Source organism: Photinus pyralis, unplaced genomic scaffold (assembly GCF_008802855.1).
Source record: "Photinus pyralis isolate 1611_PpyrPB1 unplaced genomic scaffold, Ppyr1.3 Ppyr1.4_LG6, whole genome shotgun sequence".
NCBI classification, from domain to species: Eukaryota; Metazoa; Arthropoda; class Insecta; order Coleoptera; family Lampyridae; genus Photinus; species Photinus pyralis.
In genome coordinates this window covers 12060409-12121356 of record NW_022170663.1, presented here as the reverse complement: position 1 = coordinate 12121356, position 60948 = coordinate 12060409, and the positions used below count along the sequence as shown (strand labels likewise).

The window sequence follows — 60948 nt, the reverse complement described above, 5'->3', positions numbered from 1 at the left end:
TATTTGTGTTTGGTGTAATAGTTTTATATCTGTAAGTCCTCTACCTCCTTCCGAACGAGGAAGGTAAAGTCGTATACTGGAGGAGTGAGGGTGATGTATATGGTGTTTTGTTAATAGTGTACGTGTGTTTCTCTGTATTTGTTCTAAATCTGTATTAGTCCAACGTATAATCCCGAAAGAGTATGTAAGCACTGGTATGGCATAAGTGTTAATAGCTTTGATTGTATTTCTACCGTGTAATTTTGTTGTAAGTATACTGCGTACTCTTTGTAGGTATTGTGTGATAAGTGTTTGTTTTATACTCGTATGTTTAATATGTGTATTTTGCTGAAAACCAAGATACTTTTTTATTATTATTATTATTGTTATTATCCCTCTCTTGTTCTGGGCCCTCAACAGGCTTGCGCCCAATTACAGAGTGACCCGCATAATGCTTATTAATTTTATATCTCATTGTATTCTAATTAAAGATCTCAACGAATGGAACCGCTTTCTACCAACTACTGCCCTTCTTTCTGTCATCTGGTCAAAGTACGGGGTGGAGGGGGAGGAGTGGGGGAAGTGGTTTTATCCTTCATGGTACTCTAATGAAAGGTCTTAACGAAAGGAATTAATTTCTACCAACCATAGCCCTCCTCCTCGACCTGTTATCGTGATCGGGTATAAGTATTCCCTTATACCTCAAGAACGGATTGTCGGAAGAGGGTACCTACTCACAAAGTGCGATTGAGACATCTGCAAGGAATATATCCATTGGTGATGTCAAAACAAAAGCTATTTCGGTAAAAAAATGCGCTTTATCTGTACAAGAGTTGTGCACAATTTATACTTGTTTTTATCTATTCACGTTATTTCGGCTCCATCCAGACGGAACCAACGAAATTGGGCTACTCAAAAACCCACGCGTCCTTGCTACGCACCTACATAATACTATTCATATATGAAGCGGTACATGCGATTTTTACGTATCTAAAATTCGGCCTAGCGGGCTCCCGTTATAGTGCATGTCGAGGGACACCTGGGGATTCTTATATGGCAATGGGCGGTTAACGTGGAGCACGTAGCGTAACATTTATGGCCCCTTTTTTGTTTACTATGGGGTGCTGATTTCGTGTTGATTACTGCTTTATGTTTCAGCTTTTTCAAATATGTCTCATTTAGAACACTCCCTTTACCATTACATCTTTTTTTTTCAGGTTATGAGGCATCGTAAAGTTCAAAAATGTATTCAGATGTTCAATTCTTTGTCTTGTGTTTTTGTACACTATGAACAATTGTACCACAAAGCTTGGTTTAAGCACATCCCTCAGGTACAGTTTATTTTTTAATGGAATGGGTCGCCCAAAATGGTTTTTCAGGTGAGAGGAGTATTAGGTGCGCCGATACTAATCACCAATAATAAAACAAGAAGGTTTGTGGTCAATTTCGACCCTTACATAGTGGAGGCAATCCGGGAAACTGAGTACATACAAAAACTGGATCTTCGTAAGTGATGACATCGTATTTTCGAAAACGTCAGCACGCTCCTTTTAATAGCCGTACCGGATGTGGCTCAAATATTGGTCTTCTGTAAAAATAAGATTCTTCACGCCTACGAGGTGGTGAAGCAACTGGTTGAAAAGAACAACACCATGAGAAGAGATATGCCCAAGTTGTTCATTCCGCTACTTAAAAGTCAGCTACTGAAAATGCAAGTGGTCTTTATGCCCGCCCTCTCAACAATCACATGGACGTCAATGAGAATTCCCGACTTCTGCAAAAACGTAACGGAAACCTTGGAAATCGTACAGATGTTTCTAAAGGAAGTCACCGATATAAAGGAGGCGCGCATTGACGAAGTTTTTGCGCAAATTGCCAAGACGTTTTTAACTTTCCTTCCCCCAGAACCGATATTCCCGAATGAGTTGCTGCAAATCTGTCTATCGTATAAAATTCAAAAAGGTAATATCTCTTCTTTTCAATTTAATTTAGACCATTTAATTAGTGGCGGAAATACGCTTGAAGCTGTATACAGTCGAGAAAGCTGCAATATCGCTAGTTAATAAATTTGCCGATACACTGTCAGACCCAGAAATACAAGCTGAGAAGTACAACTGGTTGGATACGACAAAGCCCCTTAATGCATCCTCTTCTACGTCAAAGTTAGCATCGGATGCAGGTACTAAAGATTTTCAATAACGTCCATGCGATTTTGGTACAATCGTTATATTGCAGCTTTTAAGGAGATTGACCCCAAAAGTTTGTCAGACATCCACCTTTTTCACAAAGATTGCCTGGATCTTTTTGAATACTTTAATGGTAAAACCGTCGACTGTCTAGTGAGAGCAACGAAATTATCCTTGGACCTTTTAAGACAAAGGGTGAAACCGGTTAGGTACGTAGCTTACTGCCTATGTTCAATCAGTTCAATGGTTCCATTAGCTTTATGGATGACCACGCAACTCCCACCCCAATATTGCTGACCAGAATGCAATTACGCATTCCCCTCGCGGTTATCAATCCAACTCTTGACGAAATCGAGTTGCATTTCGGCAAAATTGTTAACGCCATCTTAGAGATTTCAAGCGAAATTCCAATGTGGGGCCAAGGCGACATACTTCCCGAAACTGAGATGAAAGATTTATCCAACTTTCACAAAATGATTACTGAACAAAAGGAAGTTTCACGAATATTTATGGCCCTCCAAGGGGCGATGTACCTATATAGCCCCGACGTGAAGAAGCTACTGCACGTGAGCGGCCAGCGAACTATACCTAGCCTGTATCACTCTTTCAATTTTCAGGATTATTACCATAAATACGCCTTTCTATGGACGAACGACCGCGACGACCAAATTCAGGCGTTCTGCGACGCGGAACCTTTAATCGTCCAAATTAGCGAGAGATTCACCGAGTACGACTCAAGGGCGGACGAAATACGTCAACTGCCCGAGCATTACGATATTGGACCCATACGCATTCTGATGGACGAGTATAAACTAGCGCTGTTGATCGAATCGGACGCGTGGAAGCATCTTCTAGGGAAGAAGTTGGGCATCAAGTACAAGGAGAAACTAATGGCAATGGTCGACTTTATTAAAGCCCAAGAGAAGATTTTGGCGAAACCTATCAAGGATTTGGACGACTGCAGGTAAATTTTAAATTTAGTATTACTGCGAACTTGATGATGATGTTTCCAGAACGGCAATGGCTTGCCTTCAGCGGGTACGCGAGAATTTTATCAACATGGATTTGTGTTTGGGCTTAATGGAGGAGGCATATGGAGTATTTACTAACTACAATATTGACGTACCTAAAGAGGACATTGAACGAATGGACACATTGAGACTGAACTTTAACAGTATGTTGGAGCACGTAAGTAAAGTTCGATGGACACATCTCGATTTGGTTAAACCGTTTGTTCATAGTTAAGTGTATACTTTAAAAACTAGGTACAACATGTTGCTTTTATTTCGTAAATTTGGTTTGATAAGTACCAATTTGAAATGGCAAAAAAAGGAAAAAAATGTATTTGGCTCAAAGGACCAAGTTTTGAGTGCTTTTTCTAAATATAAATTTCCTCGTGTAGGATGGTAGGGAAAGTAATAGCATAGTATAATACAGCAATATTATGGTAATAGGGATGCGCATGTCACATATCACTTATAGGTACACCGTGCGTAGTCACTCACTCACCATTCCCTGTGTATGTATCTACTGGGTTTGAGTGTATCCCCGGTCGCACCAAAACCACAACGGTAATCTACGAGCGCAGTAAAAGTAACACAGATTTTCACCGTTCTCGTTTTGACTATCCCCTCCGATACTCGGGTTTCGTAATTTTGCATTTAAGGTTGTGACCCCACATAGAGGGATCTGTCTTGTACCATCCACTTTCCTCTACAGGTGTTCTTTCAGACCCCGTCTTCGAGGTTTCATTTGAAGTTTGAACCCAATCAACTTCTTCAACGGTTACTTCGCAACCATCCACTTTCCCTTTGTAAGTACCTGCTACCGATACTCCATTTTTGAGATTCGAATTTTATTATTGAGCCCGTCGACGAATACCTCGACTCCCCACCCCATACTTTCCCTTTGTTCTCGACACACATATAGTAGTGCGAGCACTACTGCAATGACAAGCCTGTCCCCGGTATAAAGAAGGATTATTTTAGCATTTAAACAGACCTCGAAACAGACGCTTTGATGTACCGAGTGACCCAATAAGACTGTTCCTCGGCCATATCTTGAGAACCGTTCGTCATATGACTTAGGGGTAAAAAAAATTATTGGGTAAATCGGTCATAAAGAATCTCTGGAAAATATTTTCAAGTTCTAAAAATTACCAACAGAGGGCGTAACTGCCATCTTAAATTTTAAAATTGCATTTTCTTTAAATTTCGCATAATAAACTTAAAAACATTTTTTCAAATTATTAAAGAGGAACAGTTTATCTATCACTTTCCCAATATTTGAGGTTAGGAACGAGATTTTGAAAAACGGTTTTCACTGGCCTCTTTGGGTGTTATTTGGCTACTTTTTCATAAGGAAAATGTATCATTCCATTTCATTTTTAGCATTTTGGATCATAGTGTCAAAACTAGCCCCCTGGCGGAGAAAGATTCAACTAAATTAACTATATTTTGATTGATTCTTATTGCCCAAGGAATGCTTTTTCCAACGATACCAAATTTGTTGCAATCGGTCAAACGGTTAAGAAGTTAAAGCAGGTTATTGCAAAAACAATTGAACGCCCCACACTATCTTTCTTTTTGAAATAACTGAGTTTTTGTTTTTACAAAAATGATAGATAAACGGGTTCTCTTTAAGAATGTGAAAAAAGAATGTTGAGTGTATTATGCGAAATTTAAAGAAAATGCAATTTTAAAATTTAAGATGGCAGTTACGCCCTCTGTTGGTCATTTTTAGAACTTGAAAATATTTTCCAGCGATTCTTCATAACCGATTCACCCAACAATTTTTTTACCCCTAAGTCATATGACGAACTGTTCCCGAGATATGGCCGAGAACAGTCTTATTGGGTTACCCGGTACACGGTTTCTATTGGACAAATGAATTAATTAATCTCATTTTCCCAATATTTTGGAACGAGATTTTGAAAAACCTCTTTGGATGTTATTTGGCTACTTTTTCATAAAGAAAAAGTCATATCATTCCACTTGATTTTTTTGATTTCTTTAGAGTTTTGGGTCATAGTGTCAAAACTCGCCCCCTGGCGGAGATGGATTTAACTAAATTAATTGTAATTATTGAATCACATTGCCCAAGGAATGCTCTTTTCAACCATACCAAATTTTTTAAAAATCGGCCAAACGGTTAAGAAGTTAAAGCAGGTTACTGCAAAAACAATTGAACGCCCCACACCATCTTTGTTTTTGAAATAACTGAATTTTTACGAAAATGATAGATAAAAGGGTTCTCTTTAAAAATGTGAAAAAAAATGTTGTTTATTATGCGAAATTTAAAGAAAATGCAATTTTAAAATTTAAGATGGCAGTTATGCCCTCTGTTGGTCATTTTTAGAATTTGAAAATATTTTACAGCGATTCTTCATGACCGATTTACCCAATGATTTTTTTACCCCTAAGTCATATGACGAATGGTTCTCTAGATATGGCCGAGGAACAGTCTTATTGGGTCACCCGGTACTTTCATATTGTTTGTAATTGCTATGAATACAACGGGAAGTACAATCCAAATAGGATTACGGACAGTTAAATGCATAAAAATGTAGTGTACATGTACACAGCACAAGATCGCCTCAAAAATAGGCTGTCTCTATATGACACGGATAAAAATGATCGCGCGTCTAGTCTTCTTGTTCATGCGTTTACCCGGAAATGAGAGTAATACAGGCAGATCGACAGACAGATCGACATTATCGACATTTTGTTTCATTCGGATTCCTGGTGTTCAAAACGTGTGTTTCCGTAAACAAAGGAGAGGTAATTTTTTACCCCAATGTATGCCTACCTCACCAACGTGCGGGTGACAAAACCCACCAGATCCTAAGAAAACATGTTTGGTTAGTAAGACCACCGATATTTCTCTGTGGCTATCTAAGGTAAGACGATCCTTAGGGAATGATCGAATGATGATAATTAACTGATAGCTACAAAATGATACAAACTTAATCGCTGATGGTCATTTAACATATTAAATTGTTAAATACCTCAATTTTTACAGTTTATCTTCTACAAATCTTTCAGGTTTTAGTATGGAAGTTAACAAAAAAAAGTTAAACATCATTTGCTACATACCTATTTTAAACTGTTTTGTTTATCTACAATTAATTATTAATGAATTGGTAACGGTTCTTAAATAGATAGATTTATAACAGTTAATTATTATTTATCCCTTCAAGTTATCACATATAACACATGAGCGCGAATTTCATTATTTATCACTTTGGCATCGATGTTGGAACTGAAATTAAATACAAGACAATTTGGATATATACTAAACAAAAAGATTCTAGAGAATTCTCTAACTAGCATATCACATTTCATGGCAATAATGCGCTACATCCGGTTTCACTTCTTATCACCGGGCCGGTGACTAATCCTATATCCACTTGATGGTCAGTTTACATCTTGTAAAATGTAGAGGACTCATACCTCTTTGAAATGAATTAATTTGTTATATAGGCGAAACAAGTGCAGTACGACATAATTTTGGCTCAAGCACCACTTCAAGCCGAATTAATCGCTGGCGTCGCGACGTTTGCCAAGGACGTTGACGCGTTCGACATGGACTACGAGCTCAACGGCCCCATGATACCCGGCCTACAAGCGCGCGAGGCAAGTGATCGGGTCCTGCTTTTCCAAGCGCGCTTCGACGATCTATGGGCCAAATTTGAGATGTACTCGAGCGGGGAAATGCTGTTCGGAATGGAAGTTAACGACTACCCCGCACTTCACAAGCGAAAGAAGGAGTTCAATCTTCTAAATAAGCTGTACGGGTTATATCTGCAGGTGAACAGCACCATAGATGGGTACTTCGATCTCTTGTGGAGTGATGTTGATACCGAAGTTATTATTACAGAATTAACGGATTTCCAAAACAAGTCAGTAGTTCATCGCCACTGCAAAAACTAGTAACGATGTTTTAGGTGTCGCAAATTACCGAAGGCTCTGAAGGATTGGCCTGCGTTTCTAGATTTGAAACAGAAAATTGATGACTTCAATGAAACGTGCCCTCTTCTAGAATTAATGGCGAATAAAGTAAAGTTTGTTCTTCTGCAACAATTGGAGTCAGTTGATTTGTTTCAGGCCATGAAAGACAGACACTGGAAAAGAATAGCTAAGGTGACCAGTTACGAGTTTCCGATAGAGTCTCCAACCTTTACGCTACGTGACGTTATGGAAGCCCCTCTATTGAAGTTTAAGGATGATGTAGAGGACATTTGCATTAGCGCGGTAAAGGAAAAGGACATCGAGGCAAAGTTGAAGCAAGTAATTGCCGATTGGGCGATTGTTGACTTAACGTTCGGCACTTTCAAAACTAAAGGAGAGCTACTGCTCAAAGGCAGCGAAACTGGCGAAATTATTGCAATGCTAGAAGACAGTTTGATGATTTTAAACTCTTTATTAAGCAACAGGTATAACGCACCGTTCAAGAGAGACCTCCAAACATGGGCGCACAAGCTAGTGACAACATCCGAGGTTCTCGAAAAGTGGATGCAAGTCCAAAATTTGTGGGTGTACTTAGAGGCTGTATTCGTAGGGGGAGACATATCAAAACAATTGCCGGCGGAAGCCAAAAGATTTTCGGTAAGAATTCATCTCTGCCAATCATACCTTATGGGTCTTTCAGGCCATTGACAAGGCGTGGTTGAAGATTATGGTAAGGGCTCACGATATTGTTAACGTGGTGGAATGCTGCACGGGTGATGAAACCATGACTCAGTTATTACCGTATCTTCTAGACCAATTGGAGACGTGTCAAAAAAGTTTAACGGGATACCTAGGTATCCACCTTCTTTCCATCGGAAGTGAGTTCATGGCAAATGTTCACAGAATCGAAAAGGCTATGCTTTCCACGATTTTTCTTCATATCCGATCCTGTACTGCTGGAAATTCTAGGCCAGAGTTCCGATCCGCACTCTATTCAGCCACATTTACTCAGCTTATTCGACGCCGTTTACAAAGTAAGAATCTAGCAAAGCTTACCGCCCTCATTAATTGAGAACGCAGGTTATTTTCGACGAAAATAAATACGAGGACGTAATCGCCATGTCGTCGGATTTGGGTGAAGTTGTTCCATTCGATAAGCCGGTCAACTGCGTCGGCGGGGTTGAGATATGGCTGAATAAGCTACTAGGGACTGTGCGAGATACCGTAAGGAACGTGATTGCGGTTCAAGCTCAATGTTTCGTAAATCCGGATTACGACTTTATCAAGGGGTTTGTCGAATTTTGCGGACAGGTGATTACACGAATCCCTTCCGGCAGGAAATAAAAGCGTCTTGTAGGCGGGTTTAGTCGGCGTTCAGCTCTTGTGGACTAAAGAAGCAGAAATTGCCATTCGAAAATCACGCGTCGATAAAATTATCATGAAAGCGACTAACCAGAGGTTTTTAGACATTCTAAACGATTTAATCGATCTTACGTCCAAGGATTTAACGAAAATGCAGCGAACACGTTACGAAACCATGGTAACAATACATGTCCATCAGAGGTATGTTGTTGATGGTAGGTATAACTGGACTACATGAAACCCTTTAGGGATATCTTTGATGATATGGTCCAGTTAAAGGTAAGGTCATTGAATGATTTCGAATGGCAGAAACAAGCCAGATTTTACTACAACGAAGAGAACGATCAGTGCGTGGTTAAAATTACTGATGTCATTTTTGAATACCAAAACGAGTACCTTGGCATTACAGAGCGCTTAGCGATCACTCCATTAACCGACAGATGTTACATTACTTTGGCCCAGGCCATTTGTAAGTAAGGCGCTAAAAGCTAACAATAAGTAGGCCTTTTAGGGATGAATATGGGCGGCGCACCAGCTGGACCTGCTGGTACCGGAAAAACCGAAACCACCAAAGACATGGGGAGAACGTTAGGAAAGTTTGTAGTAGTCTTTAATTGCTCAGACCAGATGGACTTTAGAGGTTTGGGACGAATCTATAAGGTATCATCTGGCGTTTTACTCATGGCGTCATCGCTAACCTTCATTTAGGGTTTAGCTCAGTCTGGTACATGGGGCTGTTTCGACGAATTCAACAGAATTGAACTGCCTGTACTGTCGGTTGCGGCACAACAAATTTACATAGTGCTAACAGCCCGTAAGGAGAGGAAACCTTTTTTTATATTTAGGCAGGTTTTATAATTTACGTAAGTACGTAAAAAAATATCTACATCGTAGTGATGGAGACAACGTTTCCATGAATATCGAATTTGGTATATTTCTAACCATGAATCCTGGTTACGCCGGTAGACAAGAACTGCCGGAAAATTTAAAGATAATGTTTCGCACAGTTTCCATGATGGTTCCCGATCGCCAGATCATCATTCGAGTGAAACTGGCGTCATGCGGTTTCAAAGAAAACGTAATCTTAGCTAGAAAGTTCTTCACCTTATATAAACTCTGCGAGGAGCAGCTGTCAAAGCAGGTTCGCATGGTATCGTCAAACTTGCACCTTAATTTACGTTACAGGTACATTACGATTTTGGCTTGCGTAACATTCTCTCTGTTTTACGAACACTCGGCGCCCAGAAACGAATGAATCCGAACGATACAGAGGAAACGATCGTTATGAGAGTGTTAAGGTATAACCGTCGCGTACTAATTCTTAACGAAGCAAGTCATTATTTATCAGGGATATGAATTTGAGCAAACTGGTCGACGAAGACGAGCCGCTGTTCTTGTCGCTTATTGACGATATGTTCCCGGGAATAAAATTAACCGTTCACTCGTGGAAGGATCTTCAAAGGTCGATTGCAAACCAAACGGCGCAAATGGGCATTATTAATTACTCTTCGTGGAATTTAAAAGTGGTGCAGCTGTACGAAACATACTTGGTACGACATGGACTGATGGTATTAGGTAAAAAAAACACATTTTTTTTATTTATACAAAGAAGAGTTGTTTCACGTGAATAGTAGGGACAACTAGGGAATGCAATCCCGCAGCACACAGGATCCCGGTATTTGCGGTATCCCGCAAAATTTTAAAAACATTCGGAAATAAGCAATTTTGTGCAGTTAACGGAATATTCTCAAGAAAACACATTGTATTTCGCAGAAAGAATGCATCACATCTGCCGTCATTTCTTGTCGCCGGTGAGCAATCTTTTATGGCCCCTCCATGTCTACCTGGATGTCTAGAATATTCGCTGTAATATTTCCATACGACGAGTCCGATATATTGTCTACAGGAATAACAGTTCCTGCGTTTTAAAACAGTAGCAAAATAAGTCCGATTTGCGCACTCACTCGCTGTTTAACAAAGTTAATAACAGATACAGGTTTGCGCGTAATTATTAGGTACATGAACTGCAACAACAAAAATATGCGAAATAATCAAATTCGCAGAGTTGCTAATGTATGGTGGTAAGCTTGGTCGATAAATTCTGCAATCCAGCAAATCCCGCGGGATCCTGCTCCATTTACGTACGGGATTAATCCCGCAAAAAGGCATTCCCTAGAGACAACTAAGCTGTTTGGCAACGTCCTTACAAATCGAGGTGTACATACCACCGTAAGTCAAATGTACGGTGGTATTTATACCTTGACAGTGCTATCAGACAGCAACTCTCGCGAGAAATCTTGCTAATCTATTTCCGCCTTTGGGTATGAAGTTTTTACAAAAGCCCATAAATAGGAAATTTAGTTCTGCACATGCGCAAATCTATTTCATAGTATGTCCACTAGATTCACTTTTATGAAAAGCATCCGTAGTTGTAACGGAAACGCGCAGTTGCTGTTGACATTTTTTGAATTGTCAAGTATAGTAGGCGCGGAGTTTTTATCGAGATAGCAGAAAACTTGCCAGCTCGGTGGTTCCGTATAGACGACGCCGAAATAACAAAAATGCCGTTCTACTACTGGCTAAAAAGGGAAGCTGTCCGGAGATTTGCGTTGGGTCCGTTTCAGAGTTGCTGCTCAGCAACATAAATAGCAAAGGAAAAATCAGAACGGGCATAGATTAAAGCAGGCATATGTTACCATAGCGTGTAGGTCGTCCAAGTTTCGGAATTACAAAAAATGGGAATTTACTCGAGCCTCCTAGGGACCTGAACTTTGTAGATTAGATGGGAGAAAGAAAAAAAGTTACATGTTGTACATCCTTCCACCGGTGGGGCCGCGTTTACACTTTTTTAATAATGTGTAAAACAAAATAATGAGCGCGTCAATAGCTTGATGTGACGATAACTTAGAAGGATTCTCTTGATCTGATAGTTTTTCAAGTGAAGCATTTTTTTATTGTTTTAGACACACTTTATATTATTATGAGTCATCGCCGTAATAGATATTAAACTCACAAAATTTACAGTAAAACACACAAACAAACCAGAGGGTTGTACGTATAATTTGTGACACGACCGTCTGACATGTTCAACTGCTGAACGCACTGAACTTTATTCTCGATTTGTTCTACTTTGGAGTGTAGTAATCGACAGACTATATTTCTTCGGTTATTTTTGAATAATTTCCTTCAAAATAATAAAAATTTCAACGCGCTTGACAATGTCGAGGTTGTTTCTGCAAGTTTGTGACCTCCCCACTCCCTTACGCCACGCTCAATTTGTCAGATTATTGAAATGCACACTTTTCAACACGTAGTCAACCCACTTTACTTTAATATCTGACGCGTTCGAGTATTTCTAACGGTCTATTTTTTATTATTCTGGTGGTAGCTCTACCATACTACATTAAGAGCTTATATGGGGTGCAAGGTAGGCTTTACACCGCGCTTCAGTGAATCACAAAATCCTCTTTCGAGCTACCCTACTATTATACAAGGTTGGGTAGTTAATACTAATTTCGTAATCGCACTATTGCCTTTCCGGGAAAGCGAGATACATGTGATTTTCTATAATAAATTTAAGCAACGGTAAATTCATTATTTGGTGTTACGATCGCTCAAACAAAAAAAGAAATAAAAAGTGGTGTTCACAAATAAAACATTCTATGTGTGTATTACGAGCTTCGAGTACTACGAAGAATTAATCTATTTATCAACAACGACACACCTTAACTTAAGAAAAACTGACGACGTATCAATTCAACAAGGAGGCCTCCTTTCAGAACGGAACAATCCACTTTTATTAACAATAAGCACGAAACCTGGGACATTTATTGAATATATCAAATCAAAGGTCCTTGGAAACGGATTACAGCGTACACGTAATATTCATGATTTTGTGCGATTTTCGATAAATTCAAATTATCTTAAAATTCTACTTCTCCTATAGATCATCTAGCCGATATTTGTATTAGACTAAAAACATTTTTTGTAATGAATTTAGGACCAACCGGCGCCGGAAAGACCAAGTGCATGATTTGTTTGATGAGAGCCATGACCGAAGGTGGACTACCTACGAAAGAAATGCGGATGAATCCAAAGGTAAGTGATATGTCCCTCAGGGGCGGCTTTACATCCTGAATTAATCTTGGATTTGCCTGTGGTGGTAGTCGGTTTGGTACCGATCGCAAATAGTCGTCTTCTCTTCTGACCCAGTATGCGTTCGCTTCTGCGTCTTCTACGGCATGGGTACCCGTAAGCTTTGAGTAGAATTTCTCCGTCGCTCGGGTCCTTAACGTAAATCAGTATAAAGGCCGATTCAGAGTTCCGTAACGCTAAGCGGTAAGATGTAACGATAAGAAACAAGAAAAATAAACATACAGTATTTTTCCGTGAGACGCAAGACGTAAGTAGTAAGAGGTAAGAAATGGATTATTTCATTTCATACCTTATCGCTTACGAAATCAGATGCAATCGTTACGGATCGTGCGAGTTCGTTAACGGTTTATCACGTGTTTTGTACAGTGTGAGCAACAATGATTGAAGCGTGCGTCATCACCGCTTGTTCCTATTAATATCAAAACTACCTTCTTTGTATGGAGTTGTATACGAAAATGACGTTCTGCGCTGTCACAGTGACGTGCGTCTATTCGTATTTCGTATCTTGTATCAAATCAGCATATGCTATGAGCGGCACGCTTCAATCTTTGTTGCTCACTCTGTATAAAAGACTGATCAGCTGCGCGCAGTGTTGCCGTGTACATGTTTTTTATTAAGATGAGAAGGTATTTGACCGTTAAACATTTGTGTTGAAGGTGAATTAACATTAGAAGCGCTATGATTATGATATCGTCACTATCCATATTCGTTTACCTACGTCGATCAAAAGCAAAATAACCTTTGGTGCTACAATCTCAAACGTAAGTAACCACAAGCACGTCAGTTTGACAACATATGACGCAAACGAGAAAATCAAATCGCGCATGTGCAAGGTAGCAATTGTTTTACGGTCTTCCCTTACCTCTTACGAGCTACGTTACCGCTTATTTCTTGTTTCGTACCTCATACCGATGCGGAACTCTGAATCGGCCTTTACTGGTAAAATAGTGTCTGCAAATCCTTCTTGGTTTCCTGGTTTTGCCGTTAATCGGACTTGGTGTGATGTAGATGTGATGGTGGGTGTCCAGTGCATACAACCCCATTTTTTTAGTACCACATTCAAAGTTACCGACTTGAACTGTTTTTGAAAATCGGGTAACGTGCGAGGATCTGAGGCGCATATCCAACAGTCTAGATTCTAGAACGCGTTTTCTCGCAGCTTGGTTCGTACGGGGGAAAGCTGCCTTGCGAGGCAGCTCGGGTAACCTCATTGGCTGCCGTAGGTATGTCCCGCTTTTGACTTGTCGTGGTACGATTTGATGTAGCTCTGTAGGTACTACCAGCTCGTTAGGAACTGTGCCTCTTATTCATGGTTGCCCATCGTGAACGTGACGTGGGGTGCTTCTAATCATGTGTTTTCCAGCCCTTGACTGGTTTCCCTAGTCTTCAACGGGTAAAGCGCATACGGTTTGGGTACTGTGTAGACAGATTCTCTTCTTCTCTCTAGCTTTCTCGTAACGATTTTATATGTCCGACCTTTATTGGTTTTTTAATCGCTGTTTTTAAGGACATCAGTGCTGCTTTGGGTGAATTGTTTCCTTTATTTTTGGCGTGTCCTAGAAATCGTTTCTTTTTTCCATCGATTTACGATCCAGTGTATCTGTTCCCTCCAGAACTTTTGATTTTCGGTTCACGTTCCAAAAGATGTATTCGTTTTCACTTAATGTCCCCTCCTTCTCAACCTTCAATTCTCCTATATTATAGGACACCTCCTCGCTGGCGAAAATAACTACAGTCACGAAACTTCTGCCACTTCTTTGGAATTATGGCGCACTTTTCCTATTCAGCACAGCAATTATTTCGCGATAATTTGACCTAACGGGTTCCCCTTGGAGTCTATTCAGAGCCCTCGCGTTAAATGGTCTGTAACTTGCAGGTAAAGCGCATTTTTTTAAAACACCCCTACAAAATTTCTTCCATAAATAAGAAAGTTGGCACTGCACATCCTACACGAAACCAAATTTGGAAAATGGCACTACATTTGCTTTTATTTCAAGTGGCTATGTATCAAATTTCATTTAAATCTCTCCATAAATAAGAAAGCTGGCACTGCGCATGCGCAAAACGAAATTTTGAAACTGGCGTTAAATTTGGTTTTAGTCCAAGTGGCTATGTATCAAATTGTATTTAAATGCCCAATGGTTATATTTCTTCCAAACGTCCCAATCGCCCTTTGTAGGTACTTTCCTTTGACAATTCACTCTTAAGACACAAGTAATTATAACCGATCACGACAAGGGATCGAGGAGGAAGACTATAGTTAGTATAAATTAATTCCTTGAGACGTTTCATTAGAGTACCATGATGGATAAAACTAGTTCCACTCCCCCCTCCCTTCCCCCTCTACCCGTACTTTGATAAGAGGACAGAAAGAAGGGCAGTAGTTTGTAGAAAACTGTTCCTGAGACCTTTAATTAGAATGCAATGAAAGATAAAATCTTTTTTAATTCTTAAAAAATGCGCTAATTAGATCACTCCTATCTGTAATTGTTGTATACAGAGCGTTTCGTATTTTTTCCTTCTGATGTAAGGTGTACTGCCGAACCATAGGTGTATGTCACCACAGTTTCTTCCTGTTTGTTACGTATCGGGTATCGTGCACCTTCCAGCACTTCGAGTATTTGATCACTCCGATATTTTTCCTCTGCTCAGGTAATTCATCCTGGCATTCAACCTCTTCGGTATGGGTAACAGCTGTCCATTCTCCAGGTGCAGGTTCTTGGCTATGGTATGTAGGTATCATCTTCGTCCATATACTATGAAATATGCGAGTCTCCCCCACTTGTTTTTGTCTATCACAATCCTTAGGGGACCTTGCTTTGTTTCATGGACGACCATCGGAACATTTTTTTCTTTTCCCTCTTAGGGCTTCCCGCGCGCATTTCACTAGGTCAGAGTACGTCTTATACTTTCTTCGTGATGGAGACCGTGTCCGCTGACCCCCTTCACCTTGCGATCTTTGCTCATGTCATCCTCACTCCCGTCATCGTACAATGTGTTTTTTTTACTTTAGGCGATCACCGCCCCCCAAATGTTCGGCCGTCTGGATGTTGCCACTAACGATTGGACCGACGGCATATTCTCCACCCTTTGGAGACGAACGTTGAAGGTGAAGAAAACAGATTTCACCTGGTAAATTTAATGCGCACCTGATCCATTGACTTTAATAAGTATATGTTGCAGGTTGGTTTTGGACGGCCCTGTGGATGCCGTGTGGATTGAAAACCTAAATTCAGTGTTAGACGACAATAAAACGTTGACTTTGGCCAATGGTGATAGAATAGTAATGGCGGCTAATTCTAAAATAGTTTTCGAGCCGGATAACGTTGACAACGCAAGTCCGGCAACGGTCTCGCGTATGGGCATGGTTTTCATGAGCGCGTCTGTATTACCTTGGATGCCCATTTTGGAGGTTCCTGGTAACAGTTGTTTCTCATATTTCTATCGCGGTTTTTTAAGGCGTGGCTTAAAACGCGACAACCTGGCGAAGCCGAAGTTCTCAAAAACTTCTTCAATAAGGTCTACGATGATCTGCATAACTTCCTGCAGGTTAAACTGAAACCAAAAATGGCGATTCGGGAGGCGTTGTACATAAGGCAATGTTGCGATATGCTTCAGGGGTTATTGACTACTGTGGACGATATACCGCGAACGTACTCGGATAAACATCTAGAACGATTCTTCATCTTCTCAGTGATGTGGTCCCTGGGCGCCGCTTTGGAATTAGACGATCGCTCTAAATTAGAGCAATACGCAGTTAAAATGCCAGTGAAGATGGACTGGCCTAAATGTATGACCGACGAATCCATTTTTGAGTACGTTGTCGCCGACAGTGGCCGATGGGAACACTGGCGAGAAAGAGTAGAATCTTTTAGTTATCCCGAGGATCAGATTTTAGAATACACGTCTATTTTGGTTCCAAATGTAGATAACACTAGGACTGCTTTTCTCATAGAGACTATCGCCAAACAGGGAAAAGCCGTACTGCTGATCGGTGAACAGGGTACCGCAAAAACGGTGATGATCAAAGGTTTCTTAAATACATTCGATCCCGAATACAAAGTTAGCAAGTCGTTTAACTTTTCATCCGCAACAACCCCTAATATGGTGCAACGGATTATAGAGTCATATGTAGATAAACGGGTCGGTACCACTTATGGGCCTCCCGCTGGTAAAACTCTAACTATTTTTATTGACGACATCAATATGCCCGTGATAAACGATTGGGGCGATCAAATTACCAACGAGATTGTGCGGCAGTTGATGGAAATGGGAGGCTTTTACAGTTTAGACAAACCCGGAGATTTCTCGACAATTATGGACACGTTCTTCTTAGCTGCGATGATCCATCCGGGTGGCGGACGTAACGACATTCCACATCGCTTAAAGAGACAGTTCTGCGTGTTTAACTGCACATTGCCCAGCGTTAATTCGATGGATATGATTTTTAGTAAGTCACGACCACTTTTTCGCAAAATCTCTCTCAACATTCAACTTTTAGATCAAATTGGTAGAGGTTACTTTTGCAGTTCGCGTTTTAATTCTGAAATAGTCAACTTTCTACCACGATTAATACCTCTTACTAGACACGTATGGGCGCAAACCAAAGTGAAGATGCTACCCACCCCCGCCAAGTTTCACTATGTGTTTAATCTCAGAGACTTATCTAGAATTTGGCAAGGCATTCTCACCGTGCAGGATTTGGAATGTCAGTCCATTACGTCGCTGTTGAAACTTTGGCAACACGAATGTACGAGAGTAATTTCGGATAGGTCAGTATACCGATCAGTTGTGGTATTATTTACCTTTCCGTTTGACGCGCAGTTTCTCGAATTATTAGGTGCGACCGAAGGGGTCCCTAGTTCTGGTCTTGACCAAACGCACAAGAAATACAAAAAATATATCTTTGATATTCAAAAAGACCATGATCAAAATAAAACTAAGGGGCCTATTCTGTATATTGTCGTTAACAAACGATATCGTTGTTGTAACGACCCGATCTGCGCTATATTCAGTATCACCACAGATATACATAAAGAATATATCTGTGGTATCACTAAACAAGCGGCTAGGGCTTGTTAAATAATCACAAATTTACCGCCAGATTGTCGTTACGAAACAATCCATTTTAGCGGACAAAATAGAGCAAATCGTTTCCGAACGATAATCGCTGTGTAACGACATCGTTACGTGTTATATAATAGAGCCTTATTGTAGTTAGGTACTTTTAGGATATAAAGAATGCAATCTATTGCTCTTCGGCGTCACGAGACGAGCGAGCGTTGTGAACGGGCGAGTCGATTAGCTAATCGCGAGAATGTCAAAACTAGGGAATGCAATACCAGGATCGCGGGATCCCGAAATACCGGGATCCCGCAGCATTTTTGCGGGATTAATCCCGCACATAAATGGAGCGGGATCCAGCGGGATTTGCGGGACTGAGGAATTTGTCGACCAAGGGGACGATTCTGTTTACTTTGTTAATGAAACGGTAACGGATAACGGGGAAGTTATTTTTTAAATAATTGTTAAACTTTTTCCTTAAAAATGTACTATGATTTTTGAGGCACTTTAGAAGTTCACCTTTTTGTGCTTTACAGGTGAGGTTTTTTGAACTCTTAAGTTAGGCTGAAAGTACTTCTTTGTTAAATATTGTGATAATTAGCGATTTATTTTAATACAGAAGTTATCCGCACAAAATTGCTTATTTGCCAATTTATTTAAAGTTTTGCGTTATCCCGCAAATACCGGGATCCCGGGGGATTAACATCTAACAATCCCGCAAATACCGGGATTGAGATTTTGCTGCGGGATTGCATTCCCTATCAAAACTTATCTGCGCCGGACATTCGTACCAATTAGTTGCATCTAAATAATTACTGAAATTGGTGGTTCGTAAAAGTTAGTTGCATCTAAATAACTATAAAAATCAAAAGGAAATTGAAAAAATCGTAAAGGCACAAACATACAACATTGAAAAGCCAGTACCAACAATTCGCAAAAAGACCAAGGCAGGCCAAATAAACCAAAACAAAACCAAAATAAAACGTGACTAAACAGGATCACATAACCAAAACTGGCAAGTCAAAATTACAAACGACCAAAAAGGTTTCCGGTCGTTTGCCAGCCGCAAAAATTCTGCCGACCAAGTTTTTACCGCTGTGAGTGAATATGTCCTTGTAGATATTGTGTAATAATTTACAATTGTTGTTGCTTTATTCTTGTTATTGTTATGAATGCTAACTGCAAATCACACACAAAATGCCACGATTAACTTCCATCAACAAACAATCCGTTCCTCACCTTAAAAATCATTGTGCACAGATTCATAAACGAAGAAGACAGAGAGTGGTTTTTGCAAAACTTAACGAGACAGGCAATAAAAGAGCTTGACGACTACGCTCCCTTGTTTCCTGAGGAGCCGACGTTTTGGGTCGACTATTTACGAGAGCCCCCCGAAGCGACCGGAGACGAGCCCGACGATTTCGTCTTTGACGCTCCCAAAATTTACGAAGAAATTCCCAGCTGGTCGTTTGTCAAAGGAAAGCTGCACAGTAAGTGTCGAATCGATATGCACTTCCCCAGGTTAGTGTTCAATAGGTTTCATGGAGAGCTACAATGAGGCGACACGCGGTTCCGCAATGGATTTGGTGTTCTTTCACGACGCGATGGTTCATTTGAACATTGTATCCAGGATAGTGAGAACGGCGCGAGGAAATGCGCTTTTGGTGGGCGTCGGCGGTTCCGGCAAGCAAAGCTTGACCAAACTGGCCTCGTTTATCGCCGGATACTCGAGCTTCCAAATTTCACTGACAAGGTAAGGCTTCATTTCCAAACGTGTTTATTGCACCATCATTTTAGGTCGTACAATTTGAATAACTTCATGGACGACATGAAATACCTTTATAAGGTTTCCGGTTTTGAAGGTCGAGGCATTACCTTTGTGTTCACAGACAATGATATTAAAGAAGAGACTTTTTTGGAGTCTTTAAACAACGTTTTGAGCTCTGGTGAGATCGCGAATCTTTTTCCCAAAGACGAACTTGATGAAATCACAACTGAGTTGATCGGTGTAATGAAGAAGGTGGCGCCAAAGAAAGTGCCAACTAACGATGTGTTGTATGATTTTTTCATAAGCCGAGCTCGTTCCAACTTACACGTTGTGTTATGTTTTTCACCGGTAAAAAAAGCGGTGAAATATTTTCTCTAAAAGATTTTCGTAGGTGGGTGAAAAGTTTCGAAATCGCGCTTTGAAATTTCCAGGTTTGATATCAGGATGCACAATGGATTGGTATTCCCGTTGGCCGATAGACGCACTTGTTGCCGTCTCTAACCACTTCCTCAGTAACTACTATACCGTTTCAACTAGCGAAATCAAATCTGGTCTTATTCGTATTATGGCCACAATACAAGAAACCGTCACGGAAATGTGCGTCGCTTACTTTGAAAGGTGAGAAATCTCCCAGTTGGTTAGGCTTCTCACAAGCAAGACATATTTCAGGTTTCGCAGACAGACGTTTGTGACGCCCAAGACGTTTCTGTCCTTCTTGGGCAGTTACAAAGTATTATACAAAGACAAACATGACGGAATAGCAGTACTGGCGGAAAGAATGAGAACTGGTCTGACTAAACTAATCGAGGCGGCGGAAAGCGTCGACATCCTGCGTAAGGAACTAGAAGTTAAGGAACAAGAAATCGCGGTAGCAAACGCCGCCGCCGAAAAAGTATTGGCAGTCGTCGAAAAGGCTTCGGCAATTGCCAACAAAATAAAGGAAGAGGCTCTCATTGTCAAAGAGCGCGCCGAAGTACTCGTCAAGAAAATTGGTAAAGATCAGAAAAATGCCGAGAAGAAACTGATCGCCGCTAAACCCGCTTTGGAAGCAGCCGAAACTGCTCTCCAGGTATAGGCAGGTGTAAAGTCCACGAAATAAAATTGTTATCGTAGACGATTAAAGCGGCTGATATTTCAACCGTCAGAAAACTGGGAAAGCCCCCCTTTTTGATTATGGTAATTATGGACGCAGTGTTAATTTACTTCAAGAAAAAAATTGAGCCTACTAAAGTAGACCTAGAAAAATCGTTTCTTGTGACTTCCTGGCAGGAATCTTTGAAAGTGGGCTACGTGTTGTCCAAAGAACGTATTACAATGAGTATATCGTAGGTCATGGCAGACTCCAAATTTTTGTTTAACCTACAAAACTATCCCAAAGACACGATCAATGCTGAAATAATAGACTTGCTGGCACCGTACTTTGATTTTCCGACCTACACGTTTGAAAGCGCAAAATTGGCTTGCGGTAACGTGGCCGGTTTGATTTCGTGGACTATCGCCATGGCCTCGTTTTACGATGTTAACAAAGATGTCCTGCCTTTAAAGGTAATCTAGATGAACATAGAGGTAATTTTACTTAAAAATATTTGCTAGGCGAATTTAGCAAGACAACAAGCAAGGTTGGACAAAGCCACCGGTGAGCTTAATGCTGCGATGGATCTTTTGGAAAAGAAAGAAGCGGAAGTGAAGCAGTGTCAGGATGAGTACGATGAAGCCATGCGATTAAAACAGGTACACTACTTCCCAAGCACTTTGGTAATCTCCAAGTTGTATTATAATAACTATTTTGAGGTTCTCTTTCCCTATTTTGTAAGGAGTTAATTTGTCCTTACCGAAGCCTTATACATAGGGCAGCTAAATCCATCTACTGTAGATGATTGCAGAACATGTCCTGTGTAAGAGTCGAAAGATGTGTAACCTCGTCTCCAGCAACGCTTTGATAAATCGCATAACTTCTCGCTGGTCAGGTTGCATGCTAGGGTAGAAGACTTGCTTTACGTGACTTTTTTGTATGTTACAACAAGGCTGTGGATATTTTGGTATACTCGTAAACTTTGGAGTTAGTTTTGCCTTTATGTTGGTTGCAATACCCGAATGCCCTCGAACCCACCATAAAGTAACGCCGTTTTGTAATGCCACCTGCTTTATGTTGCAGATGCACTCTCAGACTAGATCAGTGGAGGTCACTAAGGCCTTTAGCACTTAGTAATGAATTTTAATCATCAGTACAATACTGCATTATATATCAAGGTAGAGAAGTACAGTATTATTGCCTGAGCACCAAGATTACATCTCGAGGCAAGCGCCTCGGGGTGTAAGGTGCGAAGGCAATAATAGACTTCTCTACCGTGGTATATATGTTACCGGCAAACTGCGAAATCCGGCATTTTGCAAAATCCCTAGGCATTTTGCGAAATGACCAATGCAGCAGGCAAAGTGAGAAATGGAACTCGACTTCGCACTTCGCCTGCCTCTCTTTAGGGATTTCGCGAAATGCCTAAAGATTCAGGCAAAGTGAGAATTCTCGGTTATTTTCCACAGATTGCGCCTGCAGCTGTGCCAAACGTAGAACCGTCGCGTTAGTAACTTCCCCCATTTGATATATTCTCCACAGTAAATCCAAAGCGTGACTCAACAGAAAACCCATAGAAGAAATGCAGTCTAAACGTGAGCGCAATATTTAGCGAGTACTTATACTCGGAATTTTACAGTCTTGTAATGACGTCATTTTTGTCTATCCTTGTTTAACTATGTAAAATGACAATGACAAAATAAAAACTTTAGTAGTACAGTATGGCTGTATTAATTGTAGTGAATATTCTAGAAATCCAGATAAACGTGGAGGCCGAAAGCGGATGTGACGCATCCTTTCCGGGAAATACGATATGTTTTGTTGGAGAATATTCGGTTAATCCGCACAAAATTGCATATTTCCCAATACATTTAAAATTTTGCGGGATCCCTCGGGATTAACATAAACGATCCCGCAAATACCGGGATCAAAATTTTGCCGCGGGATTGCATTCCCTAGTTCTGTCGTTATAATTCCAGTTTAATTCTCCGATTTGACGAATTAGAATAATTTTGATTTAATCAATGACAAATGTAGGATTACAGCTTCATGCAACCCAAAACCAACGTAATCAGGGATTATAGTAGGAATAAACTTAGATTAGAATAATCAAGATTAGTTTAATCCAATACTTGATCATGCAACTAAAATTTTTGTTTAATCTCGGATTTGGCAAATAATCTTGGATTTCGATTATAATTCGCTTTCTTGCAACCGGGCGTAAGGGTTTTGACAGTCAACAAAAACGCAAATTAATTGTCTTTAACCTTTTTACCGGTTGCCGTTTTATTCATAATGTTAATAACACCTTGTATAATCAAATTAGGTGCGCAACTTTAATTAATAAACTGATTTTTTACGCAACTTGCCACTACAATTCTACCGCAATCCAATGTTTTGCAACTTGAACCCTAACGCTTTCGTGGGAACACCTTATTTCATACGCGAGCGCAAAAATACAATAATTCACCGAAACGAAAGAGTTCGCTCACGTATTAATACGGTAACGCTGCACAATATTCCCTTTTTTCTGAAATCCACCACGTTCTATTTGTTAACTCATAATAAATCATAACGAATTTAAAATACACCCAGCTTTTCTGGAGCTTGCGGCGCGGTTTTCACTTCAAATCTGTTGAAAAACCTTTGCAATACTATATCACGTAGGTACGACTACGCGGCTGTCAAATCTCTTCATATTGAGTATTGAAGAACGATTGTTATTCGATCTATAATTGTCGCGTTTACGCAACGTAATTTTGTCTCGAAGTATATTCGCCGATCGGAAAAACCGAAACAACTCTCCAGATAACCCGGCATCAGCTGCTTTTTTTTCTACATGGGTAGATGTAGCGGAGACTATCTCTCTCATGCTCCATCGCGACGATTTTTAGAACCGTCAGCACTGTAACGTTTCGCCTCTTATCTGCTTGAACACTCGCCCTTATCTAACGTGCTTCATTTTCTCAAATAGGTAACGGGCGATCAAAAATGAGTTGCTGTCGAGTCGCCTTTGGAAGTTCAAGTTAAATACGAATTCTCATGTAAACAAAAATTCCAAAGGTAACTCGACAGCAACTCATTTTGATCGCATAGTATAGTTCTGTTCTCTTTCATTATGAAGCGGTACAAGTATAAAATTTTCTTCATATTAGTCACCTTACACTTATACTATTATGGTCAATGGAAGTTTCTCTTTTATGGACCCAAACATTTCTTTTTAAATACAAACCACTATGTGCTACACAGGTGAATATTCCCAATGGTTTCTATGACTGGTCGATTTAACTTACTAATTCGATTCAAATTTATGAATTACACACTAAAGCCATCCAGCAGCTTCGACACAAATTTTACGTGCAATCCCGCGCGTATCGTTATCTCCTTTTATTTATTTATTTATTTATTTATTTATTTATTTATTTATTTATTTATTTATTTATTTATTTATTTATTTATTTATTTTTATTTATTTATTTATTTATTTATTTATTTATTTATTTATTTATTTATTTATTTATTTATTTATTTATTTATTTATTTATGTATTTATTTATTTATTTATTTATTGTCATGTCATGTTTTTAGCGCATTTCCACAAAAGTAAAATAAAAATGCGCTATTGTGGCCACTTTGTCCGTCCGTCCGTTCGCTCGTTCGTTGAGACGCTCCTAGTTCTTTATCTTAAGAGTTATTGTTCTACTTTTTTCGCTATTTGGTTCGTTATGGTGTCGAGGCTTACACCAAGGAAGGAATTTTTTCTGCATTTATTGCTAAAATAGTTATTGTAAAAAAAACCAACAAACCGTTTTTTACATGTTCCATAATTTTACACTTTTGCCGTTTATTAACGATCCTAGAGACGTTTATAATTTTGTATTGCTATCTGTCGTCTATCTGTTGGTCTGTCCGTCTGTTCCTTTGTCTGTCTGTCCCTCTATCTGCCCGTGTGAACGATAACTTTGTTTAGAAATGTCTGATCGCGTTGACTCCCCATTAGTTATGAACTGAATTGCATGAAATCCAATATGGGCATAGATTTAGCCATACGTATAATACGCAATGGCAAAAGTTGAGTCGAATCGATTCAAAATTCACAGTGCCCTTTTCGCATCTCGACCATTTATAAACCGAATGGCAAATTTTTTTATTTATAAAAGTATTTGAATGAAATTGATACATAGGCACTTGGAATAAATGAAAATCTAACGCCAGTTTCAAAATTTGGTTTTGCGCATGCGCAGTGCCAACTTTTTTATTTATGGAAGCATTTACATGAAATTTGAAACATACGCGCTTGGAACAAAGGCAAATCTAACGTTATTTTCAAAATTTAGATTTGTGCATGCGCAGTTCCAACTTTGTTATTTAGAAAAGCATTGAAATGAAATTCTTCTTATAAACTGAAATTGAAGTAGCACGTGAAAAATGAATTGCACATTTGCAACGCTATCTTTCATATTTGTGGCCGGATTTTTACGATTTTAACAGAAGTTGCATCTTACAAATGGGAAATGCGCTTTTTGTAAATCGTTTACGATTACTTTTTAACTTGTTTTCTATTGGTTTAAGCGAATTGGTATATTTTGCTATGGTTACAATAACATTATTGTCACAATTATTTTTTTTTTTTTCTTTTTTTCCTATTATATACACTCTTAACAGTGTACGCATCGATTGCCACAATTGTTTCCAAGGCAATGACTTCATTACCTGGGTTTTCATATTGATTTGCACCAATCCGGTGCATTTGTTTAAACATGTCGGATCTCCTATTCAACAATACAAAATAACACCTTGTAACGGCAGTTACATCTGGTATTCATACGATTAAATTTGTTCAATTTGGAATAATACCAAATTTTCACAAAAAGAATTTTTTCCGCCGACTAGCTTACGATTATTAAACGTGATTGCAAATACCACCAAAGGAGAATGGAAGTTACTTTTCTCTTTTACCTGAATTTTTAACATGTCGCCCCTTGTAATGGGTGGTCGCTTTAGAATATCAAAAGTATTTTTTTTGAATTTGTATGCACCGCTTCATAGCCAACGTAAACGAAAGTATGTTTGGCGATAAAAAGGACCTTATTGGGACAAGCGAGCGCAGTTGCCACGATTTCTTCGAACCTTTGAGTTTCGTTCCGTTATGTTTAAAGCCGAACACGTGACGCAAATGCACGTCAGTCGAGGCCAGATTTAAATAGCGAGAGAAGTGGGAGAGCGGGCGATTCTTGGTTGAATTAGCAAGTCGAACAATTATTTTAAATCCATCCACGTGTACAGAAAAATGGAATTTGATTGCCTTTGTTTTTCTTAATATATTCAATCAATTAAAGTCCTACACGTAGGTATGTTTTAGAGTTCAAACAAACCTGAGCATTAGGTTTTGAATTTAAAATTTTAAGAGGAGATAAAAAAATCAATCAAAGCGGATATTTGTTATACTGAGCTAGCCGAGGGCAAATTAAAAATTAATTGTTATTTTAAATTTTTTGCCAGTGGTCTCCACAGGTTCAATTTTATTCTTTGCAAGTGTGGTCTTCAACCCTTGTAGTATCTAAACCCGTTAGACTCTCTGATTGAACTCGCCTGATTGAAAATCAATACAAATCTCCAAATAGCAAAAAGCAAATACTTGTACTAAAGCTGCTCTTTTGTTAAGTAGCCACTTTCCTTTTATTTGAACCAAATTTAGTTTCCCATTTGCTATAATATATAATACTCCATTATAACCTTAAAATCTAATCCTTCAACGCAGTTAGAAATCCTTTTAATCAATTTTATAATCAAACAAAACGAACAATTACTTTTTCTAAATGGGTTAATACAAAAATTCACATACAATTTAGTTTTTCTTGTTTTCCGTTTTAATGCATAAAATAGTAGTGGGTTTTAAAATTATTGATTTATTTATGAAAAGGTGTCAATATAAGAAAACTCCTTTGTACTTTAAAAAACAACGACCATATCCTTAAGGTTACTTTATTAAGCGGCAGAGCAAAGCGATGCAAGCTTTATACGGGAGTCGATGGTGTCCGTCTGTCCGTGAACACGATAACTATCAAACGCTTGGACCGATTTGGTTCAAATACTTTGCACGGTTGACTTATATACTACAAGTAATAAGCCTATTGAAAATGGGTCAAATCCAATGACCCCGTGGGGTTACGATTCTCTGTCCCTGCCAAACGCTTGAACCTATTTGGTTGAAACTTTGCACAGTAGACTTATATACCATATGTAACAAGTCTATTGAAAATGGGTCAAATCCAATGACTTCGTGGGGTCACACCGAGGTGCTCTGCCGCTTTTTTAAACGCTCTCTATGGGTTTTATTAATATCTGATTGACAAAGGAGTTCTTAAAAACCCCAAGTAGAGAACGAGTTCCCTCTTTTTTGCACGTAGCTGGAATACCGATTCTAAAGACCCCTAAGCTTACTAAACCGAAATGTATTCACGCCAGAACCCGCACTCGATAATGAAACTTTCCAGTCGTAATCCCCTGTGTAACTTCCCAGGGGTCCTATTCTTGACCCTACGTATTTATCAAGGTTATTCGTTTTTTGAACCAAAACGATGCACTTTGGTCGAATGGTATTCTTGACCGTTCGAAAATATTTCGAATTCGTAAATGTCATTCGTTTTTACAACGAGCGGTATAAACCAGTCGAATTTATGACATGTGCCATTTTTTTTACCTTGACGTAACTTGTCGACCGTATTCAGAATATGTTTAAAAATCCATTTGAGGAATTGAGTGATGAACATATTTCATTTAACGAAACAACACACCAAGAGACATTGCACGTGAGTTAACGAACGCCTACAACAACGTCCATCTGTGGCTGAAACTCTCACATGCACGTTAATGTTAATTAACGCACTTGCATGTCTTAAGACAAGTCTCTTGGTCTGGTCTGGCTGGCCTTACAGCTACATACTTACGCATAGTCATTCTTGTGAAAGTTTTGGCGAGGGTTTTGGTTGCTGTACGATTTTTTGGAAGCGACCAAATTTCGTAGATATTACAAATTCCACTGTTCGCAACTCACTGTTAAGGGCCTCACAGAAGACCGACTTGTTCGTCCGATTTGCACGACGTGTAACTCAGTTGACACGATCGGACAAAGAAATCGGAAGTGCATGGGTAAAATCGGACGTCGTGTAAAATATCAACATCCGACTTTTTGCCTTCCGATCGAACAAACACGAGGTGTATGGAGTCTGTCGTACTTGTTCGACATAGGTACCAACAACCGACAACAGTCGGAAGTCTGTGGGGCCCATAAGCACTTTTTGTAATTTGCTCAGTTATAAGAAAGCAGTTGTGTATACAAACTGTTGTCAAGAAAACCTTTCGTATGAAGGTATTTACTGCTACCAAATTCTACGTTGCCAAACATATCATTCGAATTGAAATTACAAGCGTTACGAAGGGTACACATGAATAGCAAATGATAGTCGTATGCGAATTTTCATACTTCGTTTTAAAACGAATACGAACCAATTCGAGTGAGGTCAAGAATAGCACCCCAGGGGTTAGTTTGAATTTGTTCACTCCACTCAACAGGAAATCACTTCGTACAAACTTAGGGCGACATTCTCGGTTTTACTCGCGCTTGATCGTGGCTTCCAACTAATTGACCGTTTAAGCGTAATTTTTCTTCTTTATGGTCGCGCTTTCGTGGCTTGACGCTTAATATGTCCCAAGAAACCTTCAACGGACGCAACCCCACGATATTATTTTTCAACAAATACGTCCACAATGGGTGTGAATATTCTCTACTATGCATCTAAGCAATTTGCCAAAACCCTCGAGTTCTGCCACCTCTACTGCCCCGAAACCTCGGGCTCGGCACTGCTAAAAACAATTTGAAATCTCCTCTACGCCAATGTGTCATTGCTACTCCAACGATCCACACGTAATTTGAAGGCGGAAAAGATGTCACACAGCAAAGATTGAAATAATTCTATTAAATTAAACTGCATTATGACACTGAACTGTTCTTTTAGGCCGTGATGGACGACGCGAATCGATGTAAAAATAAAATGAACCAAGCCAGTGCGCTAATCGACGGTTTGAGTGGCGAAAGGGTGCGTTGGACAAATCAATCGGCACTTTTCAAAGCCGAAACCGAAAGGCTGATCGGTGACATCGTCATTCTCGTCGGATTCCTCAGTTACTCGGGTCCGTTCAATCAAGAGTTTAGGGTACTTCAGCAGCAGGTCTGGCTCAACGCACTTCTCAATCTGAAAATACCGGTCTCAAACGACATTAACATTACGGATGCTTTAATCGATACAGCGACGGTAAGGGACTAATTGGGCGTATAGGATTTCAAATGGTTTCTTGCAGATTGGCGAATGGAACTTGCAAGGTTTGCCAACGGACGATCTGTCTATTCAAAATGGAATTATCGTTACACGAGCGGCGAGATATCCTTTGTTAATAGATCCGCAGAGTCAAGGAAAGAATTGGGTAAAGAATATGGAAAAAGACAACCACTTAATTGTTACCACACTAAACGATAAGTATTTCAGGTACAGTATCTATCATTTTCTTTCAATAGATCACGTCGCCCATAGTTTGTATAAGACTTTTTCTACCTCTATCTATCTTGGAGTTGGAAACTATTTGAAAATCTATATTTAATGCTCACACATTAATTTCATAGGAACTACATAGAGGATTCGGTCTCGCTAGGTTATCCAATGCTAATCGAGGACGTATTGGAGGAGCTCGATCCTGTGTTGGATAACGTGATGGAGAAAAATCACATTAAAGTAGGCTCGAGCTACAAGGTCAAGGTTGGAGACAAAGAAGTTGATTATCATCCGAGCTTCCGGCTTTATATCACTACAAAACTGGCGAATCCCAATTACAGTCCCGAAATTTACGCGAGAGCGTCGATCATCGACTTTACCGTTACAATGAAAGGTCTCGAAGACCAGTTATTGGGAAGGGTGATACTGACGGAAAAGAGGGAACTGGAAACCGAACGAACGAACTTGATTAAGGACGTGACTGCGAACAAGAGGAAAATGCTGGAACTGGAGGCTAACCTGTTGTATAAGTTAACGACAACTCAGGGTTCGTTAGTTGATGATGAATCCGTCTTGGAGGTGCTGAACGTGACCCAAAACACCGCCGCAGACGTGCGCGAGAAGCTGAACGTTGCTAAGGAGACTGAGACGAAAATCAATGCAGCTAGGGAAGAATTCCGAGCTGTTGCTAGACGCGGAAGTGTCTTATACTTTTTGACCACAAGCATGGCAATGGTAAACTGTATGTACCAAACTTCCCTGGAGCAGTTCTTAGAAAGATTTGATATATCGATGCACCGTTCAGAAAAAACTCCGATCACATCTAGACGCATTAACTTCATCATTGAATACATGACGTATGAGATTTACAAATACAAATCGCGAGGTTTATACGAAGTGGATAAGTACATGTTTGTGCTCCTTCTGACACTTAAAGTAGATATGAATCGCAATTATGTCACTCACGAAGAGTTTCAGTATTTGATTAAGGGAGGTGCTGCTTTAGATCTAAATGCTTGTCCTCCAAAGCCGGCGAAATGGATCACAGATACAACCTGGCTTAATCTCGTGGAACTCGCAAAATTGTACCAATTTCAAAACATTTTGACCCAGGTGGAAAACAACGAGCGGTCTTGGAAGGCGTGGTTCGACAAGGATGCGCCGGAAGATTCTCCGATTCCGGATGGTTACCTTTCTTTGGATCCCTTTAAAAAATTGTTAATGATCCGCGCGTGGTGTTCCGATCGTACTTTAACTCAAAGTCGCAAATATATAGCCGCGTCGATGGGACAGCGTTTTGCCGAACCGATAATACTAAATATGGAAGCTCTCCACTCGGAAAGCCGACCCTCGACCCCGCTCATTTGTTTCTTAACAACCGGCGCAGATCCAACTCCTTACATTGAACAGTTGTCGAAGAGAATGGAAAATATGACCAAATGTATGTCGATGGGACAAGGTCAGGAGATACACGCTAGGAAGCTTTTGGCACACGCCATGAGTGAGGGCTACTGGGCGTTACTACAAAACTGCCACTTAGGATTGGAGTATATGATGGAAATTTTACTCATCTTCCTTGAACTGGAAAAAAAGGGGGGCGCCGGAGCTCACCCCGATTTTAGACTGTGGCTCACCACTGAGGTGCATCCGAAATTCCCGATCAGCTTGCTGCAAATTTGCATTAAATTCACAAATGAACCGCCGTCTGGCATTCGTGCTGGTCTCATGCGCACGTATGGATCCATGAACCAAGACATGCTGGACAAAAACGACCAATGGCAGTATCTTCCCCTCATTTACGCAATCTCCTTTCTGCACACCGTTGTGCAGGAACGTCGCAAGTTTGGACCGTTAGGATGGAATATACCTTACGAGTTTAACTCCGCCGATTGGCTCGCCAGTTGCATGTTTTGTCAAAATCATCTCGACGATGTCGATCCCTTAAAGGGCCCCAGCTGGAGCACCATTAGGTAAAAATCTTTGAATTAAATCCGAAGGTAATCGTTGTCCTAGGTATATGATTGGAGAGGTGCAATATGGAGGTAGAGTGACCGACGACTATGACAAGATTCTACTGAACACTTTTGCTCAAGTGTGGTTTACCGATGGGATGTTCAATGAAGACTTCTGTTTTTACAGAGGATATAAAATTTTTAGGTTCAAGCAACTTGCCGACTACTTCAAAGCGTTTGAGGATATGCGTCCGACCGATCCTCCGCAAGCTTACGGATTGCATCCCAATGCCGATATAACGTAGCACCACATTTGATTTTATGAATACACAGCCTTATTTGCTTAGGTACCAAACCAATGTAACTACGACCATGCTTCAGACGATTTTGTCGATTCAACCAAAATCGTCTGGAGGAGGCGGGGAATCGCGAGAGTCTTCGGTGGCAAGACAAGCAACGGAAATGCTCGCAAAGGTGCCATCCGATTACGATCCTTACGAAGTTAAAGAGCGGTTACGGATTATGGGGATCTTAAAACCATTAAATATCTTCCTACGCCAGGAGATTGACAGAATGCAACGGGTCATTAAACTTGTACGAATTACTTTGAGAGACCTACTGTTAGCGATCGAGGGTACCATCATAATGAATGAGGTTTGTGTTATCAACGCATATTGGAATTAATATAATACCCGCAACCGTACAGTCCCTTAGAGATGCTCTAGACATGATTTACGACGCAATGGTACCGATGGTTTGGCGCAGAGGTTCTTGGTTATCCAGTTCGATTGGATTTTGGTTCACTGAACTTCTGGAAAGGAATGCCCAATTCAGAAGCTGGTGTTTCGTAACGAAACCTCCAGTGTTTTGGATGACGGGCTTCTTTAATCCCCAAGGTTTCTTAACGGCAATGACTCAGGAGGTAACCAGAGCGCACAAGGGTTGGGCTTTAGATCAGGTGGTCTTGCACAACACAGTCACTAAGTCCTCTTGTGAGGAAGTGAAATCCGGCCCTGCGGTAGGTGTGCATCGGAAATTCGTTGGTCACCTTCGTATTTTAGGAGGGAGTCTACATTCACGGTCTCTACATGGACGGAGCCGGATGGGATAGAAAAAATTGTCGTTTGGGGGAATCTATCAATAAGGTCTTATACACGCTAATGCCCGTTATACATGTCTTTGCCATTTTCTCAACTTCACCTAAGGATCCAGCTTTATACAAGGTAGGTGCAACATCGACATTTATAAGCAATTGTATACTGTTTTTGATACAGTGTCCCGTTTACAAGAAACCAAGACGAACAGATTTGAACTTTATAACTCCGTTATGGTTGGTAACGCTGAAACCTCCCCAGCATTGGACGTTAAGGGGCGTTGCACTTCTGTGTGATATTAAATAAGTGTTTTGTGTTAGTTATAGGTGTTTTTGTAGCAGTATACAATTAGCTCGATTCTAATAGTATCTACTTAGCGTTTTATTAATGTTTCTTTCATTCTTTGGCAAACAATGAATCAATTACAGCAAACAGCATTTGCGTTACTAAACAAATAAGCAAACAAATATCTAAAAATTTTAGCGCTTTAATAGGTAAGCTTTAATCATTTTTTAAACATTTTCTATAGGTATGTGTAATTGGATCATTATAATACATATATCACGTGCTACCTAACATTTGACCAATGTAAACCTTCAATTGATATCACAAATTAGAAATAAGCGAAATCACAGTAGTGAACGAACAGTAAGTAATACTTGAATTGGGATATAGGTCATACACCTACATTGTAAAGGGTTAGAAAAGCTAAAGGGTTGTTAGTGTACATCTCTTTACAATTTGTACGACTGTCGCATCATTAAGTCAAAGTAGCCATCACTGTCGATTGACGCACTTATTCCGCTATAGTAGTTTAAAAATTCTTCCAGTGTTACCTACAAACAAATAGATAATTATTGAGAAGTTGAGAAGAAGAGCTTACATGGCCATCTTTCGTGGACTCATCTTCAAAATTGGCTAGGAATTTTGTAAGTATTTGCTCTTCAGTTTCCTCTCCAGAGATATACCTAGGATTGTGTTTAATATTGTACACATTTCTAAGATCGTCTATAGTAATTTCGCCATCTTGGGTCTTATCCATTTTCTGAAAGGCTTCGTTGATAACCTTTTTTCTTGATTCGGACATGGGCGGCTGCAAATGAATGGGATTACTTAGCGTCGTAGGTAGTATAAAAAACAGTAATTTTACTACTTTTATCAAGAGAAGAGAATATATACGTTGTCGCGTAGAAACATGAATAAATTAATTTTCAAGATAAGCGCCGACAGAAAATGTCAACTTCTTTCTCTCTCACAGTCCCTCGCTTCTTTCTTTTAGTCGCGATCTATTATTTAAAAAAAATCGCGTTCTGAGGGGGTTCGAACCCGCGTCATCATAATCGAGGAGCGGCTATGTGGCAGTTGCGCTACGCTACGTCCTATTAAATATCGCGACGAACTAATAGGTATAATTAACATTGATTTTAAATTTATTTTATTTACTCGGCAGCTACAGCATACGCTTTAAATGTGTATATTAGTCAATTTCAAAAACATATCGACGGTTCTATTGCCATATTTCCTTTCAAATGTACAAATGCGCTTTACACAATTGTAAGGCAGGCCCGCTCGCCTTCGGCTGCCGAGCGTTACGCATGACTATATCCTGTGCATGCAAAGATTTTATTCTCGCCCAAAACATGTAATGCGCACCGATCAATAAGAATAAGTCATTCAAAAAGCTTCAGCACGTGCACCTCTTTTACACGGGGATACTGTATGAGGGATACTGTATGTCTGTATCTAAGATACAGTATGTCGTCAGAATTCGTGCCCAACACACCTCGTAAAATTTGAGCATTGAGATATTTTTTTGGTTAAGTATTTTCAGTATTAATGAAAAGTATCCAAGTGTAAACAGTTCCACATAACTCAACAGCCCATCGGTCTCTAAAGTCGTAAAATCGCCGGACGACTGGGACTAGAGAAAGGCCGAAATTTAGTCGCCGATACTGTATGGGGGAAATATGCATCTGTGAACGGCTCCATAAGACCGCCTTTACATGGGAATACAGTCTCCCGGAGACTGGCATCTCGAATACAGGTGTAACATTGCGTCTTATCGGCGACTAAATTTAGGTCTCTCACTGCGAAATAATAGTTTAGAATGAAATTTGCGAAGTCTATTTGACATAAATTCTGACGACAGGCTGTATCTCGCATACAGTATCCCCGTGTAACAGCGGCCTATGGGTTCCCGTACACGAGTTGCCTTTGGAGTCGGACCGACCACACAATTGTCGTCGCTTTTTGGAGACCTGAAGTCCCCATATAAACTGTATCATACGTACACGGACGTTCACGGTAATCGAAACGATCATCTGCAGTCATTTCTTAGTCGATCTCCACCGAGTAATCGTCTCGTCCACTGCTGTATATTAACCGCAAGTCTCAACTGGGTCGAGACGAGCCGTAATTTATTTCTACCACTACGATCGCAGCGAAAGGCTGTAGAAATCCATAATGTTGAAGCTGACGACTACAATCTCACCACGAAATATAGGAAAACAAGTATAAATTGTGCACAACTCTTGTGCAGATAAAGCGGTTTTTTTTAACCGAAATAGCTTTTGTTTTGACATTACCAATGGATATATTTCTTGCAGACGTCTCAATCGCCCTTTGTGTGCACCCTCTTCCGACAATCCGTTAATGAGGTATAAGGGAATATACCCGATCACGATAAGAGCCCCCCCCCCCTCCTCCCCGTACTTTGATAAGAGGACAGAAAGAAGGGTTTTCGCTGAGACCTTTAATTAGAATACAATGAGAGATAACATTAATTTTTATCTCCCCCCCCCTCCGACCGCGTCGTTTACTGATCTCGAAAAAGAGTCGCGCGGGAAACTTATAGTGTGTACAAACCAATTTATTGCGATGAGACCTTTCATTAGAATACCATGAAGGGTAGAACATCCCCCCCCCCCCATTTCCTAAAGTTTAACTTGGCACCACTAAAGCATGCGTATGCAAGAACTGAGACCAATTGGTTGTCGTATGTAAAAGTTATGCACGATTTACTTTCAAAAACAGCATCTCAGAAAATAATTCGTGGGGGGGGGGCTCCTTTTAGACAGCGAAATTTGATGGCCGTCTGGTACACATTCAAGGTATACGCGGAAATTTGAGGCGAGAGGGACTCTTCAACTTAAACGGTAAGTAGTCTCTTCTGTCGGCACTTATCAAGTTGTGCCACATATGCGATCTAAAATGAGTTGCAGTCGAGTCACCTCTGGAATTTGTGTTTACATGGGAATCGTACTTCCCGACTCGACCCCCACTCATTTTCGATGGCCCGTTAGTTTTTAAATAACCATTCGCTTTTCGGTGACTGGTAACTTCGGGAGAAATTGGAAAGCCCCTTCGCATCGACCTAAATTTGAGACGCTTCACTCTAAATTCGCTCCCGTTCTGGAGGACAACGAGAAGGCTCAAATGACGTATGAAGAATATCTTGACTGAGTTTTCTTTAAATGTTTGTAAACCCGGCAACAGCGTACGACAGGAACGGTTTTCACCCTTGACAGTGTCCGCTAGGCCATGGAAAGGGACTAGAAAACAAATAATTGTTAATCTAAAACGACCTAAGGTATTGTGGGAGGGATAGGAAACTCTAGAAACTCTATGCCATTCTTCACATTAAAGCACGGTTTGCTAAAGTAAAAATGGGCCTGAGCTAGAATTTAATTTGATTTTAGTAGCAGAAACCGTTTGCTCCGATGTAAACCTGAAATCGAATTGTCATGGGGTTGGGCGGTTTTTTGGAATTGGGTTATGCAAAATATACAGAATAGTGTCATATAGGGCAGTATCGTCAAAAATTTTTAGGCGAAGGTTTGCGAATACGGCCCTGTTCAGTTAAATGCGTACGAAAATTTGCGGTGCCAGGGAGTCGCGACTAAAGACGAAATTAACTAAAATTACGTGACAATCCTGCTGGGCCAGATCCATTAGTTATCAGGGTGTTGAGTTTTTGCTGATTTTAGGGGAAATAAGGCAATTTTGGGTTTCTGGAGGTTTGATTGGCTGTCAGAAATGAATTCTACTGCTGGAGTAGGTTAGAAGGTTTCAAAAGTTTAAGGAAGTGGGAATCAGGTCGTTCAAAGGCAGCCGTGGTCCATAAGGCATGATACCATGAGATCATTCGCGTCGCTCGGTTAAAAGAGTTTAAATCAATCACCCGTAGGTTCTGTGCGGGGCGGTTTTACAGTTGGTGAAAAATTAAGGAGAAGTTACAAAAGAGTTTGCGTTGAGGCGCAAGAGTAGAAAAGATTCCGTTCTAAATCACAAGATTTCCGCATTGTACCGTTAGCGAACATCAAAATATACATTGAAAGAAAAAACTAGTTTTTAGATCTCGATCTCGATATGAAGTAGGGGATACCATGAAAATACCATGAATGATAGAACACAATTTCCACAGTTGCACTTGGCACCACATAGGCATGTGTATACAAGCTCCACACAAATAGATCGTCGCATCTCGGGAAATAATCAGGGGAGACCTTTTAAGACAACAAAATTTAAAGGCCGTCTGGCACACCATTAAGCAGACTACCTATTGCCAAACATTTCAGAACTAGCACTATTGCACTATTAGTGATTCAAAACAGCAGAAATGGTCCGAACGGGCGAATTGACGAACAAAAAGCAAGCAATGACAAATTTTTCAATTTTTCCATTAAAATCAGACACTATTTCTTGTTGTTCCTGCTATGGGGATAGCAGTAGCGCACAGTGAATTTTTTTTAATGCGAAGATAGGAGTGCATGCCAAGGTTAGTAGAGAGAGTAGGTTGCCTCGTAACTTCAGAGAGACGCGTCATCGAGAATCCGGAAGTCCCATTTGAATGGTGATTTCGTTGACTTTGACAGTTATATTTGAGTGTGTAAGTACTCAATTGTCAGACAGTGCTGAAGAATCTATTACGAATACTTATTATAATTCGATTGAATACTTATAGTAGGGGAGCTAGCACGAAATCCACTGAACGAGAATGATCAAAATTTTAACCGATGGAGTTCCATTTTGCCCTATCAGAGTCTGCTAAAATCGATCGTCTGCCGCCTCAGGTCATATGACTTAAGGCGCAGGCGGGTACTTCTTGCGGTACCAATTCTAAAAGGTTGTTTTTCGAAAAAATAAGTTATACACCAAATGAAAACGTTGATAATAGCTCTTAAAAAAATATTTAAAAAAATCGCGAACATTTGATAACTCCGTAAAAAACAATTCTTAGTCGGTTTTTCACGAACTTTCTACGGATATACCTAGGTTACCGTTGGATGAATGAAGCTGATTTTTTTTACAGACTAATGATAGGTACAGCCAATGACTACGACAGTGTTTCTTTTTTAAATTTTTTCTCTAATTATAAGATATCTTATAATGTTAAGATAATAAGATAATCTTATAATTAGAGAAAAAATTTAAAAACGAAACACCGTTAAGTAATTAGTAGCACCTATCATAAGTCTGTAAAAAAAATCAGCTTCATTCGTCCAACCGTAACCTAGTTATATCCGTAGAAAGTTCGTGAAAAACCGACTAAGAATTGTTTCTTTACGGAGTTATCAAATGTTCGCGATTTTTTTAAATATTTTTTTAAGAGCTATTATCAACGTTTTCATTTGGTGTATAACTTATTTTCTCGAAAAACAACCTTTCAGAATTGGTACCGCAAGAAGTACCCGCCGCGCCTTAAGTCATATGGCCTGAGGAGGCAGACGATCGATTTTAGCATACTCTGATAGGGCAAAATGGAACTCCATCGGTTAAAATTTTGATCATTCTCGTTCAGTGGATTTCGTGCTAGCTCCCCTACTATTACTGTTACTTAAGTAGGTATCAATATAGGGTATTAGATGCTGGATGGAAATCTTTGTGACGTTGTTATATGCAATAGCAGCTCCAACAAATCGAAAGCAAAAGGATCACAGATTCAGTTTTTTGCTATTCCAAAAGGTAATTCCTGTATTACAAAAAGAATGGGTTATAAAATGCAATGGAAAGGGGAACCTAAACCCCGCATTCAATAGAATGTGCAGTCTGCATTCCCGGCCGAAGACTATGCTGATGAAATGTAAGCTGTTTTGAATAAAGTGCGTTTAATATTTCGTTAGCATGTTTCTTTCTATGCAATTCACGTACCATTTCGATTCATTTTGCGTTTTTTGAATTTGCTCTGTTGTAATTAATTTTTATGATGTGGACAAAATGGGATTCTGGGTGACGTCATTCGCCTATTTTAATACTGAACGTTTATTGGCTGAAAGTTACGAGGCAACCTACTTTCTCTATTAACCATGTTTGCATGCAATGTAATTTCCCTATGTTCGATTTAAAAAAAAACCATCAATCTATTGAGTAGTTCAAATGAGTAGTAGATACAATTGACAGCTGTCACATTTTTAAAAATACCGCCGTCAAATTTAATTACGAAATCGGGTAGGTTATTGCTTAGAATGTCAAGGAGGACATTTCGAACATTTATTGTAATTGTTTTCGTTATTTATTTTCTTATTTTCTTCATTTATGTATTGAATAGATCAAATTAGTAGAATACCAGGTGCACATGACCTACAAATAATTGCAGGTTGGTTCACAATGAGTTGTGGTGTCAGCGCGTGCCCTGTGAGGTCAAGTTATCGTAAGTTTAAGAAAAATTTATCCTAAAGTTGCTGTGGCCTCACATGACTTCTTTAAAAAAACCTTACCGAGTGCTCTTCATCATAATCATAAAGACTATAGACTTGCTGTTCATAGTCACACAAGTTGCGCGATTTGGGAATGTGAACCGCGCACATCTCATAGATTGATGTGTTTTTTTTAATCGAACATAGGGAAATTACATTGCATGCAAACTCCTATGTTCGCATTAAAAAAAAACTCACTGTATATACGTTTGTGTATATCCAGTATATCTGTAGTAGGTAATAAGGACGAGAATGTTTGAATGTGATATTTTTCACTAACTTTTGTAACTGGAAAAATTTGACAACCCATGAAGGTATACTACAGTAGTCACTTAAATTATTAAGAAGTGTCCAGTTAATTCTCCAACTACTGTCTAAAGATACGTCTAAACGATCGATTTAAGAAGTTCGTATTCCCACTCAATGCGTTTTTCGCGTTCTAATTATTACTAAGTTCAAATTTAACATAAGAACATTTGAAAGTAATTTCTTACATTTATCATTTATTAATTGAAATTAATTGAACGAGACTTCGAAATTATGCGTCCAACAGACGCCAATTATTCGTTTGTCCAAATATGCGAGGAGCTAACCTAAATTATTTTAAATTTAGCTTCTTTTGTAATTCACGTTACATTTTAATTTTATAACTTCATGAATATAAATTGAAGTGTTTCAAGGAGATTTGTGCTAGTTTAGGGTGGATGCAAAAAGCTTACTGCGGCTGTCGTAAAACCAAGAGCCTTAAAGTTTGGTATTGTAAGAAGCAGACCATTTTACTGCAGTTTTCAGTGGGGCCATTGAACCTCAAACTTTGATTCTGTAAACCGCAACCCCGAATGCGTTTCCGTGACTAATCGGTCTTGAGTACTGCCACATCTTCGTTCGCTCATAGTAGACCGAAAATAAAGGGGTCAGTGAGTATAATCTCAGCTCTGATTTCACACTTACGGAGAAAGATAAAAAGTCAATGAAATCTAGCACAAAAAATGGAACGTGGTGAAGTCGTTGCGGACGGTTCGGTACCCACCTAAATAAGTGTCATAATACTCGGAAGCGGAACCATTGAAACAAACAAAGTGAATGTTTGGAACAAGAAACTTAACCCGGTTTTAGGCACCCCAGGTGTATTACTATCACGATAATGATATTTGGTGTGTAACTTGCATTCCCCGAATCACGATTTTGGATCATATCTTTGAGCATGCCATTTGGATTTTGGAAAATGTTATTTTTATATTTATCCATGTTTATTAAATACATCTACTCGGCTATTAGGACCAAAAAAATTGAAATTAGATAAGCATCGGTATTTCGTGAATGAGTGTGGGTTTTGTCATTGCTTTTTCTTAATACTCGTTAATAATAAAAGAACTTAAGTTAATTACTGCCATTCGATAAGGAATTGTACGAGTATATGACAGATACAGTATTTAGTAATAATTGCTGATCATTTCGTGAAATAACCATCTGAAAGCCTTAAATAAACACGAAGGTGCGGCTTTTATTTGTAAAGGTGTGGCTGGTACTGCGAGCTTTAATGTTCATCGATTAAATTTTAGAACAAATTCAAACTAATACACACTTACACGTATCGCAATTAAAAATTCGTCCATATTAATTCCTCCGCTTCTGTCGGCATCAAATTTATCGAACAAGGCTTTCGCTTCGTCGTCCGTAACCTCCATTCCAGAATCTCTGAGACCCTTGATAAACTCCTCCAAATTTAATTGTTTATTACCATCGTCGTCCATTCGTCGAAACATTCTTCCCAATCCCAAAATGCCGGTCGCTCCTCTCGATAGACAGATCAGCCTGAGACGTTCGACCGGATCGGCCGATGCTCCCAGAGCTCTCAGTTTTCGCATACTTTTTGAGGCCATATCGGACTCATTGCGAGACATCGAGCTTTGCGGACGGAACATGTTCCTGAAAAAATTGCCAAATGTTACACGTATATCTACACTCTTAGACCGCACGTACACCTTTTTAAAATAACCGCAATGAACTGATATAAATACTACGAAGGGTGGTGAATCTCCAGGGGGAATAACGCACGCACCTCACCGGTACCTATTATAATACTAATAGATATTTAAGTAAGCACTAAATGCTGAACTATACTTGAGATTAAGTTCTTACTAAAGTGTGCTCTTCCGGTTACTAAAGTGATTTGTGTATTTGTGATTAAAAACCGTGTACCTATTATAGACCGGATATAAAGAATTCTATTGAATTTATTGATGGAAGTTATTAGTTACCCTGACAATCCGGAACAATATCAACATGTTACGCGATATGAATATATACCCACCTAACAAGACGCCACCTTAGGTTCGGGTCTGTTGACTCAAGTGCCATTAAGCCAGTAATGAACATGAAACTTCACCATTTGTAACAATTTTGCTAAAAAGAGCAACGAATTTCAAAGTGCGGCTGTCGGTAATTTGAGGGTTTTAAATAAGTAATGTTCCACGGTCTAAGGGGTGATACCCTCTGGAGACCCAATTACCCTTTAGAGTATTCGTCCGTTGCCATTTAGGCCGGGTCGTTCCACGACCCCTAAAAGTTATTTAGAATAACTTTAGACAAAGTTTAGCGAGGTGCGTGTCGTGCCTATTGCTAATGAAAATTGTTTCAGATAAAAATCGCTTGATGACTTTTACTTTATAACCGCACCTATTCTAATATGAACACAGTAAAAATGAAACGCGTGTCATTTTTTACTATACAGGGTGGATCATTACTGCCTGGATGGAAGATTGTGGGTTTATTACCGCACATATTTAAAATTCATTGTCCCGACATATTCACAACCCTAAAAATATTTTCAACGAAATTGCAATTTTTATACAGGGCGATTTATATTACAGTTGCATTTTTTTAAAAAGGATCAAACGGTTACGGAAAATTTCATCAAAAGGGTTTATATGTGCCATCAACAGAGCCGTGGGGGTGACTTATCCGATATGCTATTCCATACACACATTACACATGTTTATAGTTTATGGATCAATTAAAAAATCGCTATTATTAATTAAAAACCTGTGTTTTCTACTAAAATTACTTTTAGCATGCATTTTGGTACAACCGCGTTATATTATATAACTACACAAAACTCTTCAGTATTGAAACTATTGTTTTTTCATACTTTTTTCGTACTACTTATTAGTCAATGTTGTGTATCTGTGTATCTATTTTTTTTATATCGGTTTACTAAATCAGAAACCTTCGCGGTCATACGTCCAACTATTCCCCAAAGTATATGAACGGTGTAGAAAGACGTAAATAACATGCAGACAGAGAAGCATTTTTTTAAACATTATCCCTCGTTCCTATAAATGGAGTTGAGTGATATCAAAGATTAAGAAAATCGGATCTCAAAGCCTTCCCCATAAATTTATTGTTGTAGTATTAAAACACGACTATAGTTTCGGCGATAATCGCCATCATCAGGTGAACTATAAATTAATTAAACTTACAAAATTGATCGTAATCGAGAGGGGTGTTGGTGGGGTCAAAACATTGAATGCAAGTATCTAGACAGTGGGGTGCCCGAAAAGAGTACTTATAAAAGGAGAATGGAGAGTAGATACATGATGTATCGTCGGTGAAATCAAAACTTAAAGCGCGAATATTTAGAGAGCTACGTAAGTGTCAGAAAAGTCAAAACTTCAAATGCAAATATCTCAAAATCTGTAGATTAAGTAAAAAAAATAAATGCCAGAGAGTGATGTAGATATCCAGATATATCTAAATGGAACCAAAATGACATAACAGGTGGTTTCAGGTTTTATAGATTTTTTGTTAAATTTACGGTATAAAAACTGTCGTGACAAAGAATGAGGGACGGTCTTTCGGCGATACCTCCGTATGTATAAAACAAGTTAAAAAGTCATTATGCAAACATAAATGACGAGAGCGTATTTTCACATTTTGAAAACGTCGTTAATGTTACTTATATTCGTAGTGTTTACATATAAAGTTTCATTTAAATATCTCCATAAATAAAAAAGTTAGCATTGCACATTCAAATTTAATTCAAATTTTTGACACTGCGCATGCGTAAAACCAAAAAATATGGATATGCACGGGATCCTTGGACCAAGCCCTTTCAAATGAGTCCTATCTCGCCAAAATCGGTTCAGTGGTGTAGAAGGAGTACGTGTGACGGACGGACGAACGGACGGATGGACGGACAGACGGACAAATAATACAAAATTATATCTCGAGGATCGTTAATAAACGACAAAAGTAAAATTATAGTGTATGAAAAAATTGATTTTTTACAATAGGTAACTTTTTATCGGGTTAGTGTGCTCTCTTTTAAATAAATTGGTACCACGAAAGCGTCAAGGTTCAAGGTGCAAAACCTTTTATTGTGCTCTATTTGGAGTGGCTAATTACGTTAAAAACAAGTTGATCAATTAAAACTGTGCACCTCTATTATGTATACGGGGGGTTAGATCTACAAACAGCAGTCGGTAAAAAGGTTAAAGACAATTAGTTCGTGCCTTTGTTGGCTGTCAAAACCCTAAGCAATAAGGGTAATACCGTGCTTTTTATAAAACCCTAAATTACAGGGGTAATTTCGGCTATTTGATTACATGCTGTGGAACACATTTAATTTTGTATTGCTCACGGCTAGCCCTGTAATAAAAATTCAGACACTCCTTACCATGCTTTGGCCATTTATCTCCTCTTTAACTCTAAAAATCAAAACCTATTGCTCTAGTTTTATTGAACTCGAATTTTTGCATGTAAAATGGTTTATTGAATACTTATATTTAAAAAAAGAATGTAAATCCAATTTCATTTCTCCTTACATCTTAGCTACACAAACATTTCAATTTATTCAAAGGGGTGGTATCACGGAAATTAAATGCAAATTCCCAACTACTTTCCAGAAATAATCAAACTCGCTTTGTCTCGATTCGCAATAAATGCAATTCGTGCAATATATTTTTATAGGTCGGTTTCTTTAGGAATATTACGATTAATAAATAAATGTATAAATTCCCAAAAAAAATCGATCAATACTTTATACAAATAAAAAATGTTAATTGGTGAGACTGAATTTTTCTTCAGGTTACAATTAATACTATCCTCACTTGGAGAAGGGAGCTTCGACTGAAAACAGATCACTTTGTGTAACCAGCTGAACTTTTGGCAACCCCTTTTGGAAACTGTATTGAATATTAATTTTGTTCATTTTATTAATTGATTGGGATTTGCTGTGAGTAAATGCACAAGTTATCCGATGATGCGGAATAGTTTATTCGCGTAATTCTGTCAACACGAAAATTTGTAAAAATTTCTTCAATGATCCACTCGCGTCAATTTCATACACAAAATGCAACAGAGGCTCTAAAACAGTAACATAAATTTGTCCAGGCATTCCTTTACAACACTCGGGATTATACACTGTATTTTTCGCTATTACTCGTATTTGTTTCGTTAATGCATTTGTGACGGCACGGATTATATTTATTGGGTTTTCATTTATTTTAGAAGAGATTAATGTAATTATGTAGAGATAAGATGGCTTTTTGTAAAAAATTGCACGTTTTCATTGAAATGTGATGGTTTAGATAAGATAATTCCGAGAAAAATGGGTGTACCTACTTGAGAAAAACCAAGCGTGCTGTCCTAAGCTGATGATTGGTTGATCGAGTTTCGTTAATTGGCTAACAATTCTGGATGCAATGTAAGGAGGGAAGTCCGTTTAAATACTGGTGTACTCGTTTAGAAGGAGTTTTTTTGCCAGTTTCGAGACCGGGTTGCGGTTCGCTATATCGGTGGTGTATTTTTGCATACAGCCACATATATCAAAATCAACGATTAGACAACCTGTTTGGGAATGACATTAAGAAGCCAAAAGTGTTTGCCAAAAGTGCGTTTCCTTTCGCAAGTTTCTCAGTTTTCTTTGGGTGCCTAGATTTTATTGGTATATTTCGCTCGAAAAATTGTAAGTAAGATTAAGACTTTTTGATGTTTGTTTAATTTGTAATCGATCGCATATGCGTTGTTTGTTTATTCGGGCGCTGTGGTCCAAGTTTGCTAATTATGATTTCATGTTTAATGATTTATTTGTGATGGGAGAATAAATTTTGTTATTGTAATATCATGCAAGTCGTGTGTTTATTCGATCGTTTTAACGACGAAGAGAGATGCCTCATGTTCAATTACGTTTAATTTTATTTATGGCGCCTAAAGTTTCAGGTAAAATTTGCTACCTAAATGACATTTTTGGAGTTTAATGAGTTGACCTTGACCATTGATTGCTTTGAATCAAGAATTTCAAGTTGAATTATTTTGTTGACATTTCATTAAGGAGCTAGATATGTTTAAGAAGTGTTTTTGGCCTGAAATTCAAGGGTCGCAGGATTCAGCAATATAATTACATAACAAGAACCACGACCACCCCCAATTTAACTAAGATAGGAATATTAATCATAAACAAAAAGGAGGAGAAGTAAATTTGTAACATTCTGTTACGCGTGTAGCGCGCGTGGCGCTAATTCAAAAAAAGAAAAGAAATTAAGTTCAAGTGGCCAAAAAAATTAAATTCGAAACCGAAAATCTTATCGCAATGTAGAGATAGAGAAAATTCGGTTAGGCCGAGAAGCATATTTTTCGTTAAAGACCGTCAAAGCGGTTAACGATTTTTGAAGCGCGAAGGGACTTGGGTGAAAATTCGTACCTGGAATTTTCACGTTGAAGCGCCGGGTGATTTCCTTTCGAGAAAATAATTACGCGTAACTTGTAACGTTATGACGTTAATCGTAAGATGTCGTTTGGGTTTAAAATTATACCTATACTTGAAATTTAGTTTTGCTATCGACAATTCGAAAACGCATATTCGTCTTCGTACGCTTGGTGCGGATAAAGATTTGCAATTTATTTAATTGCGCTTAAGAAAATTTTATTCAAATCGAATTGTATTGAAAATTCCTATTGAGGATAATTTTTTTTAAAAAAAGGTCATAGAACCGTAAGTTTTTCAATTTTTTTATTTCAAATGTGTAATATTTCACAACATTTTAGTTTTTTTCGTACCGGATTTGGGCCCCTGAAACAGAAAAAGGGATAATTAGTTTCTGGAAAAAAAGAACCAGCTTCCGTATTTCAAAAATTCAAAAGTAGTTTGCATCAAATAGAAAAAACAACTTACCAGCTTCAGCAACTTTCTTCAGGAGTATTCGTCGATAGCAAAATCATTATCTATCTGTCAAAATTTAATTGAATGTACAGACGACAGCAAGAAAAAGAAAGCAAACACAAGGTCAGCTACAATTTCACCATTCATTCATCATTTATTTCATTAAAAATCTTCCATACCTACATATTGTTCATATTGATACATAATTTAGTTGAGAAGTACCTACCTGTTTTTTTGTCAATACTCAAAATCAAATGTAAAATACTTATAATTATTTCAACGACGGCATTCATATTTTGTTCCGGTAGCGCTATCCCTTCTTTATTTAATTTTTTATTCGCCGTTTAATTTTTTAATTGTTGTGTTCCTTTCATTAAGAAAAAAAAACCTAATTTGTAAAGGGTACTTGATACTTTGCTTGTATTAAGGCTGGGATTGCCTGAAAAGAGAAGTACCCATAGTAAAGGACAAAGTTTTTTTTCGTTAGAATGTGCTGGTACCTAATAATGAATAGCGTAACTACAGCAGTTTTCTATACAAATATTTAAATCATTATACTCTCTTTAAGTGGGCCCCAAACAACACAGAGGGTGCTTTAAAAAAAATGCAATTTGATTTGCATAACCACACGACAGTCGACAAGAAGATACAAAACACAAACGCAAGGTCGTTCACGGCTCCTTACAGACTGCTAGGTTAACAAAATTATAATTAGCTCTCTACCACACATAACTTGAGGAGAATAATGAACCGCTTGTAACGTAACTTATGAAGTAAAAATCGCATAATTATTGGCATGGGGGACTTTCAAAATTAAGGTCGTAAAATTGGTTCACAAGTGGCGACAGGGGCTTTTTGTTTGGGAGGACCCTCAGTAAAACTCTTGATTCCTTCACTTAATGAAATTCAATGTCATTCATTACGAAGTGTGTTTGTTATACTTATTTATAAGTTAGGTATAACGATCCTAGTGCCTATTCAAATAACAGGTAACGAAGACTTTGTAACTAACGAAATGTTATTACAGTAAAGACGCGTTTTGACTTTTAGGACTTGGAAAAGTTCAACCAAATTTTCGTTTTTTTTATATTTTTCTCTGAAACGGTAGGGACATTTCGAATTAGAACAAGCAAAAGCTTTTATGGAGAATGGATTTTTGTCAAAAAGTATAGTAAAAGTTTTTCTTCTTGTAAAGTCAATCCGGGGACATACGGTATACCGATTTTTTTTAAATTTTTTAGCCGTTTATACCTAAATATACATTTGTTCCCAATGTCTTACATTCCGAGGGATGGTGTTTTGTAAATTAGTAATTGACAGGCTGATTCGAATTCGAGGGCCACCATGGGAATCTCGGGAAATGTAAGAGATAGGTAGGTGGTAAATTTGGCAAAGTTGTGTATTTTGATGCTTAACAAAAACAGTTTTGAAACTGAAATTCTGACTACTTTCGGAGATATCCGGAAAAAACGAGATTTTGAAAATCGTTTTTGTTTTTTACTGAAGTTAATAGTTATTTACAAAGATATTTAATAATAAATGACACATTATTATGGCCACTTTTTCCCTCTACAAGATGCTACTTTTAAATTTGAAGTTTGACGTTTCGTCTCCGGTTAACTCTAATCATTGAATAAAAACACTATAAGAAGCCTAACGCTTATTCAATGCTATAATCAACTTTGTTTCTTATGGAAGTAATTTTTACTTTTTGTGTGATTTGATAGTGAATTTTTTTCTGATTTCAAAAATGTATACATCAATGTTTTTAATGCTTGTAAAACATCTTTTTTGCCTTTGTCTTAAGTAACGTACGTAAGTAGTTTCTTGCGTTTTTACGAATTAACGTTATTTCTTATTAAAACTAGATGATGTTACCATCAAGGGTAACTTTGTCAAATGTAAACTACCTATCTCTTACAGTTGCCGAGATCCCCATGGTGGCCTTTGAATTTGAATCACCCTGTATAGGTCAATTATTACACATTACACTACTATAAACTGACTAAACTAATACTAATAATATGTAATAGGTACTATCATTGAATAAAGAGCTTTATTCAATGGTACTATTGAAGTTCAAAAAATTTAATTTGCAACAAGGTATGGATTATAAATTACTAAATTACGGTATTTTAATCTGCAAAGTGCAATAAGCAGGGCCGTAGCCAGAGGTTTGTTGCTATCAGGGCTTTGATTGTTATAGCCAGGGCGAATTAAAAAAGCGGTGTTTACGGGGCGCTAACTAGGGGTTGGGGGAGGGGGGGGGGCAATTTTGTCAAAAGTTCAAAGCCAAGGTCATTGATTGATTATTTCATTGCTTTTAACAAATTATCAGCCAACAACAGACAATGCAGCAGTATTAAATAGACATTTACATAATAGTCCGGAAAATGATACATTACTGGCGAGGAAATGTTGAAGTGCGTGGCCCCGAGTAATGTCATTTTACTAACGAGTTTTGTATTAAAATTTTACCCGAAATTGTATTTTAATATAAAATGTCAATTTGTATATAGAACTTTTGGTCAGAAAAAACTCGTGGTTGATCCATGCTCTAAACGGGGCGATGAACCATACAGGAAATAAACAACTCAATTCCTCAAAACCTTCCCCATGGATATTTAATTATTTTATTTTTATATTATTTAATTAAATTAAATATCCATGGGGAACGTTTTGAGGAATTGAGTTGTTTATTTCCTGTATAGAACTTTTGATTAATATCAATATGTCAGTGATGACAGGAGTAATTATAGACATTTAAAAATGTGACGGTGCGACCGGTAAAGTGACAGGTGCGGCCAGTAAAGTGACATGCGGCAGGAAACGTCGTCTGCTGTGCCTCTGTCATGGAAACTCAAATTTCCTGACAGAAAGTAGGCATGAAAATGAAGGTTTCAGGACGAGTTTGGGTAAAGTGTATTATGGCTTGGGTTGGATATCATAAGGTTAAGATATTGTAACGTGATTTATAAATTCGGGTTCGATTTATATCAATATTTATTAAACAAAACTAAAACACTATAAAAACCGTACAATTTATATCGACTATTTATATCACACACTTCACTATTTATATCACACACTTCGCAATTTATATTTCCGCGCTCGATGATTCATACGTACTCGATCTCGTTCGGTAGTAAAACTGCTTGCGATGTTCGGTCCGCAACCATTTATACACGCAAGCAATGTAAGTCAAGAACACTCGCGTAATTTACCGGATAAGTCTGGAATATTCCTATACAAATCCCACTATCGCGCGCGTAGAAAATTCCAGAGCGCCAAAGGCGACGTCATGTCTGGAGCGTTTCCGTTACAATATTTTAACCGCTTATAGTGATAGGTTATAATTCCTTATACCTCAAGAGTGGATTGTGGGAGAAGGATACTTACAAAGACAAAATAAATGTTTTAAAGAAAATGCGCTTTATCTGCACAAAGAGTATTGCACAATTTATCCTTGTTTAGAATTTCATCGCTATTCTCCTGCCAGAGCGAAAATTTTGCCTGCCAGGGCGGCGCCCTGATTCGCCCCCCTCTGGCTACGGTCCTGCCAATAAGCAAAGATAAAGAATAAGGAAGACGGTCAAACAAATCGCATTACAAATAAACACCCACACAAGGTCGCAACTTGCCAGACATCAACAACAATATACAACAGCCCTTTGTTCTAAAAATAACGTAAAATTTTGATATTTGTTATAAAGGAATGTTACCTATCCCCATTTCTATTATTTATTTCATAAAACGATAGCTAGAGGAGGTTACCTTTTGCAATGAATAGGAAAGAGAAACCAAATAAATTTCGAAGCAAGTAGTTGACAAAATAAAAATATACCAGTGAACGATCTTTTTCTTGCTGTCAGCAAATTCTTTTACAAGCAGGCTCTGTTTAACCTTGAAAGAGAATCGCTAAATGATTTAACATAGGCAACTTACATAGCCTGCTAGTTTTTTTTTGCTCGTAAATTTTTGTCTTTTGTTATCCCCATTACACAACGGTACTAGCCTAGTTAAAAAGTAAGAACAACTCCATCGCAAGATAAAAGCGCTTAGGTACCTATTTCATATCTTTATCGTATTTTTTACCGACTTCATGAAACTCTTGGTGGCACCCTCTGTGAGAAAGAAGCTACACTGTTGACCGCGATATTAGTCACAGCTGCGTAGTTTATTTCCATTTCTCCAGTTCACATGCCCATTTTTCAGAACTTCATTCACCACTTTTTTTATGAAAATTTTTGAGCTTCACATAAATTGCCAAAATATAGATAAGTATTCACGCTACCGATCCCATACATTCGTATTGCTTAAAATGCTCCCTAATTTTTGCAATTAATTCCTAAACTATGAACTCTTTTGACGCATGTTTTCTAGATTTTTTAAACATATATTAATGGACAAAATATCAGTTTATATTGTATGGAAACTATGCTCTGTACATCTATCTACCTAATGCATATTTTTCCGATCATATACACCCCTTGCTTATGGAATGGTGAATGAAGTTCTGAGGCAATGCACGCCCCATTGAATTACATGTGCATCACCAGTTGCCTATATTCTCTAAATCTAAAAATCCAAACCTTAAGCTCGCGTAACAAATTTACACCTTTGCTTACACTATCCAGCACCCAAACTTGAAGGCACAAGCGTCTTCCGAGCCGATTCGACTTCGGTAATTAAAAAGCTGCGAAAGTCAACAGAGATATTTTCCAAGCAAATTATAAAGCTCGTAAATAATAAGAGGATCCCTATAAGGATTAAAACGTAGAATTTAAATTTCTCTAAAGGCCTTGTAAATTTAATTCTTGTGATAGGTGTGAACACGTACTTAATAATGGGGAATTTTTATATTGTAGAAGCAGTTAATTATGCAAGCTACGGTAGACAAGTTTATAGTTCCCTGGACTTCAGCAAATATAATGCATATTTTTAATTAACACGGTTACATTGTCTTCTTGTTCGCCACGTCTAGACGAGAATCCTCCCTTTATATAAAAAAGAGGACAAAAGTATCACGTCACTTGCATAATTGCATTGAAATATTTCCATAAACGTTCGGAGTCATCTAATTCCTGTTACATTATCAATTCGGAAGTGAGTTCGTAACCCTTTAGGTCACTTTTTATTAACGCTAGTCGCTAATTAAAAGAAACTCAATAAGGTGGAGAAGATTCACCATTTTTATTAAGTAAATAAATTGCCTGGAAGCGCTGAAGTGGACCAGGGACATAGTAATACATCTGTCCTATGGAGCGGTTGTGTGATAAATATTGCGGACCAAGGGATTTGTGAGTTAATATCCCCTTCTGACACACGTGACGGTCTCTGAAGTGTTGTTTACCTCTAAATTCGTTTGCTCAAATTAAACCAGGCTGTCCGTTAGCCATTTATCTAAAGCTATCTAAGTGGCGCGAAAAAATCGGCACCACTTCGGGGGAGTGGTACTAAATTAGAAAAGCGCTCCAAATAATCTTAAGATATCGCCGTGGGGGTGAAATCCATATTGAATTAATTTGATATACCTACCGAAAGGAGAATGATAAACAAAAACCGTATGCATATTTTCCGGGGTACAGTCGCAGGCGCGTTTTCCTCTTTAAGTGCTTCCTTGGTTCACAATAAACTTAGAGCTTGGCTTGACAAGGTGGAGATAAAATTTCAGTTGTCGGTTATAAGAAACCTAACTTTAATATACAAACAAGGATTTTATTTATTGCCTTTCGTGAGACCTGGAGCCTCGTAGACGAATTTCTACAGTACGCAAACCGAAAGTTTTCCGCGTGTTTCATGAAAAATTAGAGCAGCCAACAAATATCAGTATCACTCAATAAATACAGTAATATAACGATTTCCAAGATGTTACAGAAGTCAGGCCAGTGTCAACACGTGAAAAACTGGTGACACATTCACCTATGATGACAGTTTTTCTGTGGAAAAGCTTGTTTCTGATTAATCACAGAACCCACAGAAAAAAGTGTCTACTGGCACAGATTTACATCTGCGCTATTGGCTAATGCCAAATTAATGAAACACGCAATAGTTTTACTTTTTCTATCATAAAACAACAGGGTTGCCGTCATGGTTTCAGCCGACAATTCAACTATGTGTATGTTATTTTTTTTTATTCTACAACACGTCTGGCAGCCTCACAGTTTTACACTTCTCTACACACAGTAAAATGATTAAGTGAAGCATCCCCGCAAGTTTAAATGAAATTAAAACATCATCATTTAGGCGGTAACGGAAACGAAGAAAACAATAAAGCTTTTTTTAAATATCTTCTTGTGCAGGAAATAAGAGGGAACAGAGCTTTAATTAATTCCAACTCCAGTCTATTTAATAAATTAATTATGACCCTCTTTTGTTAAGCACCTGCATCACAATTCCTTCTATTTGAAATTAATATTTTAATTTTAGTAAAGTACGGCTGTAATTTTAACGGGAGCATAAAATTTGTCTCAATTATTTAATAAAACAGTAATTATGTAATTACTGTGTTAAGCTAATTTATTCAAATTGATGAACAGTTTTTTACACGATGTACCTGTCTTCATGTCAGTCACTTTTCTAATAAAGATGATGGATTTTGTAAAACGTTAATTTAGTTATTGGCTAACATGTATATTAATGAGATAATTAAAGCTCGTCTACATTATTAAATGTATTTTCCTAAAATCTCGGAAGCGATAATGGTTTACCAGCAAACGTTGATATACACACGCTTGCCTTTTTTCTCGGGAAACAAATATTACCTTTCCTGCTCCTTTGTAAAATGTTCTAAACTTTTTTAAGACAAGTATAATAAATGCATTTTACTAAATCACATTTACTCCGATAACCGATAAAGTACATTGTCGAAGTGTATTAAGAATAACTTACTGCTGCTTCCACGAGCCCTAAATTACGACTGCTTAAAAACTAACTATATTCAACATGTCACGCTCAAGTTTTTATTTTGTGGATTGGAGTTCAGCCGGAGCTTTATTTTAAATCTGGGTCACAGTTATCAGTCACGTCTTTGTTTTAAATCGCATTTGGTTCCATTAACGGAAATTTTTTACACGGTAAAAAGAGGTAATATAATGTTTCATTTCTTACACTGCGAATTAAACTTCTCGCGGCAAATTTCTGCGAAGTCAGTTTTTCTACATTCTATCCCCCGTTGTATCCATTCCATTATGAAATAGGCGTGTTAAGTCAGCTTAGTATAGCGAGAGGGGATGAGATTTTCACGAAATTAGTGATTCTGGTGAGTCGCAAACTGGGAAGATTCGCGTTTGGTCAGTACGGCGTTTTTCGTAAAACGGCGTTTAGAACCTAATTAAATTAATTTGGCGGTCGGAATAACCGAGCTTAGAAGACAAGCTTAATAGTGTCTAGCGACGTTTAGTGTCCATTAGTATCCATTAGTTCCGGAAAGTTATCAATTTGCCCCAGTAGAAAAATTACACGAAAATGTAGTTTCCATTTTAGATTATTATTATAATAGAAAAAGTGCATGTTAGTTTTCGCTACCCTTAGCGGAATTTGCGTGTAGATTGCGCATCTTCGTTTGCAAAAAAAGTGCTTTTCCAATAAATTAACGTGATACAAAAATTAAGTCAAGGAATATTTAATCTGGTGTAATTTAGTGAAATAAAGACACTGTCGATATTTATAAATAAAGTTCTATTCAGAAAATTCCATCAACATTTGTCTGCGCTCTACGCAGTACCACACATTAGAAGAAAGATACTCTAATATCATGTGTAAAGTGAAATTGCGATAAAGAAAACTGTTAACAAGTCAGATAATGTTTACGTTCATTTTTGTGCAGCCACAGTGAAGGGTAAATCATGGAAAAAGTTTACTAAAAGGATTTCCCACGCATTAAACCTAAAATTGAAGAACAAATCCTTAAAAGCGAGTTTATGGTAATGCTCGTTTTTTTTCCAGCCCAATAATTGTACTGACCAGAAAGATCAACCACCGAAATCTGAAAATCAATCGATCATAATCAAAGAGCCGTTGTTGGAGTTATCATATCGTTGGGTTTTAAGAGTGCATCCCGGAAATCAACCCCGTTAGCTGTAAGAACTCCAGATTTCCACACCGAAAAAAAATTTCGCGCAGAAAAAAAATTGTATAATTTTTGTAAAGTCGACAGCCTTACGATCCATTAGACAAGAACATTTTCATTCATTACTATTACCATTTAAACATCATAATGTTGTTGAAGGTTCGGTAAATTAGTGTTGTATCTACTTGTATTATGATCTAAATAAACCCCTGAATTTGTGACTAGTCTTTTCAGACTTTTTAATCTTGCGGGGGTTCAAAATAGACTTCTATTTAAATTTCAAAATAGGGGAACCAAATTTACAGGTATTTCACAAATGATTTGGAGTAGGATACTTGCTAGGCCTAATTGGTTTAGGTCGATATGCACCTCTGTAATTGCGTCCCGATCGACATGTTCAGGAAATGTCTCGATATCAAACTCTCTTTAAGAATTTGGAAAGCCCTTTCTTGCGGACCCTCCCAAATCCAATCAGCGTTCTTCTTTGTTAAAATGGGAGGGGCGAAAATATCCGGCGCCGATTTTGGGACAGAAAAACTTGGAATTTACTCGAATTTTTGTCGTCCAGGTTTTACAGTATCCGCATCGATTTTATAAGCTAGATGTGTAACAGACTTTCGCAAAAATGTGCTACTCAAATTTAAAGTGAGACCTTCTTTGCGCAAAATGGAAAGTTTCGTCAATGGTTGAGGCGTACACTAAACCATCGTCTAAATAATGGGCAGAATTACTCCTGCAGGTCTCAGTATCCTCGTCATCAGGCGCTGGAAGACACGCGCGGCGTTTGATAACCCAAATTGTATGCGATTGTACTCATACTTGCCTTCGGGAGTAACAAAGGCTGCGTATTTCCTTGACGTCTCTTGCAGTGGTAACCGGATTTCAAGTCAAAATTAATAATGATAATAATAAGAATAATAATAAAGCTTGTCTATCTGATCATGCCACGGGTGCCTATCCTTTACTGTTAGTGAATGTAAATTTCGATTGGCGAAGCAGTCGCGAAATTGATATAGGATGTCAACGGTGACGTCACTTTCAGAAAGAGGTTTTGTCCCAATTTGGGAGTTTTTGTATATTTGTTCGGTCGTCTGTCTTCCTCTGAAACAGCCGGGGTGGCTCAGGCATACGCAATGTCTTTCTTGAAAGAGATCTGGTTGTTCGTTACACTTATGCACGGCACTAAGGAAACTCCATCACTTTTTAAAGTGATTACAGTGTGTGGGATGCAGTACAGTTGATTGCGAAATGCCCCGGTTTCTTACACGTGTGACATAACTTAGTTTCCCAGGTTGAGCTGTTTTCCTTTAACACCCAATATTAAATGTTAACTAAGATGGATACGGATATCGTGACTAATAATATTATTTTAGTACCGCTTTACTTGAAAACGTTAAATCTGAGGAAATCATAAATAATAACATTACTGAAGTGCCGCTAAATTTAAGGAAATCGTAAATTACTGAAGTGAAGTGTGGCGAATCTTAAATCTGAGAATATAAATCAGTCAAATCTTATATCTAAACGTTAACAAGATCATCTTTACACCCTAAAACTAATAGGCAATTCACACAAACACTTGTATAACTCAACAGAATACCTTCCTATATGTTAATAAAAAAAATGAAAATAAAAAATTATATGTACAAATAACTAAATGAAACTTTTTCCGTTTATGTAAATTCGATAATTAAAAAAAAATGGAAATTCTCGTTCATTTAACGCGCTTTAACCCAAAACGAGAAGCGAATGGAATTTTCTCGTTATTTCTCTTTAAGCTCACAAGCACTAGCTGTCTATGGAAGGATTAAATAATTAAACCGAAATTTTAATTGATTTCATTCAAGAAATCGAAACCTTCCTTCGGATTGAATTTGTTTGCTCGAAATATAAAACCGCGAGTTCTTCCTGAAAAGATAAATTTTATTTTAGAATAACGCGACATGTATATTTCACGCGTCCACTACCAGAATTAGTTGGGTGTATGTGTCCCCAATCTGCCGGTAGCGTCCAGGATACGTGCTACCACTTCCTGTCAGGGACACACAAATTAAAACGCTACACTTACTGAAACTGTTATGAAAATATATCGAGCGAAAATTGTGGTTCATTTGTAGCAGGCCATATACGGACTACGAATCCTTTAATGGTCCCGTTCCATCCTTCTTTCTTCCACTACTTCATTCCACGATACAGTGAAATGTGCAGTTCTCCAAGTCGGTTCTTTTATATCGAGTGTCATTCGAGATTCTCGAGTGCTTTAATGTCACATAAAATTTAGCAGAGCGTACGTTATTAAAAAGTACTTTGAAATATTGCAACTTTAGTGCAAATTACTTTCCAGAAAGCATGAATCGAAATCATAAACGTGCCCGTAAAATATCTCTGGGGAAATGTAACGCGCGATTATTACAAGTTATTGGTAAAAACGCTATTTCGGATTTATTGTTTCGCTTCCCATTATTTTTAATTAATTAAAGCGTTTAACCAAAAACGTAATACATCACACTCAATAGGCCGAGAATCTTATTCATCCGAACAATGTACTTTATTATGGTCTACCATAAACTATACAATATGGTCTGGCTATGACATTACCTGTGCAGAATACAAAACGGCTGTAGGTGACAAGCTTGCATATGACATAGGTAACCTACGATAAGGAAATTATGTAATATATTATATATAATTATTGCACCCTTTGCATTATAGTTCGTATTCCAACTAAAGCATTTGACCATCGGGTTATCGAGATATACTGAACTTCAACAAATAGCATTTTCTATTGGAACACATTTTATAGTGTTATTTCCACCTTCCTTATTTACACTTACGCATTCGTATACTAGTAGAAACCAGAGACTATACGCCATCTTGGACTTTGTGACGTCATGATTTCCCGGTTACTCCCTTTCGATTGTACGAATTTATTTTTATGTCCATGGGACTTCGTAACGCTGTTCAAACACTCCAGCGGACGATGAATCATCTCCTCAAAAGGACGAATTTCGTCGACGAAATTTGGGTCCAATCCAACTCGCACGAAGACCACCGGCACCACCTCATCGAACTCTTCACGGTGCTCCAACTGCGAACCTCCATCACAGTTGGGATAAGTCAACCCTGGGTGCATCACAAGTAACTTTCGCAGGTTTTGATGGAGAAATTCCAAGGCTACGTCCTTAGTTGCGTAACCGGGAAAGGCTAGACTACGAGCTAGCGTTGCAAAACAGGTTGTGGAACCGGAAAATCCTCACACCAGGACCTTGTGACGGCACAAAATCAAAGAAGATGGTTAGGGTCTACTTACAGGGTAGCAGACTCGTCTGCCATTTTGGAGCCCACTGACAGTTGAAATCTGGCCCAGAAATCTGTTTAATGGGTAAAATCTTTTTCTTTAAGTGATAAGACAATCGTATCGTATGGCTGACTCATAACTGAAAGTAAGTTTGTGGTTAACGTTAAGTGACAGAAAAGGATACTACTTATGTGAATATCCATGCACACCTTTAGGATAGTACGACTACGAAGGAAGGAAGGAAGGAGATGATGATATTATTCACTATAGTTTATTTTTATGGTCTCTACTGTTTAAATCAAATGTATCGTTTTTACTTACGTACATAGGTCGTCATTACCAGTTCATGATACATCAAGGGCGCGAAATGGTTGACTGGTACAAATGACGTTTCTCTCCAGGGGTGTATATACTTTTTTTTTGCTCCCCGTTCAAAGTGCAAATGTTGGTCGCCGTTCAAAGTTCAAAAAGTTTTTCACCGTTCAAAGATTGCTGATCAAGGTGATCTTGTGATGGGACATCCAGGTGAAATAAAAGTTTCTCTCTGCTTCTTCTTGGTGGTTTAGAAGAGCATTTCAAGTTACCGATTAAAACGTCGCTCAACCACTCTGCTTCGCAATTGAAGGTTGCATTCAGACCGTTTAAGGTTTAATTCAAATTACTTTAGTACAAGTGAACCTTAGCGCAATGACACATTAAGATATAAAGCGCATCTGGGTAAATGTATAGCTCAATCAGTCAATCAACGCCGTATGGTACCTACATCAAATAAAACTACTTGAAAAATGTTTTTTAAATGGCTAACCTTATGTTTTCTTTCAGATAAACGCAATGGTAAGCATAATCTCGGCATTTTTCTGCAATGATCGGTAAGTTATAATTAGTACGATATATTGTTGGATGTACAACGTCATGTAGACGTTATTTCGGTCTACACACCAAAAAGAATGACGTGACATCCTGTATATCAGAAAATTTTCATTTATCTAGTAAATCTAGGGGATTATTTACGAAATATGCACAGAGTTGGTTTGATTGTTTTGAATTTGTATTTCAGTTATTTGAAATTGCGTGTAATTGCGTAGTTTTCATTTCAATTTCATCGCTTTTGTAAAGAAATTATTCAATGGGCTTTAACAAAGATATATCTTGTTTGCGTACCTCATAAAAGGTTACATCTGGTCTTTTGCGATAAGAAGTTTTATTATTTAGGCGAAATCTAATTAACGCACGTGTTCTGATGCTGATAAGAAGACGCAGGTGCGCATTTCATGTTGGATCAGTGGGGACGTTTGACGCGCTCCATCGTGATTGATAATTTATTTGAAAATTCTAAAAGAGTTTATTCCATGGTGACAGTGCTGTTTCCTTAAATACTGGAGACAACTAGAAAACGAGAGTGCTAGTTTCGCGATGGTTGAAGAGCGTGTACATTTTTTTTAAGCTAATTCCAAGTGAATATTGGGATTTTAATTTTTATCGCGGATGCCCGAATTGTACGAGGAGAGATTATAAAATTCTAAGGCATTGGACATCTAACGGAACATTTTGATTTTCTCGAAAACGAGAAGCGCACAAAATTTGGGGAATGGCGCACAAATTAATGAGCACAATATTTTGGCGATGTAACAAATTGGGGTGCGGATTTAAGCGTGATAACTTAACCCAGCCCCTTCGTTTGCATGCTTATATAATATATATGTTCTGGTGCTGAGATAATCTTAAAGAGGAACTTTTGGGAGCGAGAACCCAATAACTTCTGTATCATTTAATTAAGCTTGGACTTTTTGAAAACGTACTGTGTAATTTGAAAGTGAAATATTGGTAACGATTTCACCTTTACAGTTATTTTCGGCAAAATTGAATCTCATCCCTTTCATTGCATTGCGGCTTTTATGGCACACCCCCCACTAAACCTAAACAAATTAGCAACGATTCGTATGCAAAATTGAAGTCAATTGCAATCAGGTTTGCCGAATGTGAATATCGACGTGGCAATATGTATTGCGTTGTTAATTTATAGCCACCCCATTTAAAAGGTATAGCTCATAATCATTACTATTTCCTTGTAAATTTGCCAACAAGCACACCTCGCGCGTTGGGTAAATTGTGGAACGTAGAAAAAGCTTTAAGTACACGAATTTAACGGTACATTGCCGACGGAATAACGAAAATGATCCCTAAATTGGTTTGGCAGCAGTTCTAAATTCTACATCGCATCAAGTTTAATCCGGTGAAAAATCTGCATGATCTGATTAAATGAGTTTTTCGACATACGGGAATACTTGTCGGTATAGGAATTACGGTTCAAATACGTTATGTATTAATAATTGATAATACAATTCCTGCTAATATAAAAAATGTGCCAAATTATTTACAGAGTAGCGTCCTAGCTCAAACCAAAAATGATGCTTTTGGAAGAGTGTGTTCAAAAAAATGGTATGTGTGGGGAAAAACCGAAAGTTTATTATTCTCCGATGTGGAAAAGAATATTCAACCAAAAGTATTCACTTCGCCCTTAACGGACAGTTATGTAAATCTGTGCATAGCATCATTAAATGGGCCTCTCCATATAAAGAAGATTTTGTGATATCCCCGCCAGTTTCCACAATAATCGACTGTCACAATATAAATAGGACCCCCTGTATATAATATATACATACATTATATGATAATATAAATTAATTAAGTGACATTCAAATATTAGATTAAGAAATAGCTCAAAGAATAAATGACCGCTACACCTCAATTCATCTCGGTAATACAGGTGCAGTTAAACCCCAATAAATCATCCCCTGAAAGTGATATCTCTTCTAGGCAAAAATGCTTGCTTCAAAACTATCGTAATTCACCCGCTATTTGTTATCGTTCGTTCATAAAGGAAATTTACCCTTTATTAAATTGATAGTTTTACCTAGTTCGCGATAGTAGATAATTTTTCGTTAGAAATTGCAGATTATTCATCATCGTATTGTATATTATTAAATAACGCATTTCTTTTCACCAGTGGAGCATAGTTCAAATGGTCAAGCAGAATCCTCAGTAAAGCTTATTAGCAAGTTTAAAAAAACCTGTAGTGGAAAAGGAAATTTTAATTTAGTAATAATTCATCAAAATGGCGAACTCTTGCCAAGCTTTTTCTAGGAAGAATAAAAACCAAAGTTTAATTAAACCCCAAAACTCCTTAGGTGGTTCATGAAAATCAACAGAAAATTAATGATAAAGAGAATATTGATCAAGTTCTTGCTAGAAAATGCTAAATTCATTGTAAATTGATTGCAAGATATTCCAGTCTAATAAATACTCTTACGTTGGACCTACGTTGAATGATAGAGCACAAAATACATCGCAATTACAATATTTTGTGCGGGTGATAAACGGGACGGATGCATTAAGCGTGTACACAGTAATAAATAACCCAATCTATCAATTCCAGGCAGCATCAATTTGCACGTGAGCCCGCGTAAATCAGTCATTAGAATGAAAAACGTATATTAATCAGTTTGCGAAAAAAGAGGCGCAGTTATTAGGGTTAATAGTAGAAATTTTATAAGTCAAACTTTTAAAGAGGTATATTACTGGGAAGGGTTAG

The 60948-nt window shown here is 38.2% G+C and overlaps 2 protein-coding genes across 2 annotated transcripts; one reads left to right on the top strand and one right to left on the bottom strand.

Moving 5' to 3' along the window:
• The first annotated feature begins 1199 nt into the window (after nucleotides 1-1199).
• LOC116173991 (dynein heavy chain 8, axonemal-like) lies at nucleotides 1200-32514 on the top strand. The gene is made up of 42 exons (XM_031491755.1): nucleotides 1200-1310; nucleotides 1359-1485; nucleotides 1537-1941; nucleotides 1985-2158; nucleotides 2215-2374; nucleotides 2422-2731; nucleotides 2783-3129; nucleotides 3179-3353; nucleotides 6647-7065; nucleotides 7111-7222; nucleotides 7271-7771; nucleotides 7815-7968; nucleotides 8018-8148; nucleotides 8195-8425; nucleotides 8472-8677; nucleotides 8725-8945; nucleotides 8988-9136; nucleotides 9185-9321; nucleotides 9371-9617; nucleotides 9662-9774; nucleotides 9825-10051; nucleotides 12477-12574; nucleotides 15645-15763; nucleotides 15815-16043; nucleotides 16091-17081; nucleotides 17133-17403; nucleotides 18956-19185; nucleotides 19232-19448; nucleotides 19493-19811; nucleotides 19855-20081; nucleotides 20133-20532; nucleotides 20577-20744; nucleotides 20793-21008; nucleotides 21057-21194; nucleotides 28554-28850; nucleotides 28897-29081; nucleotides 29216-31054; nucleotides 31098-31337; nucleotides 31384-31690; nucleotides 31743-32054; nucleotides 32098-32259; nucleotides 32311-32514. Exons 1-42 carry the CDS (start codon nucleotides 1200-1202, stop codon nucleotides 32434-32436), a joined length of 11748 nt encoding a protein of 3915 aa, XP_031347615.1. The 3' UTR covers nucleotides 32437-32514.
• Nucleotides 32491-40943, bottom strand: LOC116173992 (calcyphosin-like protein). Its single transcript, XM_031491756.1, has 4 exons — nucleotides 40809-40943; nucleotides 40415-40754; nucleotides 33014-33223; nucleotides 32491-32966 (listed from the first exon to the last, which is right to left on the bottom strand). The coding sequence occupies exons 2-4, from the start codon at nucleotides 40748-40750 to the stop codon at nucleotides 32865-32867; spliced, it is 648 nt and encodes a 215-aa protein (XP_031347616.1). The 5' UTR covers nucleotides 40751-40754; nucleotides 40809-40943; the 3' UTR covers nucleotides 32491-32864.
• Nucleotides 40944-60948: the final 20005 nt, after the last annotated feature.

Excerpts from the sequence above, each read along its gene's own strand:
- LOC116173991 (XM_031491755.1), top strand. The coding sequence starts at position 1,200 with ATGAGGCATCGTAAAGTTCAAAAATGTATTCAGATGTTCAATTCTTTG. Across the intron at positions 8,946-8,987 it reads TACTTTGGCCCAGGCCATTT|GGATGAATATGGGCGGCGCA; the intron begins GTAAGTAAGGCG and ends TAGGCCTTTTAG. Across the intron at positions 32,055-32,097 it reads AAGTGAAATCCGGCCCTGCG|GAGGGAGTCTACATTCACGG; the intron begins GTAGGTGTGCAT and ends TTCGTATTTTAG.
- LOC116173992 (XM_031491756.1), bottom strand. The coding sequence starts at position 40,750 with ATGTTCCGTCCGCAAAGCTCGATGTCTCGCAATGAGTCCGATATGGCC. Across the intron at positions 33,224-40,414 it reads AATTTTTAATTGCGATACGT|CCGCCCATGTCCGAATCAAG; the intron begins GTAAGTGTGTAT and ends ATTCATTTGCAG. Across the intron at positions 32,967-33,013 it reads AGTCCACGAAAGATGGCCAT|GTAACACTGGAAGAATTTTT; the intron begins GTAAGCTCTTCT and ends ATTTGTTTGTAG.